The sequence below is a fragment of the Carya illinoinensis genome, chromosome 1, assembly GCF_018687715.1.
Source record: "Carya illinoinensis cultivar Pawnee chromosome 1, C.illinoinensisPawnee_v1, whole genome shotgun sequence".
In the NCBI taxonomy this organism is placed as follows: domain Eukaryota; kingdom Viridiplantae; phylum Streptophyta; class Magnoliopsida; order Fagales; family Juglandaceae; genus Carya; species Carya illinoinensis.
Window position 1 is genome coordinate 57,993,313 of NC_056752.1, and position 65,807 is coordinate 58,059,119.

At 37.6% G+C, this 65,807-nt stretch overlaps 3 protein-coding genes across 12 annotated transcripts in view; 1 reads left to right on the forward strand and 2 right to left on the reverse strand.

Annotated features, from left to right (window-relative positions):
• Positions 1-739, reverse strand: part of LOC122301401 (protein FAR1-RELATED SEQUENCE 1-like) — a 1,391-nt gene extending 652 nt beyond the window's left edge. Inside the window, exon 1 of the mRNA XM_043112737.1 lies at positions 1-739. This exon is cut by the window's left edge and continues 125 nt beyond it. Within this exon, the coding sequence (XP_042968671.1) occupies positions 1-739 (739 nt within the window).
• Positions 740-5,074: 4,335 nt separating this feature from the next.
• LOC122292962 (SET and MYND domain-containing protein 4) lies at positions 5,075-44,848 on the forward strand. Of its 7 annotated transcripts, XM_043101567.1 has the most exons (16): positions 5,075-5,318; positions 5,406-5,540; positions 6,197-6,283; positions 7,339-7,410; positions 18,023-18,224; positions 19,142-19,260; positions 28,776-29,162; positions 29,261-29,395; positions 34,013-34,150; positions 34,328-34,483; positions 34,712-34,951; positions 35,134-35,267; positions 35,580-35,694; positions 36,211-36,291; positions 44,310-44,423; positions 44,496-44,848. In XM_043101567.1, the coding sequence occupies exons 1-16, from the start codon at positions 5,190-5,192 to the stop codon at positions 44,520-44,522; spliced, it is 2,271 nt and encodes a 756-aa protein (XP_042957501.1). In that variant the 5' UTR covers positions 5,075-5,189; the 3' UTR covers positions 44,523-44,848. The 7 variants fall into 7 exon arrangements, 6 of the variants coding, with proteins under 6 accessions (XP_042957501.1, XP_042957508.1, XP_042957485.1 ...); XR_006237084.1 differs by lacking the exon at positions 44,496-44,848 and having other exon boundaries at positions 36,211-36,396; positions 44,310-44,446; XM_043101551.1 differs by having other exon boundaries at positions 5,076-5,318; positions 44,310-44,848.
• A 5,534-nt stretch (positions 44,849-50,382) lies between these two features.
• LOC122293001 lies at positions 50,383-54,782 on the reverse strand. Of its 4 annotated transcripts, none has more exons than XM_043101610.1 (8): positions 54,130-54,781; positions 53,028-53,175; positions 52,766-52,916; positions 52,498-52,623; positions 52,313-52,393; positions 52,039-52,159; positions 51,627-51,897; positions 50,383-50,794 (listed from the first exon to the last, which is right to left on the reverse strand). In XM_043101610.1, the coding sequence occupies exons 1-8, from the start codon at positions 54,331-54,333 to the stop codon at positions 50,526-50,528; spliced, it is 1,371 nt and encodes a 456-aa protein (XP_042957544.1). In that variant the 5' UTR covers positions 54,334-54,781; the 3' UTR covers positions 50,383-50,525. The 4 variants fall into 4 exon arrangements, with proteins under 4 accessions (XP_042957544.1, XP_042957534.1, XP_042957560.1 ...); XM_043101600.1 differs by having other exon boundaries at positions 51,967-52,159; positions 54,130-54,775; XM_043101626.1 differs by lacking the exon at positions 52,313-52,393 and having other exon boundaries at positions 54,130-54,782.
• Positions 54,783-65,807: the final 11,025 nt, after the last annotated feature.

Sequence of the window (65,807 nt, forward strand, 5' to 3'; positions counted from 1 at the left end):
CGCCCAGTTGTAGATGTCGTGCGTTGTCGATGTAGTTACAGGAATCCTTTTTAAAAAATGGGAGGTTCTCGAATCCACCCGCACCAACAACAAGAGATCCGAAACTCTTATTCATTCGGATGTCAGCCATATCATTTGTATTAAGGACTCTTTTTATGGATTCACTTACTTCTCTATTACATCGAAAGAAGCGTTTCTTTGGGCTGGGGTTTTGGTTATGGATATTGTGAACTGTATTCAGTCGAAACTTTCCATCAGCAGTTTTTAAGACATTAATTTTTGCCTTACATTCCGTCTTTCCTATCGGATGAGGGTTGACAACATTCAAAATCCTATTCTGGGCCTTCCCACCACAGGTATAGGCAAGTGTGACATATCTAATAGTCCCATCCTCTCCCCTCTCACTCCTTTTTGTCATCACCCCAAACCCAGATTTCTTACCAAATTTCTTATAATAACTCATTAAATCTTCTAAGGAATTAAACTCCGTCTTGGACTTTGGCACATCATCACAATCCATTTGCACTTTCTCAGATGCTCCAGCACTGAATATGGGGGTTTCAGTTTCTCCACCATAGGGTCTATTATCCTGTGCATCTGGTCTATCCGCAAAACATTCATCAACTCTAGAGGATGTACATGGCGATTCAGTTTCCCAACCATCAGATCTATTATCCTCTGTACCTTGAAATTTGCTTATAATGGAGCTTATATTAATGCGAGATACTGAGCCTTCCATGTCATGTTGAAATGGGTAACTACCCTTCTGGCAAAAAGAAAAAAACAATGCAATTAAACTCTTTTAAAAAACCAAATTATTAAAATTAAACATGTTCAATATGATATCACCACCTGTAGGTTGCTGGGATATTGGTTGGCACTAGGATATGATAAAAAAGCCGATGACCACGCAGGCATTGGTCCATAGTAACCGTCTATGTAATTTGGGATGTTTGGACAAGTTGATGGTATGTTCTAAAATATTATTGGATAAGTTATTGATGTTTTTTGAAAATAAATATCAACTAATAAACAAATAATGTTTTCGATATATTAAATAATATAACATACCACGGGTGGGGGATTTGAGCTAGATGGTTTTGAATTAGATGGGTCTTCTTTTCCGTTTCCCATGCTAAGAGAGAGGCAAATGAATTGTCAATAGCAATATTATATAACTTAAATCACATTAAAATCTATAAATTAGTATATAAAAAATGATCAAAGATAGGTATATCTACAAAAAATCCCAAAATCAACATTACTAGGAAGGAAACAATGTCTTGCAAATGCTTTCCAGCCAATCACTGAGTATAATAATTCTAAGGTGGAGAATATTGATATAGATTTGGTAATAATTCACTACATTCTAGCTATGGTTTACCAAGTTGACAAAAGCTTCTTCTAGCAAACATTCAAGTTGTCTTGTCAATTTTTTCCCTCTTTAATCTCTAAATATTTATCCTACTCATCCTGGGATTTGATCTCTAAATAATTAGTGGCATGTTCTATTTTAATTCATAAAGCAATTTATGTAGTGGACTCATTGTTTTGATTTAGACATGAAGACTTGCTCATGAGAGAGATCAATAAATATCAAAATTTGTTTTCAGTATCATTAGATATTGTTAAGAGGCTTGAAGCCACACGGTTAGTACTTCAGTGGGAAACAAATATGAATTCATCCAAAAATTGAATCAACCAACTAGCCTACTATTAATAGATATTTATGCTCATTAAAAACTTTAAATTTTTCATAGAAGCAAGTTTATTATGGCATCCAAGTCCATGTATGCTGTAGTTGTAAAAATTAAAATAGAGATGCAAACGTAATGGATGAAGCATTATCATTTTTTTCTCGTAAGCTGAAACAGGACACATTTATCAACACAACAACAAGAACTTCTGACAACTGGAGACACCGTAAACATCATTATTATAGACCAAAAATCTTTGAAACCAGATAGCAAGACTAAATCAGGATTGTGTAAAAGGAAAGAATACAATAGAAAAAAAAAGAACAAAAAAGAAAAAGAAAAAACATAACTCATTACTAAATAAACCACAAGAACTATGAAGCAAACTCAGATCTGGAAGTAGTGACGGACGACAACCTCAACAACCTGTTTTGTCCATGCCGATGACTTTCTGACAAGATTTTTCAGACCATGGTAGTTTTTGGTCTTCTCTCTGCTTCAGACACATTTCATAGCTTTTATTTCGATTTCTCTCTTTTTCTGCTTTTTTTTTTTATTAAAATATTGACGTGTCAGCACACGTTAGCCAATGTCGCACCTGTTCCGCAAAACTGGTTGTGTATAGAAGAATTGATATCTGAAAGTCTCTGGGTTGTTCTATAGAACAACCGGCCCAACCCAACCGTAGTCATATTTGCACAACTTTTTCAATAAAAGATAAAAAAATTCTCAAAACTGCTACAGGCAACCGTTGAAGGTAATCGTGGGGGAACCAGCTTGCCACGTAAGCCAATATATTTATTAAAAAGAAAAGAAACAAAAAAAGAAAAAGACAAAATGAAACGAAGAGAGGGAAAATTTCAGATTTCTCATTTTCTCATTCAAATGAAACCAGAACTGGGGTCTGCGACACTGCGTCTCGTGTGGCTGTCTCTGTCTAAGCATTGTTGGGTTTGCGACGCTGTATCTAGTGTGGCTGTATCTGTGGGTGTATCTAAATAAGTAGTTTCGTGTGGGTGTTTCTTCCATCTCTGTGGGTGTCTCGTCCAAATTTATGTTGTGTGGGTGTCTCCGCAGCTGGCTTCAGGTAAAATCTCAACTCTTAATAATACATTATGTTGTGGTGGTGCATGTTGCTGCTTGGGATCTTGGATTTGTATGTTCCTTGGATGAAATATGTCTATTTTGGGGCTCTGTCAAGCACCAAATTTCTTGCACTCGCAGTTATTATAGACCACGTTAAAATGGTGAAAATTTGGAGTTTTATAAGTACTGTAATATTAATATTAGACAAGCTAAGTGGGAGCAGCTGCCTTGATTTGGAGGTTTTGATGCAATGGATTGCAATGTCATTATAAACAGAACCGAGCCATGGTGGGTTGAGTGGAATTTGGTAACATGAACCTAGCTTTATTTGCCCATTTTACTTCCAAACTTAAATCTGCCCACGTATCTAAGTTGGATTATGATCCAATCTCCCTATTTAGAAATATTTTCATACCCAAAGATAGATTAATAATGATAACAAGAAAGGCTTTACTTGCTTGTTTGCATCAATTACAACAAAGTTGGTGTCTCAGCTATTAGCTTGATTCTCGGTGTTATTAAAATGGGAGATGATGCCTGATGAGGACATAAAGGAAAAAGCTAGAAAAAAAACCAGTATTCTAACCTTGTTTTAGGTCATTGCATTAAAATAATTGCATGATTAAGTGTTCCATGATGATCTTTTATTTTTTTCCCCCCCTTTGTGTGATTGAAAACTTGGAAGTAATTGTAGTAATATTAAGAAGAATATGGATAAGAATGAACAAGTTTATTTTTGAGGGCAAGTTTGATAGTCCAAGGATGGTGTTTCGCACGGCAATGACAAATTGAGGAATTTCACGAGACTACAAATTCAAAATGAGGTGACGAGATAAGGGAGATTTTGGATAGAAGCAATAAGATATGGAAGCCTCAAGATGAGGGAAAGATAAATGTGAACTTTGATGCAACTATTTACTCAAAAAGACAAAAGTTGGGGATTGGTATTATTGTTAGATATTACAAAGAAAAATTCTTGTGTCACTTTGTGCATCTAGGAACCATGTAGTGCAATCCTTATTAGCTGAAAGTATGGCATTGTGGAGGGGACTTCAACTGGTCAGGAACTATGTTTTAGGAATGCTATTTATGAAAGTGATTCCAAGTATTGATTAAGGCTTCAAGGACAAAAGAAGGAAGCAGATTATGGACAAGGCAGATTATTGAAGATATGAAGGCAGTTTTTCCACAAAAGGCTAGACTGGAGCAATCAAATTGTCCATAGAGCAATTAATAAAGTCGTGCGGTACGCAAGCGTTGTGCAATTATTTTGAAAAAGAGTGGAGTGCATCATTAAAATAATTAGTTTTTTTTTCATGTGTGTCTCATATTTACTCACTTGTTTCAAAAAGATTGTACGATATTTGCATACTCCACGACTGCAAATATCGTTGTATTATCAAAGAGAAATTATACTTATCATCCTACACTATACACCAAAATGTGATTTGTTATTCTATCAAAATATACATATTTATATATTAATTTGTGTTTATTTAAATAGAATCATAAAAATGATAAATTATATATTAGTATTAGATATAGGAGAAAAAAATAGATTTTTTCATTGGATAATGCTACTTGTTTCGACAAATGGGTCTTGATAATTTTTTCACTTAGTTATTGAGAAAGTATTTTTAAATAATGTTATGAATTTTTTAAAAAAATATGTAAAAATATAAACAAATAAATAAAATAAAATAAATAAAAAAGGACCAAATGACATTATCCAACTCATTCTCAAACTATTAATTATAAATAAGAGAATAATGCTAGGCGTCGGAGCTCTCGCTAGATTATTTATTTATTTATTTATTTTGTGATTAAAAAAGTATTATTTAATGATATTGATAATTTTTTTAAAAAATATTTAAAAATATTTAAAAATTCATATAAAAAAACCTCTTCAATTTATGCCTCTTTTGTTGATCCAATCCTAAACTATTTTATCTTATCTCATCATTACAATTTTTTTAAATCTTAGCACAAAATATAATAAATAATTTTATTTTTTTCTAATTTTAAAACAAAACTATTATTAAAAAATTATACTATAATAATATTTTATTTAATTATTTTATTTTATCTCATCTTATCTTATTATTATAATTTTTTAAAATCTCAATATAAAATATAATAAATAATTTAATTTTTTCAAATTTTAAAATAATAATATTATTAAAAAATTATATTATAATAATATTTTATTTAATTTTTAATAAAATATCTCATTTTATATTTCCTTATTTAAATTGTTTAACTAAAAGAGGGAGTAGCGGTCGGATAAATCCAAAGATGAGTAATAACATGTTCAGATTAATCATTAATGTAAAAAGGATCACCGGAGGTCTGGACGGATTCCTATGAGCCGCATGCCCGACAGATCGGCAAAATTCTGAGGGAGATATGGAGAAACTGAAATCCTTGGTTCCAGACAGCCTAAAGCGGATGGTGGTAGAGAGCACACCTGATAGTCTTCCACTAACATGTTCTTCTCTCCTTAACTTCTTCTCTGATATGGAGCTCTTTCACCAAGTAAGCAAGGCGCATTCGTGCTATCTCATATCCTTGTTATTGTCAGTACTTTTTCCCCGGTTATGGTAAAGGGGCTTGTTTCTGCAGATGGTTAGAGATTTGACGGATCCAGAAAGGGCTCTCTGTGGTAAGAATAAGGATGCGGCTTTGGAATTGAAGCAGAAGGGTAATCAGTGCTTCCTGAACGAAGATTACGGTTCTGCTCTGACTTGCTATTCTGAGGTCTCGACTTATTTGGATGACGTGCTCTCCTCATTTTTTAATTACAAGGGAAAACTGATTGGTATGAAGATCCCAAACTCTAACCCTTGCTATTGCCGGGGCTGAGTAGTAATTGGCTGGAAAATCCCGAAACATTATCCTCTAGACATTCTGCCTTATACAGAATAAACGCTAAATTTTTCTGATAAAAAAAGAAAAGAATAAGCGCTAAATTTCAGAAGCCAAAATAAGGAAGCAGGGACTATTTCGTGCCTTAAGATGAATTACAGTTGCATATTCAAAAGAAGGGCTGGAGTCCTGGAGTTTCTGTGATTGTAGAAATTGAGTGGGTCACTAGTGAATTTGCAAGCCAGGTTTAGACTCGACAAAAATTTTGAGTGACAGAAACTGATTGTAATAAATTATTTAACAGTGTATTTAAAGGTTGCAGGTGAGAACCCATAGTGGTTTTTCTTTTGAAGTGTTCTCCAAAAGTTTTCCCTTCGTTAGCAAAATCTTGTTTTATATATTGCTTATTATGCTTTTGATTTTGATTTTGTTGATTATAGGTTGACGTAAAATCTTATGTTATTTATTGCATGTTATGCTTTTGATTTTTTCAATTTTGTTCCTTACCTACTTATTTATTTATTTATTTTATTTTGCACAAAACACAGGCACTACGACTAGCTCCCGTCGATGTTGATGACATGGACAAGAATCTGGTTGCAGCTTTATATGTGAATCGGGCTTCTGTGCTGCATGTGAGTCCAATTCTTAAAGACGTTGTAGGGATATGCACACTTGCCATATTTTTGATTAAATCCTTTCTATTTGATCATTAAAGGTTGTGTTGCCTAGAAATTTTAGGCTTCCCTTAATATGGATTAATAAATTGTTACATTAAATTGTAAAATACTTGGCTGATGTTAGTGTAGATAATGCTCTCTTTTTTCATTAAAGTTTAATATTACATTTGTTACAAAAGTTAGAAATAAGGGCCTTGCTAAGAATTTGATGTGATATTTTTTTTGATTGGTAAATTTATTGATCAAGTAAATGGTGTTGCCCAAGTACACAAAGAGTATGCAAAAGAAATCACATAGTTACAAGTTAGGATATAGAAAATGATACCAAAAAGTCATGAACTCTAGTTCCATTGAGTACAATAGCAGAAATCCAAAGAAAGGAAGTGCGTAGAAAGAAATTTCTAAGTTCATCCAAAGAGCACTCTGTATGTTCAAAGCTTCTACCATACCTTTCAAGCCAAATACCACATGAGAAATAAAGTACTAGTTCTTCATACAAAATTTACATGGATATTACCTTGAAGGCCTTTCTGACAAGCAAAAAGACCCTCCACCCTACTAGGCATCACCCATGCAAGTTCGGTCCTACAAAAAATATCGTCCCATAATACCCTTGCCACCTCAGAGTATTGGCATTGGCCTATCCAAAACCAAAGCCAAAATTTGGCTAAAACTAGATGGTTTTACTAAAAGCCAAAGCCATTCAAGTATAACCCCACATTCACCTAAAGGACTTTAGCTAGTCCAATGCAGCTCATTTAAGTAGAACTTAGCTATATTTTAGACTTCACTAGCGTTTGGCTAGTCCAATGCCAGTGCTCTCATAATGCAATAATAGGTGATCCACATATTCACCATTCTTTTTACACATGCATCACCAATCCATAACAATAAGTTCACACTTTCTCAAGTTGTCCATGGTCAAGACCTTCCCAGTTGATTTGATAATTTTATCCTAGTCTTTTAGCTGGGTTCTCATATTCTCTTCCATGCTTGTTTGTTTCTATTAGAAACTAGACCTTTTGATGGAGGGCCGGCGAGACTGCAATCGAGCCCTTCAGATTTCTCAAAGCTATGCAAAGGTAATGCTCTTATCTTGTGACTCTCATATGGTGTTTCCTATTATGCTGTTGCAGATCGGAATATGCCTTTTCAATTTGTATCTTGCTGGTATGTGAGGTACTTCTCATATATACTCCTTGTGTACTTGGGCGTTGTCTATTTTTATGATTACAACTTCTTCATTACCAATGAAAATAACATTTTGGAAGATATCTAGTTCAAAGATGCTATAATTTTTCTTCTATGTAACACTCTTTGTAATACCCTAGATTGTGTGTGATTGTGTATTGGATGGTGGTGAAGAGATCTCGGATTGTTTGGGAAGGAGAAGATCTTGCCTTTAATGATGAATTTCAAGTAGTTTCAATTGTTGCTTTTTTGATAAGTACGTAGTTCCAATTGTAACATTGACTAGTCACTTTGGAGTATGAGCTTGGATGTGGCTTGTGCCTTCATTGGATCATTACAAAAAGTGTTAGAGAAAATCTCGACCAGAAGTGTGGACTTGAGCCATGCTACCTATTAGAGATGCTACCTGCCCTAAACAGGTGGGTAACACCCTTTCCCGCCCCAGCTTGGGAGGAATGGCCTTTTTTTCCACCCGTAAGTATTCCCGCTACCACCTTACCCCACTCATACCCGTTGAACAAGCAAGGGGTGTTAGAGGACATGGTGTAATTAGTGTAACTTTTGAGGGTATAATTGTCAATTGTATGTAGTATATTAACCACAAATAATTTGAGGAAGACAACTTTATTTGTGGTTGATTGGTGTTTTATGCGTAAGAAGGATGATGGATTTGTTAACCATCTTTTTCTTCATTGTGAGGTGGCGACGATATTGTGGAATGAGATTTTAACAAGGGTAGGCATTACTTGGGTGATGCCTATACATGTGGTGGATTTTTTGGCTTGCTGGCAAGGTTCAGTGGGATGTAGAGGCAGTGTAGTAGCGTGGAGGATGATTCCCTTATGTTTGTTTTGGTGCTTATGGCTAGAAAGAAATGAGAGGTGTTTTGAAGATTGTGAACGTTCTATGGGGGAGTTTAGGGTTTTTTTTCTTTAGCACTTTAAGTTTTTGGGTGAAGAATCTTGTAAGGGATGAGAATATTTGTAATGTTTTATTTTAGTATTGTTTTGCTTTAGCTTGTATTTATGTGTACTCACTTGTAAGGGTGTAAAAAAAAGAATGGGGAAACCGAACCAGACCTGAACCGGTTTCTGTAATGGCAAAACCGGCTGAAACCGGTCCGGTTCCGGTTCTAGGCTTTGTAGGCCCGGACCGGCCTCGTTCTATATAATATATATTTTAAATTATTTTTTTAATGTTATATATAATATTTTTATATTATATATAATTTTTATATATAATAATATAAAATTAATTTAAAAATAAACTAAAATTGTAAAACTTTAAACTGAAATTGATAAATCACATCAATATTTTTTTATCACTTAAAATCATTTTAAAATTGAAAAAAAAAACCCTAAATATCAAAAGATTTGAATTTGTATAGCAAAGTTGTAAATAAGATCACTAAAATATTATTTACCAGGAAAGAAAGAAAATCACTAAAATATTATTACCAAATTTGAATTTATATACCAAAGTTGAATTTATGTATATGCATGCATGTATGTATGTGTGTGTGTGTACCTGTGTGTATAGATATGTATGTATATAAGGAAGTAGTAATTGAGCTTCCCATAAACATCGCTATATATGATCATCATCTGATATTATCAATTGTGTATGCATGCATGTATGTATATATATGTTTTTTTTTTTATAAACATATTTTTTTTACAAATTTGCATTTTATTAAAACCGAAAAACTGGACTGAACCAGACTGGAACCGGTAAAATTGGAAGTACGGGTTTAGGGAGGTAATCGGTTTTTGAAAATACAAAACCGGTACATACTAGTTTGATCCTTTTTTTTTTTTTTTTTGATAAGTAAAAACGGTAGTATTAATAATAAAAGGCACTGGTTTGATCCTAATTTTGTCCAAAACTGGACTGGACCAGACTAGATTGGTTACACCCCTACTCACTTGTATACATCCTATGTACTTGGGCTATGCCTATTTACTTGGAATAAAATCTCTTATTAACTATAAAAAAATATATTGTCGAACACCAATGAATGATGTAAGAATTCTTTCCATGTGTGTTTACATGGTATCAATGTTGAATGGTTGGTTGGTGGTAAGTGGTGTACAGTGGTTCAGCTAGGAGTGACCGAAATTGAGCTCGCTATTGTCTGGGCTTGCTGGAGTGTTTTTCGGTGTCCTATCTGATTTTTTTTGTCGGATCTAAGCTCACTAGTGTTTTCTGCTGCCAAATTCGAGTTCATAGACGTCCTCTGTGCATTTCGGTGGCTTCTCTCTTTGTTGTCGGCAGCCAGTAGGAGTTACAAGTTGTTTCCAGCAAGTTTCTGGTGTCGTCTTTGGTATTGGGCACCAGGGTTGAACTTACCGTCATTTTCGATGCATCTCGGCGAGTTTCTTTTCGTCATTGGCTGCTAAAAGGGCTATTCGTTGTTGGAAACGTTGAAGCCTCTGAGTGTTTGGTTGTAGGTATAAGCTATCCAATCCTCGAGTGCGGAGACCCAACCTGCAGCAAGAGCTTGTTCCTATCCGGAATAACATCTGTTTGGTAACGAGAATGAGGTAATACCCAACTCACTTATTCTCGTTTAGGATAACCTAATCTGTAAGGAAAACAACAGGCGGATACTAGTTCAGACTCGATCCCGGCCGATATAGACCCGATATAGGCCGATATAGACCCTATATAGGCTGATTTTGAGCCGTTATGTGCCTGTTTCGTCCAATACAGGCTGATTTTGACCGATACAGAGTCGAAATTTGGTTACTTAGGTTGGGTGCTTGAGCTGGGTTTCTGGTTTTCTAGAATGTATTCCTCGGTTTTTCATCCATATTTCATATTTTGTGTGAATTTTTTGTCTCCAAGTTGAATTGTGACATTTTCTACGTTCATGCAACTAAATTTGAGTCACGGTCTCTTGCACCAAACTTTAATATGCCTATGACTTTGATGAAATTAAACGGAAAGAACTACATGCTATGGTCAAAATCTGTTGATTAGATTAGTGAGAGATCTGCATTGGTTGACTCCTATGTTACTCCTGGTGGGTGTGGAGGTTGAGATGGTAAATGTGCACGTGGGAGACGTGATGCCAAAGGTAATTGTACTTGAGGTTGTGAATCTTGTAAGTGCACTCATTGTGGTTGTTGTGATCACTCGGTGGACTATTGTTGGGATTTACATGGTAGATAATTTGGGTCCTCTCATCTGGCCATTTGCCAAGATGCTATATCACCGTCAACGAGCTCCAGCTCCATTTTTGGGTTGCACACGAACTTCATCTTTGATTGCTACTTTTGCCTATTCAGGTACAACATCTTTATGTCTTGTCTCATTCATTTAAGATCTATGGATCATCAAGTAAGGAGCTAATGAACATCTATCGGTTTGTCTTATGCCTTATCTAAGATACTGTGACGTCTCTAAAGAGTATTACTCTTGCTAATGGTTCTCTTGTTAAAGTTACAAGAATTGGATCCATTAAGCTCACTGACTCTATATCCTTGTCATCTGTTCTATATGTTTCTAGTTTTTCTTTTAGTTTGCTGATCAATAGTAAGATTACTCAAAATCTTCAATGTTCAGTGACATTTTATCTTCATGTATATTTTTTTTGATAAATAAACAAGTTTTATTGGTCAAAGAGTGCAAGGCCAATAACAAAATCTAATGCCCTAACAAGTTAGGCACATTAGAGGCAAGAAAATCATGAAGCATGCCACTAATATCCATAGTAATGGCCCAGCTACAAAGAGTACGAAAAAATAAAACTTAAATCCAACGATCTTTCCTGGTCTCCAAATGTCCTCTCATTGCGCTCCTGCCACAAAAACCACATAATGCATAAATGTATCATCTTCTAAATTACTTCGATCAGTTGCCTGCCTCTTGTGCTTGTCCAGCTAGCCAGAGTTGTCTCCATGGTCATTGACATAACCCAAGCCAAATCCACTCTAACGAATATTTCATTCCAGAGAGACCTTGCTATATCACAATGCAAAAGGAGGTGGTCTACCGACTCTCCCCCTCTTCTACACATGCAACACCACTTTACAATAATAATCCTCATCTTTCTCAAGTTGTCAATGGTAAGAATCTTACCCAAGGAGGCTGTCCATACAAAGAAAGCAGCTTGGGGGGGTGCCTTGTGTCTCCAAATCTTTTTCCAAGGAAATTGAGTAGTGGACTCTAGAGTAAGGGCCTTATAGAAAGAACGCATAGAAAAAGTACCCTTGTCTGCGAGAGACCACCGCATACCATCCTCTGGCTGCCTATTTGGTCTTACAGAGTAAATAAGGCTGTAGAAATCTGCAAAGCTGCTCATTTCCCAGTCCTGTCCCCCTGATATCCCCATGACTTCCGCCACTGAGATATCCTTGGCACTTGCAATCTGGAAAAGTGAAGGATATAAGTCCTGTAAAGCCCTGTTACTACTCCAAACATATCTTCAGAATTTTATCCTGGATCTCGCACCCAGCTGAGACATAACATACAGGTAGAACACCCCCCACCCTTTTCTTATGTGTTTCCACATCCCAACTCCATAGGCCCCCCTTACCTCTTTACCCCTCTAGTACACCAATCCCCCCATAAACTACCATATTTCTTCTCAATCACCAATTTCCATAGAGCGTTTGGTTCCTTGGCAAATCTCCACAGCCATTTACCTAATAACACTTGATTGAACACCCTTAGATTTCTAACCCCCAAACCTCCACCAGAGATAGGACGACAAACCTGCTTACACTTAACAAGGTTGAACTTAAACTTCTCCCCCATACCTCCACACAAGAAATCACGTTGAAATTTCTCAATATGAACTGCCACGCTTATCGGTATTGGGAAGAGTGATAAAAAATAAGTAGGTAGGTTAGAAAGTGTACTCTTGATCAGGGTAATCCTACCACCTTTCAACAAGTACATTCTCTTCCACCTTGCCAATCTTTGCTCTATTTTCTCGATCACTGTATCCCAAACCGAAAGTTCCCTCGATGCACTTCCCAACGGAAGTCCCATATAGGTCATAGGAAAGGAAGTGATCTTGCACCGTAGCATTCTAGCCAACCGGCGAATGTTAGAAACTTCTCCGATTGGCACCATTTCTGATTTCTCAAAGTTCACTTTCAGACCAGAAACTACCTCGAAGCAAAAGAGTATGGCTTTCAGAGCTTGCACCTGATTTTGCTTGGCTTCACACATAATGAGTGTCATTTGTGAACAGTAGATGAGAAATATTAAGAATACCCCCATCCGGGGTTCTAATCAAGAATCCGTCTACAAAGCCATTTGCAACGAAAGCCGAGAGCATCATAATAAGAGCCTCCATAACTATAACGAATAGCAAGGGTTCCCATGTCTCAAATCGCGTGAACTATGAAAAAAAGGCACTGGACATCCATTTACCAACTCGGAGAACAAAGCCTTAGGTATGCACCAATAGAGCCAACAGTCCTAGACATGGGTGACCCGCCTCCCTTACTATTGGCCTGCTGTTCTTTGACATCTAGTGAGCATAAAGGGTTTTATAGCTAACAGACCCTTTGTGTGAAACTACTATCTGAGAATGCAGGTTTTCTCTTGTTAAGGGGTGGAGACAGGGGTGTTGGTGGCCTCGAAGTGGGCATCAAAGGAAGGCGTTGAGATGGATGGGGAGCCTATACCAGTTAAGTCTCTACCACCATGTTAGCACACTATTTCGGAGTGGGTTATGGATAAGGTGTAGGAAATCCAGCGTTGTGTGGGGATTGAGTGTGAAGAGCAATTTATGGCTTTGTTAACTACAATCGAAGTTGGAAATATTCAGATCAAGAAATCTGGTTAAAAAAAAAGAGGGAGCTCAAGAGATTAACTTGGTCTATCAATTATGAGGGTAGTTCAAGTCGAGAAAGATCCAACGGGGGGGGGCTTGAAAATGTCTCCAGGAAGCCTAAGATTATATCATGGAATGTCCGAGGGCGTAATGAGGTAAATAAGCTCCTGTGGATAAAAATTTTTTCTCTGAGAGTGGAAGGCGGATATTGTGTACTTGCAGGAAACCAAGATGGAAAATATTTCAAGAAGCATCATTAGAAGTTTGTGGAGTTGTCCATATGTTGACTGGGGGCTGGTTTTGGCAGTGGAGTGTTTTGAGAATATTTCATTAATATTTATTATTTGTCATTACTTTTCATCTATTTTGTACTATTATTCATTACTATTCTATATTTTATTATTATTTTTTCACCACTTTTTTATTACTAATCATAGAATATCTGATATCACCTCACTACGCAAACGCAACCTGGGTCTTTCTTGCTTTGATGGGAGCATTAGGTGGAGTACTAGTTATGTGGGATAGAAGGGTGGTGGAAAAAATGGAGGAGTATATCGGGAAATACTTAGTGGCTCGTACTTTTCAAAATGTGGAGGATAAATTTAGATGGGCTTTTGCTAGAATTTATGGGCTGACCTTGGACAGCAGTAGAAACTTTCTATGGGAAGAGTTGGCCAGGTTGACAGCTGGTGGGACCTTCCTTGGTGTATAGGCGGGATTGTTAGATTCCCACGTGAAAGATCAGGAGATGGTAGGTTGCAGCCAGCAATGTCGAGTTTCTCGGATTGTATCTTTGAGTTGGGGTTGGTGGACTTTCCTCTTATGAGTGGTACATTCACATGGCCCAATAACTATATGTGGTCTAGATTGGACAGATGTTTAGTCTCCCTGGAGTGGGAAATTCATTACCTGGTGGTACGTCAAAAAAGATTGTCTCGTCTATGTTCTAATCATTTCCCTATTTTGTTCGATTGTGGGGGAATTCAAGGAGAAAGGAGATACTTTAAATTTGAGAATATGTGGTTAAAACTGAAGGCTTTGTGGAATACGTTAGGCAATGGTGGTTCTCCTATTAGACCCAAGGTACCCCTAATTACATTCTTGCAGGTAAATTGAAAGCTTAGAAAAAAAATTTAAAGCTTTGGAATGCATAGTTTTTGGTGATATAGGCCACCGCAAGAAGTCACTATTGAAGGAGCTTCATGAGGCAGAGAGGGCACAGGAGGGACGAGCCCTTTCATTGGAGGAACTTGCTCGGAGGGCAGAACTAGTCGCAGAACTAGATAGAGTTACCCTATTGGAGGAGATTTCTTGGTAGTAGAAATCTTGGGCTTTGTGGTTGAAAGAGGGTGATTGTAGTACGAAGTTTTTTCATAGAGTGGCAAATTCCCATAGGAGAACTAATGCCATTGAGATGATGAATATTGATGGAGCTATTTGCCTGGAGATCCCTGTGATCCAAGAACATGTTGCTGGTTATTTTGAGTAGCTGTTTACTGAGCCAGAGGGGTGGAGGTTGAGGTTCATGAAGTGGTGAGAAAGATGGTAAAAGACAAAGCACGTGGGCCAGATGGATTTTCTATGGGTTTCTTCCAATCTAGTTGGGAAGTGGTGAATGAGGACTTAATGAAAGCATTTAATGAATTCTTTTCGGTTGGAAAATTTGAGAAAAGTCTCAACGCTACTTTTATTGCACTTATTCTTAAGAAGATTGGGGCATTAGAGGTTAAGGATTATTGACCATTAGCCTTGTGAATGGGGGGTATAAGATCATTTCCAAGGTGCTTGCAAACCACAAACTACATTCGTATAGGGAAGACAAATTCTGGACTCAGTTCTTATTGCCAATGAATGGTAGATAGTAGATTAAAATTGGGCAATCTGGGTCTCTTGTGCACGTTGGAGATAGAAAAGACTTACGATCATGTTAATTGAGATTTTTTGTTGTATTTGCTTGGGAGGTGTGTGGTTTTGGGGAGAGGTGGTGAACATGGATTAAGTGTTGCGTATTGATTGCGCAGTTCTCAGTGTTGGTGAATGGCTGCCTAGTTGGTTTTTTTAATAGCTCCTGCGGTCTAAGGCAAAGGGATCCCCTGTCCCTACTTTTCTTTGTTATAGTCATGGAGGTATGTAGCAGAATGATTTCAACGATGGTTAACAGTAGGTTTTTGGCTGGTTTTTAGGTTGGTGACATACATCAAGGTACTATTCAAATTTTCCATTTGTTGTTTGCAAACGATATCCTTATTTTTTGCAAAGTAGATCTAAACCAATTTCAGACACTTAGAGCATTGCTACTTTGCTTTGAGGCTGTTTCTAGGTGGAAAATGAATTTATCCAAGTCAGAGTTGGTTCCAATTGGCAATGTTCGTATCAGCTGTTGGCTAACACACCCTTGGTTGTAAGATCTCCTTTCCCTATGAATTAACTTGGGCTTCCTTTGGGGCCGCCTCCAGGGCTAAAACTATTTGGGATGCAATAATTGATAAGATTGAACGAAAATTGGCAGGTTGGAAGAGATTGTATTTGTTGAAAGGTGGTAGGATTACTCTAATTAAAGCACTCTCTCCAATTTACCTACTTATTTCTTATCCTTGTTTCCAATTCCCGGGAGTGTGGCGGCACGTTGAGAATCTGCATTGTGACTTCCTTTGGAGTGGACTTGGGGACAAGATATGCTCTCCAAGCTATTCTGGTGGTTTGGGAATTAGAAATATGAGGGTGTTCAACTGGGCTTTACTTGGGAAATGGTTATGGCGCTATGATACGTAACACGAATCTTTATGGAAATCGGTGATTAATTACAAATATGGAGGCTTGTTTTGGGGGGGGGGGATTGTTCTCTAAGGAGGTCGGTAGTGGGTATATGGAAGCACATTAGACGAGGGTGGGGAGTGTTTGCCTGTCATACTAGAATTGTGATGGGAGATGGCTAAAGAACTAAATTTTGGCATGACATATGGTATGAAGATAGAGTTCCCAGGGACCCATTCTCTGTAGTGTTCATATTTTCATGTGAGAAAGAAGTTTTAGTGGCGGACCTCATAGAGAGGGGTGGTGATTTACTCTAGTGGAATGCGAGCTTCATTAGGGCGGCCCAAGATTGGGAAGTCAGCAACTTTGTAGATTTCTTCAAACTTAGGCTAGGTTTGGATACAAAAAAAATCTCATCTCATCTCATCTCATTTAATTATTACAAATTTCTCAAAATTTCACACAAAATATAGTAAACAATTTAATTTTTTCAAATTCTAAAACAATAATAATATTAAAAAATAATATTCTAACAATATTTTATTCAACTTTCAACTTTCATCTCAACTCACTATTCAAACCACTTTTTATACTTCATAAGACCGAGCACTCAAGGAGTTGATACTTTGTGGTGGATACCTACCAAAAAAGGTATATTTTCCATTCGTTCTTTCTATAAGGCCCTCACACAACTACTGAACAATCACTTTCCATAGAGAAAAATTTGGAGAAATAAGGCCCCTACTAGGGCGGCATTTTTGCATGGACAGCGTCTTTGGGAAAAATTTTGACGATGTATAACTTACGAAAACGTAGGGTGATAGTGGCGGAATGGTGCTGTATGTGTAAACAAAGTGGTACTGTGGACCAGCTTCTGGTATGTTGGTCAAATCTCTCTGGTATTCGACAAATCTCAGCTGTGTGGAAGATGATTCCTATATGTATTATATGGTGCATTTGGAAGGAACGAAATGACCAGACATTTCGAAGATAGGGAGCATTCATTGGAGGAGATTAGATTACTTTTTATTAGAACTTTGTTTCTTTGGGCCAAAGCTGTAGATTTCAATGGCCTCGATTTTCATGATTTTCTTATTTCTAGTTCTTTCTCCTAAATAGGTGTTATCTTTTGTATACCCCCTATATCCTTGGGCTATGCCTATTTCGTATAAATATAATTTAACCGTTTATCTATAAAAAAATGTTTATGTTTAAATGGTGTTTGGATTTTAAGATGAGATGAGATGAAATTGGATGAGATGATTTGAAAGGTTTGTGAAACCAAATAGGCCTAAATCTGCCCACTTGGCCAGTTGGGTTGGCGGTTGTCTACCAATTGCCTAACGGGTCCGGGTGACCCGCCTCCATCCCTACCACCTATGATGGACTTGGCTTGGCGAGGACATTGGGGATTTAAGGGGGAGAGATTTTTAATCCTGGACTGAGTGTGATTGTTATAGGAAAGTGGTGAATGAGATCCCACATCACTTGAGAAAAAAAAATTCTTGCCCTTTATATTGAATTTAAAGAGGCTCCATTTGTTATATTGACTGGTCCTTTTGGAGTGAGGGCCCAAATGTGGCTTGGTGCTTCCTTGGGTAGTTACACTCATTTTTCTCACTACCAATTACTTGCCCTTCTCACACTCCTTCCTTGCACTCACACCAACCTGCACCTCCATGACATCTAAGTGAAAAAAAACTAAAAACATAACAAAAACGTGAAAAAAGAAGACAGGGGAGGAGGAAATACAAACAGTCACTTTTGGATATCATACACATGTACGTGTTTGTAGTCATATTAGTGTTGATTACAAGTAGATGTGCCTGTGCGCATTTATTTCTTGCTTCAGGCATTTTGACATTTATTTCTGGTCTTTTTTTGTTGTCACATCACAATCTTGCTGCAGGAATTTATTTTTGGTAATTTCCAAATATAACTTGTCCTTGCTGCAGGCATGGTATAGGAGAGGTAAGATGAATGCTTCTCTGGGAAACTTTGAAGATGCAGTCCATGACTTGAATATAGCTAAGAAATTGGAGTTATCATTCAGTGGACAGAGACAAATAGAAAGTGAGCTCAGGATAATTACAGACATGTTTGAGAGGACAGAAAGTTCACTTGTACAGCATAAGGAGAATGAGTTGGATCTTTTAGGTAGGATGGTCTTAGATATCCATATATGGTACTTTCTTATTTTTTTTTTCAATTTTTATGGGGAGAACTGTGCTACGATGTTCTGATATTAAACCATTCTTAGCCAATTTGTTTATCCAAGTCAAATTCAGGGAGTTCAGGACTATTGCTCCTAATTTGACCTGTATAATATATTGTTATGGACTCAAGAATACAGCTTCTATGGTTCCTCTTGTAATTTCATTTATCAAAAAAAAAAAAAAAAAATGGTTCCTCTTGTAATTTACATTTTTTAACTGGCATGCATTGAGATTGAGAAGCTTTCCTTCTTGTTGTGAAATTCTATGTTTACTTTGAGTAATCCCAAACCTCCTGCGGGAAACCCTTTTGCTGGTTTTAGGATGCAACAGAAAGATGCCATTTTTTAGTTTTGGCTGTATGGTAGTGTAATCAATTAATAAAGAATGATTTTTAGAGTGTCTGAGGGCTTCTTTTTGAGACGTTTCTGTTGTGTGCTTATGCTCCACTCAGACTAGTAGCAGTTGCAAATTGACTGAATGTTTTTACAATAAGTCCTGTCTAAGCATTAAAAGAGCTTGCATAACTTCTTGCAGCCTTTTCATCACTATAAATCAGCTTTGTGTGCGCTTAATGTAGTTTGTTTAAAGGAATTCCGCATTGGTTAATGCACCTGTTGGGTGTCTCCACTTAATAGATTAATGTACTTTGACCCTTAACCGTTTGCTCATAAAGAACTTCCAGTTCAAGTATAATTTGTTGTCTTAAGCAATTCTGTAGAAATAAATTTATAATGAGAGATACTTCTTTTTAGTTTTGAAACATTTAAGATGGTCTGGATAAACTTTAGTTCTGATATAATTCTTATGTTTGATCATATTGACTTTGACATCATTTGCTCACGTGGTAATTTTGGACAGATGAGCCAGACCAAATAAAACTGAAGTGTGTCATCACACCAAATAAAGGAAGAGGTATGGTGGCACCAAGTGACATCCCTCCAGCTTCCTTGGTTCATGCTGAAGAACCTTATGCCCTGGTATTAACTGGAATTTGTTTCATCGGTGACATCATCAACTTTTTAAGTCATAGATGTTGTCATTTTCTATCATTTTAAGCGTTTCAGTCTAAAGACAGTTACAATCTACTGCCCAATTTTGTCGGCTAATCTACTTATCCCGTTTACATATATCGCCAATATGGTAGTTGTTATTTGGGAAGATTCTTGATGATCTACTGCCTTGTCTTATTCTGTTTCACTCTGCAAAAGACAGTTATGATCCAATGGAGATCTGTCCAATGAATATCATTTAAGATCTATTAAGCACTTGGTATCAATGAATATTCTCGAAGTTTGGAAAATAGTCATGTCTATGCTTATTGGATACCCCCCAAACCCCTACAACACCAATATACTTACCTGCAATAATTACTGCAGGGCATAGAGACGAGGTCATTGGCACAGAGTAATTGATTTTCAATGTAATTAAAAAGATGTGGATGAATCATACTTTATAAAACTACCCTAATTAAGAAAAACACACCCGTGCACACACATGTACACAAGCTGGTTATGTTATGAACTATACTGAGCCTCTTTGAAGAAGTCTCATGTGTTGTTTTATATTTCTCTCACTCTGCTTTTTTCTCTGTGCAACAACTACCCCCACTTGTGGCTTAAGTTGATGGCATCTAAGTTGCTGCACCTCGATGTGTTTTGTATGACAAAGAAATGGTCTGTAGTGTATGCCTTGACAGCTGACTAGTGGCTGGCCTCCAGCAATGCCGTGTCGCTGCCACTGCCACTGAAGCTTGAGGCTATTAAGATTGGCCTTCAGTGCCTTGCACAACGATATCACTAGTGGTTCCATAAATGTTAAAGAGTCCAAAACTGAAAAATATCTCCACAGTTTTACAGAAACCCCTTTAGTGTTAAAGAGCTTGATGAGCATATCTTGCTTCTGGCCACTAGAATGTTCTTTTGCCAATTCAACCATCTCTCTATGAAGGTCAGCATGTAACTGATTACCTTTCAAAAAAGTTCTCAAATTAAGATTTCAGTTTATCCAACTTGTTACAATATTAATTAATTGAGTAAATTCATTATTTTCTTCCATTTCAAGCTTTTAGGACCATTAGTGATTTAAAACAGTGGCCTTGAGTTCAACCTCTGACTTCATTCTTTACCCCTTATTTCAATTTATTACTCCATGTGTTAGATTTATTAAGGAAAAATTTGAAAGTATAGCCCATATGAGTGGGAATGTTTAATTTAAATAAATGACTAAATTGACATTTTCTCATCCACATAAGCTTTTGTGAGATATGGTGATTTAACACAACTAAGCCTAAATTAACTTCCGATAGATGCTACACGCAAACACCCAAGCTGCCCTGTGGCATCATTTTAGATAATGACAAGTTACAAGGATGAACTTTGCCCCCACTAAAAAAACTTTTGTATAGGCTTCATCTTCGAACAGAATCTTATGGATATTCCCCTAATTGTTTGCTCCATTGATAGAATCGTTGTATCCCCAGATTGGACCTCTGTTTTGTTGAACAGAAAGAGAGTATCTAGAACCAACAATCTCACGCAACTTCTTCACAAAACTAGACCAGCCATAACCATTTCTCCCTTCAGGAATGACAATAATACCTTTCCCCTTACCTTCTCCCACTTCTAACAACTTAATGAACCTTCCATAAGAATTACGAGAAAGTTGGATTACAAACACACTACTACCCTCCCTTCTGGTCTGATAAAAGGCTCCATTTCCTGAAAAACCCAGACAATCCTCAATCACCTTCACAGACCAAACCACCGCATCTCCACTAAGGTTAAGAACCTTAGTGAATTTCCTACACTTTTCCACTATACTATAAAGATTTCCCCCCTTCCTTCTAAACTCAAAAAATTTTGCTTCAACCCCAAAACTACACTCCATTGACACCACCACCTAACTCCCAACAAAAAAAACCAAAGAACACAGGAGCAAAAGAAAAGAAAAGATAAGAGACGAAGAGAAAAGAAAAGAAAAGAAAATATATATATATATTTCAGTGGCACCAAGTGGCATCAGCTACTGCTTATGGAGGCTTTCCCTCAAGCTTTTCTGTAGGGGCAAGTAATCTTGGTGTCCTTAACACTTTCCACTCACTGTTTAGATATTCCTTGATCTCTTGTTCAATCGGGTTCTCCTAGGGAAGTAGCTTTGGCATCACTAGCATGAAAGGGAGGCCTTATGGAAAGTGGTAGTGGATTTTAAATTTGGTTGTGCTTAGGGGGATGTTAGTGGATTTGTGGAAAAATCATATGATCCCCATGGGCCCCATGGGGTGGGGTTGTGGAAAAATATTAGAAGAGGTTGGGGGGTCTTCTATAGTCATTCTAGACTTGTGGTGGGTGATGGCTCTATGATCACGTACTAGCATGACTTATGGTGTGGAGATAAGGCCCTCAAAGAAGCTTTCCCATGCTCCCCTGACTAGAATTTTAGTTTCTTGAGAGTGTCCATGATTAGGGGTTTGATACTTTTACAAAATTTTTCAATCTTTTGTACTCCAGTAGATTATGTCTTGGAATGCAAATAAGAATCCTTGGACCCCTTTCAATACAGGGATTTTCATTATTTGATCTTTCCATCAGGTCCTCATGCCTCATGATAGTAATTCTATTCATTGGATAGCTTGCTTGGGGAAATCCATACCATTGATAACTTAAGGAAATGCCATATTATTGTTATTGGCTAGTGTTGTATGTGTAGAAAGAGCAATTAATCTATAGACCATCTTTTATTCCAGTATATGATTGCTAGAGCTTTGTGGAATGATTACCTTTGTTGATTTGGGTTGGTTTTGGTTATTCTTAGAAGGATAATATACCCACAAGTTGCAGCTGTGGAAGATGGTCTCGATCTGCTAGATGTGGTGAATTTGGAGAGAAGGGAATTGTAGAAATTTTGAAGATGATGGATGAGCTTAAAATTTTCTTTTTCAACCCACTGTTCCTTTGGGCAGCTGCAATAGATTTTAACGGACAGAGTTTTCAGGATTTTCTTGTATATGTTTCTATATAATTAGGGGTTCTTATTGTATACATCTTGTGTACTTGGACTATGTGGTGTGCGCTCTCTCCTGTAAGAACTTAGCATTCGGTTCAGTCAGGCTTTGCACTTTCTCAACTAAACATATGGTTCACGGGGAACAAACTTGGTCTTTTCAACTTTTCCTTTAGCATGATGTGATGATAGTACTATGCTTAGAACATCACATTGACTGAAGTTTTTCCCTTATTGTTTAGAGCCGGTTCTACTGTTTTCTCAAACAGTTGAGTAATCTTCGGAGCCCACTTTGCTCATCGTTTCTACAACTCAAATACCCAAAATGTTTCTCACCTCATATTCGGAGCCCAGATTCTCTCCCTCTATTTTCCCTGTTTCGGACTCCATTCCCCACCTATTTACCATTCAAATCCCACTATCTCTGCGATCTTTCTTTCTGTCTTTAGCTTCGTTCAGCTTCATTGGCGGTTCCTTCATATCTCGAAACCCATCTCCACTGAAGAACTCAAGCCAAAAAAAAAAAAAAAAAGAGGTGGTTGAATTGGAAAGTATGAGAATCTAAAAGAAACTGACATACAACGAAGGGGTGCGAAGGACTGTGTACATGCGAGCTCGAAGAGAGAGAACCAAAACCATACATAGAGAGAGAGAGAGAGAGAGAGAGAGAGAGAGAGAGAGAGAGAGAGAGAGAGAGAGAGAGAGAGAGAAGAGAGAGAGAGAGAGAGAGAGTGGACTGACACACGCACTAGCCGCCGGAAAACACTTGGTCCTTTTTTTTCCCCCTTCTCAAACCGCCACTATATTAGGAGTACTCATTTTCGCGCGACGTCTTCACCACCCGTGCGATACCCATCTTTGCATAGCCTCTCAACGAACAAAGGGAGTCACTGTTTCTATCTCTCTTTGGTTTTTATACTACCGGTTCATTTTAAAAGTGTTTCAGTTGTTTTCTATGTGCTGCTGATTACCTGTAGTAATTTTATCCAAGCCCACTTGATGGACCCATTGAGCCATGACTCTTTAAGTTGACCATTTGACTACCCAGTTTATTGGACCCCTTGGCTGATTTAGTCTCCGTGGATAATTTTACCCCACATTTGCTACAGCTCAATTTATTCAACACTTAGATTTTGTTTTACTTTCTATTTCTTTTGTTCCCATTCTCTCATTTTCATAGTCCGTAACTTTGCTTTTCATCTTTTCATTAATTGTCCTTACAAAAAAATTAAAAAAAATAATATCAATCCTACGTGATTGGATTTTCTTGATTGGTATTTGGTCCTTGCTTTGTATTTTAAATATCAAAATTACTTGTTTGCTGTATTTGGATTTACTTAATCCCAATTTTTTTTTTTTTTGGTGCTCAGGTTGACATTTTTCATTTCATGCACTTATCGTTCATTGATCTCTCCATTGCACTTCAGTTAGCTGGCGTTGCATTGCATGCAATTGCGTAGTGGTTGTCTTGTCACCTCTAGTTCTAGTTACTTTACCATGGATCCTTCACAATTTGATCCCCTCACTTGCCAATTAGTTCAACTAGCCAGTGGCCAGCAGCATTTACGGACTCAATTAGCGGCTGTCCAAACTGAGATGGCTGCTACTTGTGAGGAGAACAGTGACCTAGCTACTAGGTTGAACAATTTTGAGGAACCCCCTCCTTTGTCTGATGCTGATAACTTTGAAGCGTCCCATAATAGACACTATCATCATCGACGAGGTGGTCGACAACATTTTAGACGTGATCGTAGGGATAGGGGTTATGATGATGAGCGAGAACGAGACCATTACTGTTAGGATACTTAGTCTTCTACTTGCCATGAAGAGCGCTTATTTAGAAACATTAAGTTAGATGCCCCTACTTTTGATGGTTGCTTAGATTCTCGAGTTTTTACTCAATGGATTAGGGATATAGATTGTTTCTTTACCTGGTATGGGGTCTCTGAGGATTGAAGAGATCAATTTCCTAGTTTGAAATTAACTGGCACTGCCTAACTCTTTTGGGAAAGTGTAGAGGATCTCCTTGAGCGGTGCCATGTGCCTCCTGTTGGACGTTAGGAAGAAATGAAACGCCACCTTTAAGAGAAGTACTTACCCCAATCTTACAGTGGTAATTTGTTGGACCAATGGAATGCCTTTACTTAGGGCAATCGGCCAGTGACTGAGCATGTCACTCAATTTGATGAATTTCGAATGAGATGTCATGTAGGTGAGGATGAGGCCATGACCTTGAGTAGGTTTAGACAAGGCCTAAAAGATGATCTTAGGCGCGAGCTTGTCCTTCGGGGTGTCACTACTCTTGATCACGCTTACTCCGAGACAATGAGACGGTTACTAGAACTTCTTATGGAAAGCATTGTGACAACCGCCCTTCCATCACCCTAGCGTCCACTCTTCCCCCTAAGTCTCTCCTAGGGCCTCCCTCGTCTATTCCTCCCTTATGGGAAAATAAGGGTAAAGGTCTTGAAATTAGCAATACTTTCTCTTGCTTGCAATGCTTCAACTGTAAGGGTTTTGGCCACACGCCTCCAATTGTCCTAGTCAAGCCTTGGTCATTGAGGAACGTGAGGGTGTAGTTGATGAGTTGTTAGAAGATCAATTCTATGAACCTAAGCTTGAAGAGTTTGGTGATTTGGGTGATGATGAGGAGACCTTCTTAGGTTGTATCTGGACCCTTCATGTGGGTCTACGTTCAGTGCCCCTTGTTTCCAACACAACCTGGTTAAGTGTTGTACGTTGTACCCTTACCCAGCCTAAAGATGCTAATGATTGGCATCGTTATGCCATTTTTCATATTTGTATCAAAATCAATAATAAGGGTTGCAAAGCCATTGTGGATAGTGGTAGTTGCATTAACGCGGTTTTTGTGACTACTGTGTCCCGTCTTGCGTTGCGGTCAGTTCCTCACCCTCAGTCGTATAGTGTCTCTTGGGTTGATACTTCGTTTATAGTTGTGAAAGAGCGTTGTCTGCCATGTCATTCTTTTATATCCAGTTCCTCAAGTATAAGGATCATAAGTGTTGTACGTTGTACCCTTACCCAGCCTAAAGATGCTGATGATTGGCATCGTTATGCCATTTTTCATACTTATATCAAAATCAATAATAAGGGTTGCAAAACCATTGTGGATAGTGGTAGTTGCATTAACACGGTTTTTGTGACTACTATGTCCCGTCTTGGGTTGCGGTCAGTTCCTCCCCCTCAGCCGTATAGTGTCTCTTGGGTTGATACTTTTTTTATAGCTGTGAAAGAGCGTTGTCTGCCATGTCATTCTTTTATATCCAGTTCCTCAAGTATAATGATCATATATGGTGTGATGTCATTCCTATGGATGTCGGCCATGTCATTCTCGGTCGGCCTTGGTTGTTCGACTTGGATGTGACCATCCATGGTTGATCCAATTTATGTTCCTTTGTGTTTAATGGAAAGAAGATTCATCTTAATCCTTTACCCCCAAAACTTGTTGGCTCATAGCAAGCAAAGAAGATTGTGGAACAGATAGGGTTAAATATCATTAACCCTACAGAGCTCGAGCGTACACTCGCATGTGATTCTGTTGTGTTTGCTGTGGTTGTTATGGATGTTCTGTTGCAGTCTCCAATAGCAGTCACTACAGGAGTAACTGCTGACCCACAAAGATTCAGGCCATTGTTGGTTGGCCTGAACCCAAGTCTATAATTGACGTCAGGAGTTTTCATGGCCTAGTTAACTTTTATCGTCGCTTCATCAAGGGGTTTAGCACAATCATGGCTCCTATCATGGAATGCATGAAGAAAGGTGAATTTCATTGGACACTGGAAGCGGCTAAGGCTTTTAAGTTAGTCAAGAAGCAAATGACGGGAGCTCCTGTTATGCGACTTCCCGACTTCTTCAAAGTTTTTGAGGTCAAGTGTGATGCCTCAGGGGTAGGAATAGGCAGAGTCCTTAGCCAGGAACGCCACCCTGTTGCTTATTTCAGTGAGAAGTTAAATGATGCCAAACAACAGTACTCTACTTATGATAGGGAATTGTATGTAGTTGTGTAGGTTTTGCGCTATTGGCGCCATTATTTGTTGCCCTAGGAGTTTGTTCTTTATTCAGACCATGAGGCCCTTCGCTACCTTAACACCCAGAAAAGGTTGAACTCTAGGCATGGCCGTTGGATTGAATATTTGCAGGCTTATTCTTTTGTTTTGAAACATAGGAAGAGTGTTAAGAACCAAGCAACTGATGCTTTGAGCCGCTGCATCTCTCTTTTGTCTATCATGAATGTCAAGGTCATAGGTTTTGACAGACTTAAAGAAGAATATGAGTTTTGTCCTCTTATAAAAAAAAAGAAAAAAAAAAGAGTTTTGTCCTGATTTTAGGAATATTTTTCTCGCTTTGCAAAGTAGGCTGTCAGATACCACTGATGGTTTCCGTCTTGAGGCTGGTTATCTTTTTAGATCCAATAAGTTGTGCATCCCTCGGACTTCAGTTCGGGACTTTATAGTTTGGGAAATTCATGCCGGAGGGTTGGCCGGACATTTTGGACGTGATAAGACCATAGAGGAGATTGAATGTCAATTCTATTGGCCTAGCTTGAAGAAAGATGTGGCTAAGATAGTTAGCACTTGTAACACCTGTCAGTTGGCCAAACAAAAGCGACAAAACAATGGTCTCTACGCACCCCTTCCTGTCCCTAGTTGTCCTTGTCAAGATGTTATTATGGATTTTGTGTTAGGACTTCCATGCACTCCAAAGAAGCATGACTCTATTTTTGTTGTAGTGGACCGTTTCTCGAAAATGACTCACTTTATCCCTTGTAGCAAGACTTCAAATGCGTCTAAGGTTGCCAGGTTGAGATTGTCAAGTTGTATGGTCTTCCTAAGACTATTATTTCAAATAGGGATGTTTGTTTCACTAGTCATTTTTGGAGCACCGTATGGCATATGGTTGGTACTAAATTGAAATTCTCCACCGCTTACCACCCTCAGACGGATGGTCAAACTGAAGTTGTCAATCGCAGTCTTGGCAATTTATTAAGATGTCTGGTCCAGGAAAATCTTCAGAATTGGGATTTGATCCTTCCTACAACTCAAATTGCATATGACAATTCTGTGAATTGGTCTTTCGGTATGAGTCATTTTGAAGTTGTTCATGGCTATAAGCCTAGGAAGCCTTTAGACCTTATTCCCATGTCCCCACATGCTAGTGTGTTTGTGTTAGCCGAGGCATTTGTAAAACATCTTCATGACTTGCATATTGAGATCAATAGACAACTTGAAGCCAGTAATGCATCATATAAACTTCGAGCTGATTTACATAAACGTCAAGTTGAATTTAATATTGGGGATTATGTTATGATCCGAATTAGACTGGAACAATGTCCACCTAGACCTGCTTCCAAATTGCAAGCCTGTAGTGCTAGTCCTTTTAAGATTTTAAAGCGAGTTGGTCCAAATGCATATGTCATTGATCTTCCATCACATTTTGGTTGCCACTCTACTTTCAATGTTGAGGACTTGGTTGTTTACAAAGGCCATTTCAATCCCTCCAATGATCCTCTTCTACCTCCATATGTGGACCTTGACTCGGAACCTTTTGTCACCCCTACTCCAATACCATCTATCACAGCACACAGATAAAATTGATGCTATTCTAGATGAACAGGTTGTGTTGACCAATGATGGAGAGGTTCAACGTTTCCTTGTTCACTGGGTAGATAGACCTGATTCCGACTGTATGTGGATTCCCAGAGAGACTCTAGCAGCTTGATCCAGATTTATTGGAGCTTTATTGGAGTCAGCAGGATCTTCCTTTGCCCGGATCACCGTCCACCCGTTCCGGGGGAGTTGGTGGATACATAAGATTCAAGCCTCCACTCACATGTGTTTATGAGCGTCGGAAGAAGCTTGCTCAACCACTTAGCTTATGGTTGGGTGATTGACTGCAGCCTTACTGTGCTGTTCGACAGAGTTTAGTTTTCCTTCCACCCCGGTAGATTTGATGAGGACATATCATATTTTTGTTATTTTGGTTATTTTACTGATGTGTTATTTATTTTATTTGGGTTTGTATTAATGGGCTTGGGCTTTAGCCCATAGACTTTTTAGGGTTTATGTAGGGGTTGTGTTATTTTACTATAAAGATGCTTGTGATGAAACATCTGAGGCAATTTTTTGAGATTAAAAGCTCTTGTTACAGCCGCCCTCTTCCAACCCCCTTCTCTTTGCCTTATTCTTCTTCTTCTCTTATTCTTCTGGCTTCTTTCTTCTCTGTTCTACAATTATTCAGTTTATTTTCCTTGTTCCACTATTATCCTACATCACTTGTCTCAATAAAATTTTTATTCATCAAAAGCAAAAATTGTTGTTTTGTTGTTGCTGCTGCTGCTGTCGTTGTTGTTATTATTGTTGTCATTCTCTTTCCATGTATTCCCTTCAAACACGAGTTATTTTCTCATTATTTTGTTAATAGATCTAATGCCTGCCTTCCTGCTGAGGAATAAGAAATTTACTTGCCCTATAAGTTGCAGATAATATCAAAGCATTGTCGAGAAACTCATTGCCATTACTGCTTGAATGACCTACCACCAGATAAGGTCTCATGTACATCATGTTCTATACCTCTGTACTGCTCGCAGAGGTGCCAAATACGAGCAGGAGGACAAATGCTCAGGAATCATCCAGTGAAACATGGCATTCAAGGAAATATATCTCATAATCTTGACACATATATTTCAGAGATTACCCTGGGCAATGATTCTGAATCAGATGTTGACTTTCCTGAACATAAGCATGAATGTCAAGGTGTACACTGGCCTGCAGTATTTCCTTCTGAGATAGCTTTGGCTGGAAGGGTGCTAATAAAATCTTTGGCAGCAAGAAGTCCAGTTGCTAATTTCGTGGACATGTTGGTATATTCACAACTATTATTTGCTTATTGATTTTTTTCTCCTGTTGATGTTATGGTTAATATGACATGGCTGCTCATAGCCTTTATAATTTTCTGCAGAACCTTTCTCATAATTATCCACAAATTCATCCAGAAAGCAAATTGGAGTTACACATATACTCCATTATATTGCTATATTGCCTTCAACATTCTTCACGCACTGAACTTTTACTAAATGGGGCTTCTATAGCACAGGTCTCTCTCTCTCTCTCTCTCTCTCTCTCTCTCTCTCTCTCTCTCTCTCTCTCTAAATTAGGATTAGTGGTTCTTATACATACATAACAATATCCACAAGCTAAAGGCTAATCTGCCATTCACCAAAGCCCGGTGACACTTCCTTTCCCACAACAATGGGGTGGTGAGTGACGTTAGGGGTTCAAATCCCATCAACCATGTGAGTTAATCACCTAGAAAAAAGTTGTTGCAGTTTGATTTAAATGGTGAAATCATAAGCATATACTATCCATTGACAGGTCTTTTGGACCTGCACAATGCAAATTCAATGTAATTGTATTCTTTATCTCACTATATTACTATATAGTCAGGGTACCGAAATTCCATCATTTTTCCCGGACTGGACCGGACCAAACATCTAGTTAGTCCAGTCCAGTCAGTCTGTTCAGTCCAGTCCAATTTTTTTTTTTTTTCCAAATAAATTAATAAAAGTTTTTATTTAAATTACTAAATTAAAATTAAGTGAATTATTAATGTAGATTATGTAACTAACTCATTAAAAAATATTTATATGGTCAATGATAATAAATTAGATGAAAATTACATCATTAACTTATATAATTAGTAAAGAGTATGTCAATGTATTAATGAGCTATATTAAACTTTTTACATTTTGTATATGAAGCTTAAATAATTGAATTATCCATAGGTCTATACATGCTTTATATTTACTTCCAACTTAGTTATTTTACAAATAATTTATCTAGTAACTTTAATTAGATCGTAGATGTAGATGTAGATGTTAATAATTAGTTAATGGTGAATTGGTGATAGGTTAGTTAATTGATATCATATATTAGCTAATTAAAATTTACATTAATAATAATTGCTTTATATTTACTTACAAGTTACAACTTAGGTATAAAAAATTTATCTAATAACTTTATTTAGATCATAGATGTAGATGTCAGTAATTACTAATTAGTTAATGCTGAATTGATAATATACATTAGTTAATTAATAGAATAGTAATTTGTAATTACATATTTAAAATTTTATATTGTTAATGTACTAATAGTTTAGATGAAAATTATATAATTAATTATACAATTATTATATAAAATATATTTAAAAATAAAAAAATACATTTTCCTATTCGGTCGGTCTGGTCTAGGAAAACCCTACCTTGGGGCCGGACAGAAAACTGAAAATCTACAAAACCTTGGACCAAGACCGACTGGTCCCATGGTTGGTCCGGTCCGGTCCAGACTGAAACGGTTGGTCCAGTTGGTTTCTCCGGTCCGGATTGACTGTTTTTCACCCCTAATATTGTGTGTATAAAATTTATATATGAGAGAAAATCTATTTTGCACTCCCAAACTATCATCCCTTTCTAAACCTGGTATGCAAACTACTGCTTTCAACCCACTACACCCTCAAACTACTAAATAGTTTAAGGGAGATTTGACAGGCAAGATTGTGCCATGGCACTATTTTTCATCTATCTTAATAATAGAATTGAAAGGGGGCTGATATTTGATTGGAAGTGGTAGTTTGATGGTTTAGTGGGTTGAAAGTGGTAGCTTGAATGGCACATTGTAAAATGAGTGAGTTTGAGGGTAATAAAAGTGTATTTTCCCCAATATATTATTTAGAACTAAATAGTTAATTCTTAAGATAATTTTTCAGATTCAAAATGGCTGATTTTGATTGTCACTTCAAAATATGCCCCCTACTTTCTCCCACCAAAAGTTGAATCTGTGTCCTTCACAGATTCCTTTAGCTTATATTCCTTCATAAGGCATTTTAGCCTTATGCTTATGACATAAACATTTTCCCTCCTCTACCTACTCCGCCCCCACTTTTGAAAAAAAGAAGTTATAATAGCATTGATAAAAGACTATTTAGTGAAGCTGGAAGTCATTTTGGTTTCCTATATTCAGTTTAAGGTGGGACCTTATTCTCAATAAAAATGCCTATCTATAAAGCACTGAGTTGAAGAGGTCCCACAGAGAGACGATAAGTGGGAGAAAGAGTCATATGAAAATATCTTTTGGAATGGAAGACCTCATTGACCACAAGATTGCAGCACTGTAACTGCTCAAGACATCATCTTACCACCTTCTGTGGAAATTGTTGATAATACACAATATATGGCTAACCTAATGGAACATTTTATTGTGATATTAAGAAGTGGTAGGGTTGAGCTTTGAGGGCTCTCCTTTTATGCTTTGAAGCTGTATCAGGGTTGAAGGTCAACCGAAGTAGTTTTGGTGGGGGATGTTCCTAGAATGTGGAGAGTATGGCTTCCATTTTGGTATGCAAGATGTCTCAGCTTCCTATGATATATCTTGGCCCCCCGTTGGGTGCTCTGTTCAAATCAAAATCTATTTTGGATGATATTCTAGAAAAAATGGAGCTGAAATTGTCTAGTTGGAAGATGATGTATTTATCCAAAGGTGGTAGGGTCACCTAATAAAAAATACTATTTCCAATTTGCCAACCTGCTTCCTATCATTTTTTCCGCTCCCCACAGAGGTGGCTAATCGCATGGAGAAACTCTAACGTGACTTCTTACTATGTTTTTGGGGTGATAAATGACGAGTTTAAATTTCACTTGGTGAAATGGGCCATAATATGCTCTCCTATTCAAGGACTAGGAGGATTAGGTATTCGGAACTTGCCATGGTTCGCCATGACTATGGAGATACCACAATGAACGGGGGGCCTTATGGAGAATTGTCATTGAATTGAAGCATGGGGAACCATGGGGAGGATGGTTCCCATGGGGAGGATGGTTTTCCAGTGAGGAGTGGGCCTTGTGGAGTAGCCCATGAGAAGAGGTTCGGACGCATATTCAAGAAGTATCCACTTTACTGTGGGTGATGGATCTAAAATTAAATTTTGGCATGATGTATGGTGTGTCGATAGGGCACTTAAGGAAACTTATCCACAAGTTTATGGTATAGCAAGAATGAAAGAAGCCTCGATTGTAGACCTCTTAATCATGTCCTATGGTATTCCCCAATGGAATGTCACATTCCTCAGAGATGCACAAGATTGGGAAATTGATGCTTTTTCGGAGTTCTATGACTAAGTGTACTCCACCTGTTTGTTGGGGGGAGTCGAAGACAAGATTTTTTGGTGCCCCTCTAAGAAAAGGAAGATCACAGTCCACTCTTTCTACCAAGCCATGATGATTCACAATACAAATCCATTCCCATGGAAGAGTATTTGGAAGACAAAGGCACCCCTAAAGGCAATCTTTTTTTGTATGGACGGCTTGCTTGGGGAGATCCTCACCCTAGACAACTAAAGGAAATGTTGAATTGTATTTATCAAAAAAAAAAAAAAAAGGGAAATGTTGAATTGTAATAATGGATTGGTGTTGTATGTGCAAAAAGAGCGGAGAGTCCGTTGACCATCTACTACTTCATTGTGAGCTGCCATGACATTGTGGAATGAAGTATTTTTGCCGAGAAGGGTAATTGACCTCCTAGCTTCTTAAAGAGGCATTCGGGGCAATTCTCATATTGCATCAATATGGAAGATGGTTTCAACATGTTTATGGTGATGTACTTGGAGGGAGAGGAATCAAAGAAGTTTTGAAGATCGAGAGTGGTCAATGGATGAGCTTTGAAACTTATTTGTCAATACTTTAACTCCATTGGTCGATTGTAATTGATTTTCATGTCATGACTTTTCATGAATTCCTTGTTCCCTAAACTAGCATGCTTAGGCATTGCTCTTGTATTTGTCCCGTATACTTGGGCTCTTGCCTATTTTTATGGTCAATAAAATCTTGTTTACCGAAAAAAAAGTGGTGGGGCCTATTGAAAATAGGTTTGGGAAGAAAATTTTTGTGAGGTTTCTTGGAGTTTCGTGAAAGTTGTTTTGGTTTTTGTTCGTTATGGAAATTGAGATGAGATATTTTGATGATTGGATTGTCCTGGTGTAAAGATGTTTGGATTGGGAGTATGAAACTTTTAATAACATCTTCAAAAACTCTTTGTTTCCAAACATGACCTTTGAATATAGAAGCACTACAAAATTACAAATTCCATTTTGAGATTGCAAACACGAACTATCACTCATCTCACTCCATCAAGTCCTATAGAGGTAATTCGTTGATAGAAGGGTGAAAATGCTTGAAGCAAAATAGGCTTCATCCAATCTTGAATTCTCTTTCCCCTCCAACAAGAAACAGTTTGTTTATAAGATCTCAATGGTTGAAGACAAGCTTCTCCTCCTATGCTCACTATGTCATTGTTGCAAACACATTCTTCTTCCAATCTTTAAAACTAGGGACGTTAATGTCACATAACATTTAATATGCTTAATGGTGTCAAATTTTTTAACCTAAACTTTATGGCAGAATTTTTACTTATAAAAAAAAAAACTCTATGGCAGAATTTTTTCCCTTACACGCTACTGATTATTTATATATCAATTTATTTTACTAGGTCACTGTACATCATGCACTAATGGTTCAAATAGTATTTATCATTTTTCGATTCAGGATCGTCATGTATGGCTTGTAATAATTATCATGTATTTTTAGGATTATCAATATTTCAGTGATAGTCATTAGTCCCAAAGATTTCATGTTATTTATTTCATTTTCTTCTGTTGATGCAGATTGTCATACTTATATCTCAAATTAGGGTGAATTCTATGACAATTTTTCGTATGAAATCAGCTGATGTTAATGGTCCACTGCATCAGTTCGGAAAATTTTCACACAGTGAGGTTTCTTTAACTAGTAATGTGGAGCAGGTTTGTGTATGGGGTGTGTCGTTTTTTCCCTCTTTCCATTTCCTATCTGCAATATCTCGTTGTGATTTATCACTGCAAACTCTGTAATAATATACTTTTGTACTTTGTTGACAATAGTTGGATTTTTCATTTATATGTGATTATTGCATGTGTTTGTAATTGTTGTCACTCTCATAGGTCAAAGTAGGTCAAGCTATTTATAGAGTTGGCAGTTTGTTCAACCATTCTTGCCAACCAAACATTGGTGTGTATTTCGTGTCACGTTCCCTTTTTATACGAACAACTGAGTTTGTGGCGGTAGGGTGTCCCCTGGAATTGTCATATGGTCCACAGGTATTCACTCTTGACAACTAGGACCTCTCTGTCAATAAATGCTGCTGATCTCTTTCTCTCTCCCTCCCTCCCCATTTAATTTTTTGTTCAACAAGTTATAGTAACTTAGAAAGCGGGAATTGACTTTGCCTGCACTTGGCAACCAAGCAGCAATTTCCTCATCTTTTTGAACTAAATGTGATGAGAAATAGCTAGTTCTAATATTAAAATTATGGTTTTGTTTTACAGGTTGGCCAGTGGGACTGTAAAGATCGTCTAAAGTTTCTAAAAGATGAGTACTCATTTAGATGTGAGTGCAGAGCTTGTGCAGAAGTGAATCTCTCTGACCTTATTCTCAATGCTTTTCATTGTGTCAGTCCAAATTGTCCCGGCATAGTGTTGGATAGCTGTGTAGTCAACTGTGAAAAACAGAAAACTAGGCACGTCCAAAGTGCCACCGGAATAAGCACCTTGGAGCCCTATATGCAGGTACTCTAGATGTCAATTTTGGGTAATGATGTGGTATAATGTACGTAATCATGGTCTTTTATTGCATTTGGACGTTCTTAATGGACACTATTTACTTGTCCCTGAGAGGCAAGGTGGACTCTGTACTTAGGAAAAAAATTCTACTTTCTTTCCTCTTGCTGAAATTCTCAATGTTTTTTCAGGTTGATATGTTAAAATGCCTTCCAAGCAATGGCTCCCTTCCTATTGATCCTGGATATTGTTTGAAGTGTGATTCTTATTGTGATCTGGAATCTTCATTTGCTGCAGTGAATAGAGCTTGGATTTCCATAACAAGGCATGTTGCATGGTTCTAATTAAAGCTTCATGATTTTAACATGCTCAACTACGTTCTTTTTAATCCTACCAGATCACCTAACAAGAGTTGGTACTTTGCATTCAGTGCCAAGTTTATGCTAGCCAAACTTTGCTGTATACTAACCGATATTAATCTGTGATTGCTTTAACCTTCTTCCTTCAATCTGTATGATTAAACATCCATGGTGAAATTAAATTCTGCATTTTGCACAGTTAGATATATCAGCACGTGTGCTTTTACATCCATAGTTATGCATGTTTCACCTTCAGTTTGTATATCAATACTCTACAGGTTGAAGGATACAATGGTTTCAGGAGAAATCTCAAGCACTGTCCTTACGGCTGCACTGAATTCTCTTTGTCTGCTAAGATCAACTTTGCATGCATATAACAAGCGCATTTCTGAAGTGAGTTCTAGTAACCCTCCTCTCCATCTCCTTTTTTTTTTTTTTTTTCTTTACGATAATGCCATCTATTTTAAATCATTGCAAATAGAAGTGTTTACTAAAGTTACTGAGTGGTGACAAGTGTTTTTCCACACTGGATGTCAGTAACCCCATCTACCATGCATAGTAGTACCGAGAACATACATGGGGCATAGAGTACAACTGAAGTTAGTGTGCATGACTGATGCTGCCAAAAGATGCTGCAACAATAAGATCTTGCTGTAAAGTAACGAATGACCCCTAGATGGATAATAATTAATAAGAGAGGAATCCAAACAATGCACATTAAAAATAAGTGTCATTGGGAATCAAATACTGTTTGGAGTCAAATAATTAGCAGTAGAGATTGCTAAGCTCCCAGCACATGGAATTAAGTACTGGTTGCTGAACTGACAGAAAATTTCTTACTGATTTTGTGGTTTAGTTAGTTTGACCAGCTGGCTACATCAATGACTGTATATGATGTGATATTTGCAGGTAGAGGACATTCTAGCTGAGGCATTTTGTTTGGTTGGAGAATTACAACTGGCTGTGGACCATTGTAAAACATCAATTGAGGTAAAATATCCATCATTACAGGAGTCATAGTGTGCTGCAACTGAATATGGTGAATCGTTCTATGGAGATTAGCACTGCATGGGAGGACGATTTAGGATTAGTAAGGTATGATATTGGCGATCCCCATGGGGCCAAGGAACAGGTTTTAATGCCCCGAATTTATAACTGACAGTGTCCTGTCTGAAAGATGGACTTTCTCCCCTTTTACAACTTTCTCAAGCCTTACTTTTCAATGCAAATATTCTCAACAATACTCAAAACTGTAATAAAATACTCCAATATGATCATTCCCAAAGAATTTGTCAGAGCAACTATAACCCAATAACGTAACTTAAATCCCAAGTACAATTCATTGACTTTAATAACATAACGATATATAGGTAATCCAAAACAAAATCCATAGCTATCTAAACCCTCAAGTCTTCACATAGCAACTCCACCTTGCCCGATAATTTGTCAGATGGATTCTCTAAAAGAGTAAGAAATACTGAGAGTGAGTTGCCACGTGCTCATTAAGTATCATAGTGAATGGGGGTGGGGAAATGACAATTTTAATTATATCTATATTCTCCAACCACAATAATATAAGAGAAATACGAAACATGAAATCATTCCCAAATAGTAAAGTTGAGCTGAAAACATATTATCCAAGCCACGTGACAAGGGAAGTCACAAACAAAAATTCTATGTATAGTCACTTTTGCGTACTCTTTTATACACTCTACTAATGTGATTGATTGTATATAAAAAAAATTGAGGTAGCCAATCACATCAAAGGAGTGCCCAGGAAGTACCCAAAAGTGACTATATGTAGTATTACTTAATCACAAATAGATGTACATGCATCTAAAATACCAAATAGATATCATGATCTTGTGAAAAGATCACAATGCCACGAGGGTTTATATCACACATATATCTATATGTCACAAAGACATCATAGATGCCACTAAGGCATCGATATACCAAACATAAATTAATTGTCATAGGTACAGTGATGAATATACTAGTTGTCTCACAAAACAAAATCTTTTAAGAATTTTTTTTTTTTTTTTTTGATAAATAAACGATTGTATTAATAATAGGCATAGCCCAAGTATACAAATTGGTATACAAGAGGAATCACCTATCTAGAATGAAGAAATGGAAAGAAGAAAGTCATGGAGGCTTAGGCCATTAAAATCTACAGCTATATCCCATAGGAATAAGGTTCTAACAAAAAGAGATCTAAGATCCTCAAATGAGTGCTCCTTGACTTCAAAAGTCGTTTCATTTCGCTCCTGCCATAAGCATCATAGAATACAAATTGGAACCATCTTCCACACGACTGAGATTTGTGGAATACCTCGTAAATTGTCCAATTAGCCAAAAGTGCCACCATTGTGGTGGGCACCACCCAAGTTAACATATGCTGAACACCTCATCCCATAGCGCTCTAAAACCTCACAATGTAGTAGGAGATGATCCATAGTCTTCTTGCATATGCAGCACCAATTGATTATGGTCACCTGCATTTCCGCAAATTATCCGTCGTCAAGATCTTACCCAGAGAAGTTGTCCATGCAAAGAGTGTAGCTTTGGGAGGCACCTTATTGCACCAGATCCTCCTCTATGGAAATCGAATGTTCTGTTCCTGTGTGAGAGACTTATAGAAGGAATGAACTGAAAATGTGCTTTTACTTGTGGCACCACATCGTGTCATTTCCTTGGTTGCTCAGTCTCAAGGAGTGCAGAAGCTGAAAAAAGTCCTCAAAATTGCCAACTTCCCAATCTTGGGCTGCGCTACTAAAGTCAATGTTCCATTGTATTTGATCCCCAACTATTACCATAAAATCAACCACTAAAGCTTCTTTCTCACATGCAATCCAGAATACTGAGGGGAATGAGTCTTTTTGGGCATTATTTCCACATCATATGTCACTCCAGAATTTTATTCTAGAGTCATCTCTTAACACAATTTTAGCATGACGAGTGAGCACCCCCCCCCCCCCCCCCCCCCCCCCCCCCAAAAAAAAAAACCCTTGACTGATATGATTCTAGATCCCTGCTCCATAAGCCCCACTAACCTGTCTAGTGCAACCCCCCCCCCCCCCCCCCCAAAAAAAAAAAAAAAAAAACTTACATATTTGCAATCAATCACCAACTTCCATAAGGCTTCTAGTTCCATATTATATTGCCACAACGATTTCCCGAATAATGCTCGATTGAAAATCGTCAGATTTCTAATTCCCAACCCTTTTGAAGAAATTGGGGAACATTGCTTATCCCATTTGACTAGATGAAATTTGAGTCATCCCCCATACCACTCCAAAGGAAGTCCCTGTGAAGTTTCTCAATCCAAGTTGCCACACTTTCTGGAACTGAGAAAAGAGATAAAAATACGTTAGTAGATTAGACAAATTACTTTTGATTAAAGTGACCCGCCACCTTTTGACAAGTATAGCCTCTTCTAGCCCTCCAATCTTCGTTTAATCTTCTCAATCACTGTATCCCATGTTGGTATAGCCCTTGAGGCAGCCCCCAACGGTAGACCCAGGTAATTCATAGGAAGGGCAGAGACCTTACGTCCAAGAGTGTTAGCCATCTGCTGAATGTTGCAAACATTACCAACTAAAACTAAATCTGATTTATCAAAATTTACTTTCAAACCTAATGCCGCTTCAAAACAGAGGAAGAGTGCCCTTAGTGCCTGCATCTGGTTTTGTTTTGCCTCACAGAAAACAAGTTTATCATCTGCAAACAAGAAGTGGGAAATGTTAATAATAACCCGGTTGGTAGATCACTAACTGAGAGTCCAGCCATAAAACCCTTCTGAACCAAAGCCGAGGTCAGTCTGCTAAGTGTCTCCATAACAATGAAAAAGAGGAGTGGGGATAGTGGATCCCCTTGTCTCAAGCCTTAATAATTGTATGCCTTCTACATATCTAACTTACATAGGATCCCTGGGTCACCAGATTTTTGTCTACCATCTAAGCATTCATTGGCAATGAGAACTTAGACTAGGATTTGCCTACCTTGTCCAAATGCGTTTTGGGGTTTTGTTGTGATCTTCCCTAAAACCTCCCTAGGCAGTTTGCGAGCACTTTGGAGATGATCTTATACAACCTATTTACTAGACTAATGGGCTGAAAATCTTTTACCTTTGATGCCCCAATCTTCCTGGGAATTAGTGCTATAAAAGTGGGCATTGAGGCTCTTCTCAAATTTTCCAACCAAAAACAACTCCTGGAAAACCTTCATTAAATCTTCCTTCACCATTTCCCAACAATTTTGGAAGAATCACGTAGAAAATCCATCTAGACTTAGGTGCTTTGTCTTTGGCCATTTTTCCCACCACGCTGTGAACCTTCGTCTCCTCAAAGGGCCTCTCCAACCAAGAGACTTTATGGGCCTCTGTACATGCCGCACCATTTATATTCAACATCTCAATGGTATTGGTTCTCCTGTGAGAGTTAGCAACTCTATGAAAGAATTTTGTACTTTGATTCCCTTCTTTCAACCACAATGCTCTAGATTTTTTGCGCCACAAGATCTCTTCTAATAAAATAATCATCTCTAATCCAGAGACCACTTCTTACTTGCGAGATAGTTCTTTTCCAAGGAAAGTACCCGACCCTCTTGTATCCTCTCTAACTCATGTTGCTCTTCTAACATGGACTTCTTACGTTCACCTATGTCACCAAAGATTTGTGTATTCCAGAGCTTATAATATTCTTTTAAAACTTTCAATTTACCTGTAAGAATGAAACTAGTGGTGTCATGAGGATCACCATTGCATAACCCTGTCCACAAAACCTTTAGTTTTCAGCCACATGTTTTCAAATTTAAATTACCGACGCCCTCCTTAGATACCACCACAATCAAGCATAATAGGAAAATGATCCGAATAGAGATGAGACAACCTTTTTTGAAATACATCTGGATAATGTGCTTCCCACTCCAATGAAACTAAAAATCTGTCCAATCTAGACCGCATATGATTATTGGACCACGTGAATGCCCCACCCATGAGAGGGATGTCCACCAAACTCAAGTTGAAAATAAACTCCGAGAATTCAGTCAATGCTGGTTGCAGTCTACTTTCTTCTGAATGTTCACTTGGAAACCTTATAACATTAAGATCACTGCCTATGCATCATGGTAATTCCCATTAGCTATGTATTCCACCTAGTTCTTCCCATAATTGACTTTTGTTGCTGTCCAAATTTGGCCTGTAAATACCAGCAAAAGCCTACGTAAAGTCGTCTTACACTCCTAACAAAACACGCTACTGTGTACTCCCCTATGAGTTCCTCAATTTTCTCCACCACTCATCTATCCCACATCACTAACACACCTCCCGAAGCCCTATCAAATGCAAGATAAGTATAATCCACATATGTACAACTCCACATACTTATAACAATTCTTCTTGTAATATATTTCAATTTAGTTTCTTGAAAGCATACGATGTTCGCCTTCCCCTCACGAAGCAAATGTTTGATTCGGAGACGCTTATTTGCCTTGTTAAGCCCTCAGACATTCCAAGAAATAATTTTGGGCTTCATAAAGCAGGTAGTATTCCCTTCCCTTTAGATCTCTCTTGACTTGAGCTGCCCTCATAGTTAATAGACTACGTTAATCTCTTTAGCTCCCTCTAGTTTTTGGAATTTGATTTCTTAAGCTGAGCATGACCGACTTCAATGGCTATAAGCAAAGCCATAAATTGTTCCTCAAAATCCTCACACTCCATCCCCACACGATGTTGAATTTCCTTTACCTTATGAAGAACCCATTCTGAGACATTAGACTGGTCTAGGAGCATACAATTAAGGGGTATGGGCTATGCCTCCCTGGTGGCCCATTGCAAAACCAACAACATCCTCATCTTCTCCTCCACAAAAAGGTTTCTGCACTCCCATTCAGAGAAGCCCTGCATCGAGATAAGGCTCCTGGAAGACCCATCATCTGCTCCTGTGTCACTTTCTTCCTTTGAAAACAAGTCACAACTTTCATCCATATTTTGTGTGGTCTTTGCTGGAACAGATGCTATGGAGAGACGATGAAAACTACTTCCTTGTCACTGTTGTTTGGCTTTGTTGCACCGAAGATCCGCCACACAGTGGTAAGGAAATGTCAGGAGCCGTTTCAGAGACGTTTGTTGTCACCTCCCCCATTGTCGCCGTTACCCTATGGGCCTTTGTCAAAGGCTCTTTAGCCTATCGCGAAGTGATTGGAGCTTTTTTCGGAAAGGTTACCAGACTCCTACCGGTGGAGAGCCTTGGACCTTTGTTCTGATTCTCCAGGTGGGTTGGGTCCCGATTGGTTCTTTGCTTGCATTTTGCCCCACGGGCTGAGAAACAATCTCACTGCCCACCTGCTTTGTTTTCAGCAGCCCAGTTATTATACCACTACTAGGTCCAGCAAAAGTCGAGCCCAGGCTCACTTTTCCCCCCTTTCAGTTGCTCTTCTGTTGTAACTGTTCTAGGTCCTCTTGCTTCCGAGCCTAGGCCCATATCGAGCCCACCTTTCTCCTCTTCATACCATAGCAAAACCTCCACTTTCTCCTGCAACTCTATCAGTTGTGTCCTCAAGTCCAGAAGCATACCATGTACATCCCCCCTCCTCTACCAGGCCAACAACATGCTCGTGCGCCACCACCTTTCCACATTGTACTAGCTATACCTGTGGTACAAGGAGCTTTGCCAGCCCCATGCCTGTCGCCTTGTCTTGCGTGGGTTCCTCTTCTAGCTTCCATGGCGCCGTGTCTCCGCCGTAAACCTCCTTGTGAAGTTTCATCGTCTCCAAAGCCTCCCTGTACGAATGTTGTTTTGTTTGTACCACCGCCACCTCCTGCCTTATTGTTGTCCCACCTTTGTTCTGACTAATACCTCTCGTGTCAGTCACGAACTCCCATAGTGCCTCCACCAACCTCCTTCATCCTGACCCCCCTCCTTCTATGGTATGAATATAAAATTGCTCCTACTACCACCACCGTATTCCACTAATGCCATGTAGCGACCGCGAGCATTCAAACACCTTGTGCTATGAAGTTCCGATTTCCTTCCCTTGCCATGGTGTAGAAGTCCTTTCTTTCTTCCTTTAAGCACTGTTCCGGTGCTTTAGCAACCTACTGCACCAAAGGCAACACAGCCTTGACTCCTTCACCACCTTCCAGCTTTTCTTAGTAATAAGCATAGAGCTCCCATCCTTCGATATTGTAAAAACTTTGGATTCTATCACTACATGTTTAAGAAACCCCATTATGAACACTCCTATAAACTCTAAACTCAATCACAATCTTGCTGTTGCATGCACCAAAATGTCACTGGAAAGAAAAATTATCACTTTTCATCATCGGAATTTTGGGTGTACAGAGAGAAAATGTTGGGTGTACGGAGTCACGGACTAGATTCCACTCAATCCTATTTTGAGCGACTCAATCACATCTCAAGATATTACACAAGGATATTCGAAGTATGACCAGCATATATGATTCCCAAAAATTTGTGCCTTCCCTCATAGGCATATCCAAAATAGCATAAAAAGATGCACGTAGACAGAATTTATAACATGCTAAAATTTTGAACCCGACGTGCATAGTCTTAAATTAGCAAGAGTAACTAGATTTTATAAAAACCCATGAAGAACCTACTTGCTTCGTTTGCAATAACATCAACCAAATGCTCCTTCAATTTACGAGGTAATTGCTCCGAACCTAAACCAAAGCCAACTAAAAGATATTAAAACCTACATCACGGTTGAGCAAGCTTTTAACTAATATCCACAACTAAAACTCAATAAATTTTCCCTAAAGCGAGTTGGACAACCTCTAAATAAATTTGGGAATACTCATACATATTGGGACCACAATATTCTAAATTTATAACACACCCCGCTGGGCATGGTGTTTTTCATTTATCCCATCTGAAATTGGTTCTATTCTCCGTAAAAATAAAACCTTCTACAGCCAGCGTGCCTTTCGATAAATCATTTATTCAATTAATTTCTCAAAACTAACATCGTCAATTTAATAGAACCCAATCCGGTAGATTCAGATTCTATTTACGTTACCATTGACAATCATTACATAACTGCAATATATATTTTCTAAGCTACCACAGTATATATACCTGTCAAGAATATACACCATTGAACATCAGCCAACCAATCATGGGATCATCTAATATTTTCTTTTCAAAATTCAGAATGCTAACTGTCCTATATTTTGAAATAAATACATTCCAACTTATTTCCTTCCAATTTTCCATCAATGATGAAGAGTCTAACAGAAAAATAAAGTGTAGTGATGGTTACCTTCAATATCTGCCGGGACAGAACACATAAAAACCTGCCCATTTCAAAGGTATTATAGAAAGAACCTTCCATTAAGGGAGGAGGCAAAAATGGCCATAAAACTTCTCTGCCCTGGTTGTAGGCTATACAGTACAATAGTGAAGTTGAGTGGAGTGAGTTTGGACCTACGAAAGTGTCAGGCTTAAGATAAAAGCTGGACCTATACAATTGGTGCGAATGTTTTTGGAACTTTTGGGATTGATTTACCATTGATATATTTTTTGTGACAATGACCAAGGCTACTTGAATTAAATTGTCGTGGATAGCTGTGGGATTTTTTTTTTTTTTTTATGGGAGTAGACAGACACCTGAGGGATATTTTTTGATCGGGCAACTCTTACTGATAAAAAGGAAAAAGATTTGGGCACCTCTTAATAGTTTTTTATTGTGTATTTTACCTTAAAAGTACCACAAGAGTGATCGTTACGGAGCCTTGCATGGATAATAATGATTGGGTTGGTAATTACAATATAAAAAAGGGGTTTGGTAATAAACAATTTATTTGATATCACTATTTTGCACCTGTTAGAAGAAGTTCAATTCTTTTTGTAGTTCACATTGCGAATAGGAAAGGAGGATTACCTTTGCATTAATACGATGCAGGCAAAATTAGCCTTTTGTCAGTCACAGCCCTGATAAGTAACGAAATGCAGATCTGATTATGGTAGTTTTTTGTTTGGCAGATTTTGGAAAAGCTCTATGGTCCGAATCACATTGTCATTGGATATGAACTTGTGAAGCTTTCATCTATTCAGCTATCCATGGGGGATCGTGGTGCTGTCAAGAACATAAATCGAGTCAGTGAAATTTTTTCTCGTTATTATGGATCTCATGCAGACATAATGTTCCCATATCTGCAACCCTTACAGGGGAAACTCAGCAAGTTAGTTCAATAAAGGTCTAATCCTATCGCTGACGTCGAGAGAAATTCCAGATGAAAATAGAATGGGCATAAAAGAATTTGAAGATGACCAATCGCTAATTCAGGTTGCTGCTTTGAACATGAAGGGATCGATTATAACTTTTGCCTGATGAATTGCATTTGATATGTTGAGATTTTATCCGATCCAATTAATTCTGTAAAGAGTTGGCTAAATACTGTAGTATAGGTGTAATAGTTATGTAACAGCTAGGCACTGCTTGGACATTTTTGAGTCTAAAGTTGTGTTTGCTTATTCATTTGAAGTTTCAAGTCTACTATTATTTATTTATTTTTTTAAAAGCTTACTTCTGTCATTGGATACTTTATGTATCTTGAATCCTCCCTCTCTCGTCTTGCACGAGAATGTCAGCATGTATACTGTGTACGCCAAGAATTATTGTTCCATGCAAGGACCGTTAAGAACGCTAGGTGCATTTGGAGTCCGAAGTAGTCACCATAGAGAAGGGGAAACAAGCTTTCCAATGGGAAATGAGTACTACCAATTAGGGAACACACACGGTCCAGGATCAATGCACTTGGGAGTCCGAAATAGTCACCATAGAGAGGGGGAAACAAGCTTTCCAATGGGAAATGAGTACTACCAATTGGGGATCACATTCGGTCCTGGACATTAAATGAGTACTACCAATTGAATGAACTCATTAAAGACCCACTTGCATGCCAGTGGAAGAACCTCAAACTCTCAAGTTAGCGATGGAGATCTTATTTTTGTCATTTTTCTCATTCTTGTGTGATTTTTAGTGCCTACTTACCGTACCTCAGATTGGGGGAGGGAGCTCCCCTTTTGTAGGATGTTTGGAGGATCTTCTATTTGATGTTTAATGAGGATCCCATGTCAAGAAGTGATCACATCAATTTTGGGGTCCTCGAGGGTTGACAGTATTGATTATAAATGATTGAAACACTATTTAGTTACTATGTGTCAGCAGAGCAGAGATCATATTGTAGCCTTCGTCTGGGGGTTCCTTATGTGGTCCTCTCCAAGATTAAGGACAGATGTGAGTTCGAGCCAGTCTCTTTATCGTTTTGAGCTGAATTGCGCCTCTATTCCCTATTTTTCCCCCCGATCGAAGAAACAAAAAATATAAGGTCTATAATAATGCTCTAACCATTCTTGAGGAGTAGTTAAAAAACACTGATGACTCTGTGGTTTGACAATGTACATGTGTCCATGGAATTGTAGATGATTTTATTCTCTTGAAAAAATTACAAGTACAATGTGTGGTCAAACTGTTCACTCTCATGTATTATTAAGAGGGCTATAATACATATCTATAGAGTATGTAGTGAAACCCTGTTAAAAAAAAAAAAATTATCGGGTTATTCGCTCAAGTGAACTCTTTATCTTAGGTTCACCTTCTCTCAAGTCATGAACCAACCTTTACAAACCCAACAATTCTCCCACTTGGAAATTAGTACGATCGCATGTATCAACCACCTGTCTCCAAAACTAAAACACTCCACCTCTATAACTCATAGTTCTTGTCCTCAAGCTAGAAGAATAACTGAAATTTTACACAACTTTTGTTTCTCAAGTGTAACACCCTTAGTCAACATATTTATAGGGTTCTTACGTCTATAAATTTTCTCAAGTATCAACTGGCTATTATCAAGAAGAGATTGAATAAAATGATACCTTATTTCAATATCTTTGGTCTTGGAATGAAATGTAGGATTCTTGGTAAGGAATATGACACTTTGACAGTCACTACGAAGAGTACCATTCTCATTCTTCCAACTCTTCCAAGAAAATTTGTAACAAAATCATTTCTATTGAAGCCTCCGATACAACAACATACTCAACCTGACAGTGCAACAGTCTTATGTAAGTTTGAACTCCAAGACACAGCAGTACCACCCAAAGTATATACAAAACATGTAGTACTGTTTCGACTACTAGTGTAACCAGCTAAGTTAGCATCAACATAACTCTGCAGTTTCAAACTTACTCAAGTAAAACAAAGATGCATAAATGAGAAACCCCTCAACTACCTCAGAATCCACTTTACTGCCTCCTAATTCTGTTTTCTTGGATTCTTCATGTACCTACTCACAACTCTTATTGCATGGACAATGTCTAGTCTAGTACAGACCATAGTGTACATAAGAGAACAAATAGCTAAAGCCTAGGATACCTTACTCATGCAATCACGTTCCTCTTTTGACTTTGGTAACTGATCTTTGCCAAATTTGAAGTGACTTCCTAAAAGTGTACCCACTATTTTAACTTTGTCCATATTGAACTTGTTAAGCACTCTTTTCACATATCCTGCTTGTGAAAGTCTTAATGTATATTTGACTCTATCTATGATAATTTTCATACCAAGAATTTGCTTTGCAACTCCAAAATCCTTCATTGCAAACCTTTTCGATAATTGCTTCTTTAGATTGTTGATCTCCTTAGTGCTAGACCCTTCAATGAGCATATAATCCACATACAACAGTAGAATGATATAAGAGTTGTCAAAATACCTAACGTAGCAATTATGGTTTTTTTAACATTTGATGTACCCTGAATTGCACATGAGGTTGTCAAATTTTCTATACCACTATCTTGGAGTTTGTTTTAGACCACCATACAAGCTCTTCTTTAGTTTGCAAACTTGATTCTCTTTCTCTTGTACTGTGAATCCCTTTGGTTGATGCATGTAGATGTCTTTTTTTAAATCGCTATGAAAAAATGTTATTTTCACATCTAATTGCTCAAAATATAAGTCTTATGTAGCCACTATTCCCGATACTAACCTGATTATTGATTTTCACAACTAGAGAGAAGACTGTAAAGCAGTCAATGCCTTTCTTATGTTGAAACACTTATAATAAGTCTAGCTTTATACATCTTGCTACCATCATTCTTAGTTTTCAATTTATATACCCACTTGTTGTGCAGAGCCTTCTACTTTGATGGAAGTTAAGTCAGCTCCCATGTTTGTTTTCCTAACAGATGATCCGCCTCATCCTTCATTGCTGACTCCCACTTATTCGAATTCTCATCTTGCAAAGTTTCCTTATAGCTTTGCAACTTACCACCATCATTCAATAGAATGTAATTCAAGGTGGGTGAGAACCACTGCAGAGGTCTAATAATCGTGAAAGATTGACATATGACAAATGTAGGTGTAGATGTCTCTGGATCTGACTGTGGAACAATAGGGATTGATGCATTAGACTTACTCTCTCCGTCATTTGCACCTCTGCTCAGCATTATGATGTTAGGAAGTTTATTTAGGCTCACAAACTTAGACTTGTGAGGAGTTGCATCTGCTTTTGCATTGGACTTGTGCTTATACATGACTTTCTTATTAAGGATTATATTCCTACTTTTGACAACTTTCCTACTCTGATCATTCCAAAAGCGATAGGTAAAAGACTAATCCTCATAGCCAATAAAGAAACACTTTCTTGACTTGATGTCAAACTTGTTACGAGCATTAGAATCAATGTGAACATAGGAAACAAAACTAAAAACTTCTAAATGGGAAGGTTTCACCTTGGGTAGTCTGCGCTCTAAAGAAACATACGACCCTCGATTAATGAGATAAATTGTAGTGATAATTGCATCTTATTTATTCTAATATCGTGCACTACACAGTACTATTTGAACCTTCCATCAATGTACCCTTTGTCATTATCAAACCTCAACCATTTCAGCTTTAAGTCTATTTAGATTTCTTGAATATTTCAAACATATCAGATTTATTTTCAAGAAATAGACCCATACTTTTCTATTGTAGTCATCGATAAAAGTGAGGTAATATCGAAGACCTACAAGAGATGAGATTGGGGAAGGTTCCCACAAATCTGTGTACAAGTTCCAAATTTCTTGACCTCAGAACTCTACCTCCCATAAAGAAATTGACCATTTTTTGCTCCCTAGAATGCAACTCTCACACATGTTCAGATCAACTAACTTTAGCTCTAATAGTTTTTCCTTTGATAGAAGTACCTTCATCCCTTTTGACTCATGTGATCAAGCCTGCAGTGCCATAACTCTGCAGTATTCTCAGCTTCAGTAGCATTAATCATTTTGCTTGATCCTGATGTCATATATAGAGTACAAATTTTCTGACCACGAGCCAACACCATTGCTCCTTTTGTGACCTTCTATATGCCACTCAAAAAGACTATCGAATGATCTTCATTATGAAGTTGTCCCATATAGATAAAGTTTTTCTTTAACTTGAAAATATATCATAGATCTAATCATCTTTGGGAGAAGGGATGACAGGCTAAGAACTAAACAAAGTTTGCAAGAAAAGATAGATGTTTGAGGCTAAAAGCACGTGCCCTTGGGATTCGAGAAGTGAGTGAGGGATGTGATAGGTAAAGATTTGGTATGGTCATTTTAGGCCTCTACATATTTTATCTTATTTAATTATTAAAATTCTTTTTTAAAATTTAACATAAATTATAATAAATGATTTAATTTTTTTAAATTTTTAAATAAAAATAATATTTTAGTTAATTTTTAACTCTTATCTTATTTGTGTAAGTGAATGAGGTGTTAAGTTGTTAGGATGGCTATTAACAATGTGGTAGGATAGCTACTAAAAAGAATATACTCTCGAATTTATCGAACAGTCAATCTCTTAGATTTTTCTTTTTCAAATCTCAATCATTGTTTTTAAATCCAAAAGTAAAGATTTCTACACCATCATTTATAACTTTTAAGTTCAATAAGCTAAGGTTTCGTTTAGATAGTGAGATGATTTCAGACATTTTATGAATAATAATTAAAAAATAGAGGTGCTATTAACACGGTGCAAGGCGGGATAGACCTTTTTCAACACTATGTGGGGAAAGGATTTTCAACCTTACCCGAGGGAGGCAGGGGCGGGGACCCCCACTATGGTGGCAGGGGGTAGGGTTAAGAACCTCATCCACCTTGCCCCTGGCCTAGGCCAACCCATTGAATCTAAAAACTATTTTTTGGATCTAAAAAAATATTTTTGATCCCAAATTATAATTTAAGTTATGAATTAAAATTTATAAATTCAAAAAGAATTTAAACTCAATATATTTATATTTTGAATTGCCTTGGTCTTTTAGGCCAACATTTATATAGTAGATCAAGACAATACAATAGTCATATTTAAACAATGTGAGACTTATTATATAACTTGAATACAACTTCAAGTCTTCAATAAATTGTATATATCTATATACAATATATTTATTTGTATGAATATAATAATATTTATATAAATATCTAAAAATTATTTTTTTAAATATAGTGATGTAGTGCAGAGCCAGACAGTATAGAGCCTCTTTGGGGTCAGCCTGCCCCCCTCACCTGTAGGGCATTATCACTGCAAGGCGGGGTAGCAGAGTGTGGGTCACCACTGCCCATCCTTATGAAAAAGTATCAAAAAAAAAAAATATTGAATAGTAATAAAAAGTAATAAAAATTAATATTAAAATAATAAATATGAGTAAAGTATTTTCAAAATGCTCTACATCCAAACTAGCCTTAAATATCGTGAATGGTAAGATAAATTTGAAATTGATAAATTACAAACGTAGCAAAATCTCTTTAATTTGAAAAGAATGATCGGAATCTGAGAAAATCATAGGAATTTTAAACTTCATTGACCAAACAGGGCACGTGGGTTACGAGACTGCAATGCGAACGCGCACTGCGCGTTGGCATGCCACCTCAGTTACCACAATGCTCGTAGATATGCACTTACATTTGTACAAGTAAATAAATGCCAAATTTGCCTCAAACGTCATGGATCTGCATTCCCAATTTCATCTGAAATTTTGAGAAGAGACTAGGATCCAACTCGAAAAGGACCCGAGGGACTCAGAACTAGATAAACAAAGAAACAATGAATTGCGTATGAAAGCATTTAATGGTAGAGTTTCAATTCTCTGTGGCAGAACGATCAATTCAACCATCCAAAAGGAGCTTAAATAAATCTAAGAGAAAACTATGAACAATGTCAAGAGATTATCAGTTGGACCATACGTGAACTAAACCATTCCTATTGCCAGTATAGATCTCATTCCGCTCTTCATCGTAAAAGAGAGCAGTAATATCTTCCAAGGCTTCCGTAACCGTGCTCCTGATTCTGGAGGCATGGGTCTGACTCTTCAAAGCGCAACTGCTACCACAATAATGATCACTGCAACTGCATTCATTTTCCACGGGAAAGCTGTTGCTTGCTCTAACTTTAGCAAGACATTTCCCGGTTAGAATATTACTGATATTGATTGATCCAGCTGCATAAGAGACGCTAACTGTTAGCATCATAAATTTTAACAAAATGATGCTCTAACTAGCTGTACAACGGAAGATAAAAACATCAACTAGGACTCCTCTCTGATAATAACATGTAAACAACAACAACACTAATAATAATAATAAATAATTAAATAATTAAATAGGCAAGCCACAACACAAACAAACAAAAAGCAAATGACAACATTCACAATCAGCATTATTCTTTACACCAATCGGTATCTCTACATCAATTTAAATTACCCAAACACCACTCACCAGCATTTGGGAGCTTTTATGATACCAACCCAGACCATAAAAACACAAGTACAGACCACAAGATTCAGTCTGTATTAAAATACTATTAGTGATAATAAACAACAATAAATTCCACCTTCAAAAATAGCTAACGTAAATCTAAAGATAACTAGGAACAAATTTAAGAAACCATCAGTTGAGCCATGTAGGCCATGTCTATTGTGAGTATAGATATCGTGAAAGAATGCAGTAATGTCTAATCTTGTATTCAAATAACAGTAGCAATAAAAAACCAAAATTTAACAACCGTTATACACATACACATGCACATCCACATCATATTTTATTTTTGATGGGTAAAACAAGATTTTATTAATAGAAGAAAACCAAATTTATGATGTGGATGTGTATAACAGTATTTAACTTGTGCAATTAATACTGCTGGTTAGGTATCAGGCTAACATGTCAAACACCAAAGGAGGCCAGCTCAATTAATAGGCTACACTTTTGGATTCTCCTCTTGTATCTTTCAATTACACATAGCATGCTGAATTAAAAAACAAAAAATAAATTTACCATTTCCTTCAGACAGTGGATCGTCAGAATCAGCTTTGCAGTAAGAGATAATAAGATCCTGATCACTCGTGATATATATGTTATTAGTGTTGCAGTCAGGATGCCACAGAAGGTGATCCTCAAATGAAGTCACAAGCTCCCCACGGAAGTTCCAGACAGCCACGGTTCGGTTTCTAAACGTCAAGAACAACTGGTTCTCATACAGAAATATAAATGCTGATGGTGTCATAAATTCAGTTCTGCTAACTTCAGTCAGCTCAAAATTGCGGACCTACATATAATAGCAGTCAGATATCCAAATGAACAAGTACTAATAAAAGATCTCAAGAATGATCCTTACATCAAGAATCTGTAAATTCTCATTTTCTTGCTTGACTAGTAGCTTTTCATTAAACTGTTCAATGAAATCCACCTTTTTATTCCGATGAAGGAGATGATTGAAAGACTTTAGAACAGTTCCATCCTCAATTGAAAGAATCTTGAGGGGAACATGGCTACTTGATTTGGTAAAAATCAACAACATGATCCCTGGACTGCTCGGGAAAAGACATCAAAGAGAAGCTAATAAGTAAACATGACAAGAAAAGGACCAATTGCAAGCAACATGTTCATTCTCAAGAAGTTCATGCACGTGTAAATGAATCACCACTATTGTGCATGTGTATAAGCATGTATAGATACATTACCTGATCTTAATTTCTTGAACATGTTTATCCGATATGGAGTACAACATTGTATAGTTTTTCAGGTCAAACACTTTGTAAATACTACCACAGGGTAAAAAGAAAAAATATATGAAAATCAATTAGCTAATTGTGTAATAGATAACCATATCTTAGCAGAAAAAATACTCATATAATAGAAGATTTACCTATCCTGCGCAGAATAAGTGAGTACCTTCCCATTGACATCGTCAAACTCTACAAAACCAGGCCATTTCAGTGACTCAGACTCAAAAAGTGCAAAGCCAGCATCTTGTTTACCCCTCCTTATGTATCTGGAATATAACATAACAATTTCAGCAATATGTAAAAGCAAAGAAAATGGGCAATCAAACGTTGGATTTGAGAATGTGCATTCTCTTATGGAATTATAATATTTATTTAGTAGGAACAGGAAGTGGAATAAGATTCACATACTCAATCCTTGTGCTTCTGCATTTCAAAGAACTAAAGTTGTCTGAAGCATACACAGAAACTGTGATGAGCGAGTCATTGTTTTTATTATAAAACAAGCTTCGTATAACTTCATCAGGACTGACATTCAGAAAGCATATCCTCTGATTAGTCTCTGCATCAGCAAAGGAGACACATAATTCCCTCAAATTCATTCTACTTTTCAATGCAAACGGAATCTCACAGCATACCCAAAAAGTTTAGAAATATTGAAATACAGTTATACCTCGGCCAAATGCTGCACAAACACCAGATTGTGCAAGAGCAAACACAATGTCACGAGCCGCTACAATCTCAATTATCTTTGACCTCTTTCTCAGGAAAGGCAGTACCATGGAACAATGACCTTTTGGATCGTGGGTATCATATGCCTCCTAACCATAAATAGATCAAAACATACTAACAGGCAGAAATTTAGAAGAGTTCACTTATCTATGTTACACCAAAGCAGATAGGTGCACTTAACTAACAATCACAAGATTATTCATTAATGCACAAAATTTTTGAGGGTGAATTCCAACTCAACCAAAATATGAACTGGTCAGGACTTCCAAAATGATTTATATCCATAATGACGAAACACATTTTGTAAGGCATATAGCTCTTCACTCCTGTGTGTGTACACAGGTAAATCGTACACTAAAAATAGGGCCAATGATAAGGTTGGCATTTGTAAGTAAGGATGCCACCATGGTGAAGCTTATGGCTCTTAATTGAATGGGAATAAATATAAACATCTTTTCCTTTGGCGATAACAAGAGTAGGTAACCGACTCCAATCCTTATTATCTATCTATCTGCCCCTGTGCGTCAAGAAATCTCATAGTATGAGAGTCCGTAAGCGGTAAGCCTGAGTTTGGTCACAAAAGCTATGTACTACTAATCCTTGAGATAAGATAAAGAGAAAAACCAATCGTTACGTATCCACGTAACAAGGGAAAGAACTAGCAAGAAAATGACAAATTGGAGTAGGATAATTCGAGGAATCTTGCTTTGATAGGATTCGTTCGAGAAAACCCGGACCTCCTAAATAAACGTAACTTTGTAGAGAAAATTCTCAATTTGGTCATTCAACTCGATTCCAAATGAGTAGATACAAAATTATTTATAACGGATAGACTATATACATCTAGCACAAACATAACTACCACATGCACAAATCACTTTCTACTATCCATGCATGGACTACTCTAATTACTAAGTTCACGGACTTTACGTAATGACATTCATGAATAGTACTGGGTTCGTTTCATAGAAAGATTTGTTTAATGTCTTGTTACTCCACGATTTTTGTAAAAGGAGAAGGAGAATGAGGAAAGGAGAAGAGACCTGCAAACGTATGTTACGGAAACGTTCCTGGGCATCGCTCATACCGAAAGCACGGTCGCGCTTCGAACTGATTTCCCGTCTCTGAAGCTTCTTAACGCTGTTGACCAACCCATCCACGCAGCCCCCGCGCGCTCGCTTCTTTGCCAGTACCCGCCTTCCACTGCAAGGCCGAGGACTCGCTGATATCTTCCTTCCGCCTTCCATTGTTCTCTCTCTCGCAAAATGCTTCTCACGAGGCTTAGACTACAAGACTCGAAAACCTATAGCATAATCAGCTAGTTCGAAACGAAATAGTATGCATCACTTTGCTCGGTTGCTGCTCAATTACAACCACAAATCTAATATCTCAGCTTCCATCCCTCTCAAATAAAGCCCTAACTCTCCTACCATCCAAATACCCAAATTATTTTCTTTACCAATAGAAAATCCTACACCTAATTCCAAAGAGGCCTCGACCCGCTGCTCTCTCTCTCTCTCTCTCTCTCAGAGGGAAAGCACGAAACGAAGAGGAGAACTAGAAGTGTTCAACTGGGTTGAAGATAGAGACTTTACTGTGTGTCGGATTTCAATGTGTGAGAATCCGATCCGTTTTCAAATTTCGAATTTGGATAATCACGACAAATTTCCATGGTGCTAGCATGGGCTCTAATACTTTTTAGGGAAACTGAATAGGCTAGAGGTGTAAAGAAAAATCGATCATTTAGATTGGATTGGATTAAATTGGTCTGGTCTAATATTGGTTCAGTTTGATATTGGTTTTATTTTTTTTAAAATCGGTTAAAATTGATCTAGTTTTGATTTTTTTTTTTTTAAAATTGGACTGGATTGGTTTATATATATATTAATTTTTTTCTTATATATAATATATAACTATATATAAAATAATTTTCTATCATATAATAAATTACTAATTAATATAATATTAAATTTTAAAATCTTATATTATTTTATTTATTGTATTAATAGTTATACTAATATTATATCATTCTATATTATAAGAAAGAGTCTATTTGCAAGCATGAAGAGGGAAGACCCTCTGCACACTAGTTGAGGTGGCAAAATGCGATAAAGTTATTGTTTGAAATTAGAAAAAACGGTGTGTTTTTGAATGTTGGGTCCTCTATTAGGTTTTTTTCTCATTTATTCAACATCAGCATTTGCCGCATTTCCTTTCATCTTCCGCTCGATGAAACGTTTATTTGGCCCTTTTAATCATTTTTTATTTTGAAAACGATTCATTTGCATTGTGAAAAGACTTGCTGTCTGTTTTTTTCTTGTTTTAGATTTCATTTTTTCCCCTGGTCTATGTGTTCATTGATGAGAGTTTTGATACCATGTATATTTTGCATCGAAATCCAACTCACTTTTTTCTAAGTTTCTCGAAACCAGAAATCTTAGAGTGTACCAGTTGGAACTTGGAACTAATTTTCATTTTTTTCCTGAGTTTTCTCGACAGCCAAATATATTATCAACCAAAAATTTCTACTATGAACATTGCGCTACTTAGGATATAATTTATTTTGACTGGTTGGTTTTTATTGACAAAAGATCAAAAAGAAATCACATGAAGCAATTGTATATATTCAAGCTGAAGAAAGAATCCCCCAGGAAGAAAAACCCAGAAAACAAATCTAGAAGTAATTAATAGCATAAAAATTGGGTAAAAGCAGTAAGAGAAGAAGAAGAAAACTCGAAAAGAAAAAGTAGAAGAAAAATTTCAGAGCGGTCATATGCGAAGTTGCAAACAAACCTTTTGCTTCTGAAGTTGTTTTGGGGGATACGGTTCAGAAAGAAAATGGGCGAGAAATGAAATCTTGTACAAAACTTAGCTTTTTTTAAATCAACAAAGATGAAAACCAGAGAAAATGAAAAGTCTTCCCTTTACTTCTTTCTCTGTTTTGCTTTTTTTTTTTTTTTTTTTTTTTTAATTAAATAAATGCTGATGTAATGTGTTTCCACATCATAGGGGTGCGCGTATAGGCACAATTTTTGCTTGTACGTAGCAGAACTGATATTATAATATACTATAACATATCATTATATTTTATATTATAATATATAATTATAGTCTATAATACAATTATAATATATATTATAATATACTACAATATATTATCACTATAATATTATATACTATAATATACTATATAATATATATTATATAGTACATTAAAACCGAAAAATCCGACTGAACCAGATCGAAAACTGGAATACAGGTTTAGGAAGATAATTGGTGTGTAATCGGTTTTGAAAATGTAAAATTGGTGTATATCAGTTCGGACCTAAATTTTGTCCAAAACTGGACCAGTTACATCTCTAGATTGGATCGAGATCGTCGGGCCTAGTTTTGAGGGAAATATGAGATAAAAATTTTGTGAATAATAATAAGATAATTTATAAATAGTAGTAAGATAGTTTTATTTGATTATTTTTTGAATTTTGAAAATGGAGAGAAAAAACTGAATAAAAAATATTATAAAATTAAAATATTTTAATAATATAGTTTTATAATATTATTGTTAGGGAGATTTTTGTCAGGGATCTCCAAACCCACAGAGGCTGGCCCAGGTGATGGAGATGTAAGAATGACCAATAACTTACCACCTAGATGTTGACTAAGTTTGTTGGCAAATCTCTTGATTTTAGGGGACAAGGCAATTTAGAGGAAGTTGGACAAGTTTGTTAGAAAATTCCTTGCTTTTAGGGATGATTTTAGGGATGAGGTAGATAGGAGGAAGTGATCAAGTTCTTACTTTTAAAAATTAAGGATTTTATCAATTTGTTAATTAGTATATTTATTTAATTAATTTTAGAGATTATTTCCCGTAGATTTAGGAAATTGAATTATTTTGGATTGAGATTTAGATTGGGGGAGGGCTAGCCGAAACCTAACTCTATTTATTTCGGTTTTGCATTGTATTTTCATTATACTATTTTTTGAATGCAAGTTTAATCTCTTATCTTTGAGAATTGAGTACTAGCTTGAGTTTGTCTTGATTTTCATACTCCAACCAATTGGGATCTTAGTGTTGGTCTGAGATAACCCTTGATATATCCATCCAACACGGCCGTAAACACCTAAGAATGAGCGAGGCTTCCATCATTGGTGTTTTCATTGAGATCCGTCCAACCCTTGGAGAGGAAGTCAAGAAGGAAGATCATGGCCGATCGACAACTAATGCATAGGGAGAGGATTGAAAACCTTGAAGCCACTTTGGAGGCACAACAAACTGCTACCAATGAACGACTTGGAAGGATAGACGAGATAATCCAGCAATTGGTGAACTAAAGGAGGGTACCCAAGAATGGAAGCGAAAGACACCATAGAAGAAGGTCTGAGAGACACTATAGTCCCAAGGGTTCTGTTGGGTCTAGAAAAAACTAACACCATGAGAGGGTGGAGGATTCGGATTTATCAAATAAAAATTCCTCAAATTCCGATGAGGAATCAACCGAAGAAAGTGAAAGGGAAGAAACAAACCGAGATGGGAGAATAAGTGTTTGTAATGGAAGGCCAAAGAGGGAAGCCATCAAATCTAAGATGCACTTTCTCAAGTTCAATGGTGATGACCCGAGCACATGTGTAAGTAGGGTCGAGCAATACTTCGATCATAATCACATGGAGGGTCATGCTAAGGTGTCGTATGCCGCCTACTTCTTTAAGGAAGAGGCTAACCAATGGTGGTAATGGATGAGGAAGACCTATAGAGCTCAAATGAGGGAATTGAAATGGTGGAAATTTGTCAAAGAGCTATTGGGGAGGTTCAGACCAATCGAATAGATGGACTATCATGAGACTCTCTCAAAGATCATGCAAACCGGATCTTTAAGGGATTATCAAAAGGAGTTCGAATATTTGTCTACAAGGGTACATGGGTGGTTGGAAAAAGCCCTCATTGAAACTTTTGTGGGAGGCTTGAAGAGTAAATTGGTGGTGGAGATAAAGTTTAAGAAGCCAAAAACCTTGATGCAAGCCTTAGAGGTTGCATATATTAAGGAGGATCAACTCCAAGATTTGAGGAAGAACAGCCGCTTTGAGGTAAGGAAACTACTCCTAATGATTTTTAAGTTTGGTGCAAACAAAACTTTTAGTAAGGACTTTTAACAGGGAGGCCCTAGTGGAGGTGCATCAAATGGAGTCAAACCACAATCTACGACCGTGAAGAGGCTATCATGGGAAGAGATGCAACAACGAAGAGAGAATGAGCTTTATTTTAATTGCAATGAGAGGCTCACAATGGGCCACAAATGCAAGGTTAAGCAAATTTTTCTCATTGAGATGGAGTCGGAGGAGGAGGAAGACTGAGGGAAGGAAGAGTAAGGAGCAATTTTTGGAGCTTGATCTTGAGGACAAGGTTGGTCTTGAAGGGGGAAGAACTGATGGAGATGCAAGAAATACCAACCACTTACCACCTAGATGTTGATTGAGTTTGTTGGCAAATCCCTTGATTTTAGGAGATGAGACGATTTAGAGGAAGTTGGACAAGTTTGTTGGCAAATTTCTTGATTTTAGGGATGAGGCGGATAAGAGGAATTGATTAAGTTGTTGCTTCTAAAAATTAGAAATTTTACCAATTTGTTAATTAGTAGATTTATTTAATTAATTTTAGAAATTATTTCCCTTAGATTTAGGAGTTTGAAATTTTTGGAGGAGGGTTAACCGAACCCTACCTCTATTTATTTCAGTTTTGCATTATATTTTCATTATGCTATTTTTTGAAAGAAAGTTTAATCTCGTATTTTAAAGAATTGAGTGCTAGCCTGAGTTAGTCTTGATTTTCATATTTCACCAATTCTGTAACATCCCGCTCCTTCTTTCTCTTATGGTTACATGCCTCGTCTTATATGTTGAGTCTCGATGGCATATTTTTAAAGATACCAAGTGATTTTTAAAGCAAGTCCAGTGTTTTAAAGTTTTTGAATATTTTAAATATCCTGGAAATATTTATATGAGATATTTTTAATATTATCGAACCAACTTGATTTTAAATAAAACAATTATAATATTTTTGAAGAGTTTTAAAAATATTATAATTGTGAAAAATTATTTAATTTAAATTATTCCAGTCATTTAAAAATATTATGAGATTTAAATTAATATTGAAAACTCTAAATTAATTAAATGGTTTTATTCTGTTAAATAATTAGCAACACTTCAATAAATGATGAAGGTTATATTTTATAAACTAAAATTTAGCTTAAAATATTCTATCTTAATTCCTCTCAATGTTTTAAATTAAATAAAAGTCTACGCATTTTCAAATCAATGTTTAAAACTCACTGTTAGATCGTTTTGAAGATCCTATGACGAAGGACTTGGATTAAATACCTAAGCCCATAGCCTTTTTCCCCTCACTTCTCTCTCTCTCTCTCTCTCTCTCTCTCTCTCTCTCTCTCTCTCTCTCTCTCTCTCTCCCTCACACACACACACACACACAATGGAATGCCCCCCTCACTCGATTCTTCCTTTAAGCTCAGCCCGGCGCTGATTGAGTTGAATTATTGCATTTTTAAGGCTTTTGGAACCAATATATATTAATTCTTTCATTACTTTATCATTGGTTTTATATGGAAAAATGAATAAATCAAAGTTGTGATTTTAATTGATTAAAAGCATGAATTTCTGCTCTAATTTTATCAACTGCCAATTAATATGGATTATGGTATATTTCGCTCGAGCGGCGGCTTCTGGCCGCTCGAGCGAAGTCAGGCAGATTCAAACGCTCAACTTCCGCTCGACAGTGGGCTCGAGCGAGATGCGGGAAAAGAGATCGCTCGAGCGGAGGCATTTGGCCGCTCGAGCGAATTCAGGCAGAGTCGAACGCTCGATGTTTGCTCGACAGCCCGTTCGAGCGAACTTAGGCAGAGTCGAACCCTCGATGTTCGCTCGACACTCCGTTTGAGCGAATATCGCATTTTTACAGATCAGGGTTCATTCTGGCATCAGAGTATATATATATTTTTTTTACATCTTAGGACGACTCTTGGGCTGGAAAACTCAGTTTTTGAGTAGAGAAACATTTAGAATTCATTTTTCCTTTGATTTTCGTTCAGATTCGAAGAGGAGGATTCATTCAATCGATCATTCACGCAGCTACACAATTTTCACTGGATCATTCACTCACACTGCAGCAGATTGAAGAACTCCTTGAGGGGTCCAATTGCCACTGCAGCTCAGCCTCCTCTACCGCTTCGAATCTTCATCTCCATTCAACTGGCTTGATCTTTTCAATTCCCTACTTGCTATTTCATTTCAGTTTTGATTTTCTGAATTATTTTAGAGAATTTTGATTTAGACGTTTGAGAAATTTATTTGATATTCATTCAATTCATGTTATTTATTTTTATCGTTTCGTTAAACTTTCATTTTAGTAGTGATTACAATTACGGTGACTTAATTTGAGAATTTGTGATTTGAATATAATGATGAACCCTAGAACATTGATTTTGGGGCTTTTCAATTTCAGTGCATGTTTTGTCAATTACTTCCTAATTTAGTATAATTGTTAATTTAGTTTTATCAATTTCTGAGTTTAATCTATTAATACTTTACATTCCGATCCGACAATCAAAATCCAAAAATATGAATCTAGTCCAAGACTAGTGTCCTCTCCCATCCATTGCACATACCATCATTTTATTTTCTGTTTGTGAAGTTTTTCACATTTTTCAATGAGTTTGATTTCTAAGTAACTTTCCCTGAGGAGACGATTTAGGAATTTATTCCTAATTATTACACGACATCCTCCTGCACTTGGGATAGTTTTAGTGCTACTCATTTTTGAGTGAGTCAAGTTTTTGGCGCCGTTGCCGGGGAAAGTATTTTAACTTAAATTTAAACTCGTTATTTTTATTATGCTCTTTAAACTGATGTTTCATGTCATGGGTGAGCGACAGTTCAAATAGGTTGCATAGAGTCACATCGAGTGTTGAGAGTAGTATACACAGTTTGGAGATAGATAGCTCTTCTATCTTTTCTATTAGTGAGTCAGGTGAGAAAATTGAAATTGAACCAGAAAACATGGCTGCACCTGCACCACGCACTCTCAACCTTGGTTGCACTCTCAAGGTTGCAACTAGATTATTTTCTGGTTGCAAATAATCCTTGAGTAGGGTTTTAGGGTTTTAGGGTTTAGGGTTTAGGGTTTAGGGTTTTAGGGTTTAGGGTTTAGGGTTTAGGGTTTAGGGTTTAGGGTTTAGGTTTTAGGTTTAGGGTTTAGGGTTTAGGGTTTTAGGGTTTAGGGTTTAGGGTTTAGGGTTTAGGGTTTAGGGTTTAGGGTTTTAGGGTTTTAGGGTTTTAGGGTTTAGGGTTTTAGGGTTTAGGGTTTAGGGTTTAGGGTTTAGGGTTTAGGGTTTTAGGGTTTAGGGTTTAGGGTTTAGGGTTTAGGGTTTAGGGTTTAGGGTTTAGGGTTTAGGGTTTAGGGTTTAGGGTTTAGGGTTTAGGGTTTAGGGTTTAGGGTTTAGGGTTTAGGGTTTAGGGTTTAGGGTTTAGGGTTTAGGGTTTTAGGGTTTAGGGTTTAGGGTTTAGGGTTTAGGGTTTAGGGTTTAGGGTTTAGGGTTTAGGGTTTAGGGTTTAGGGTTTAGGGTTTAGGGTTTAGGGTTTAGGGTTTAGGGTTTAGGGTTTAGGGTTTTAGGGTTTAGGGTTTAGGGTTTAGGGTTTAGGGTTTAGGGTTTAGGGTTTAGGGTTTAGGGTTTAGGGTTTAGGGTTTAGGGTTTAGGGTTTAGGGTTTAGGGTTTAGGGTTTAGGGTTTAGGGTTTAGGGTTTAGGGTTTAGGGTTTAGGGTTTAGGGTTTAGGGTTTAGGGTTTAGGGTTTAGGGTTTAGGGTTTAGGGTTTAGGGTTTAGGGTTTAGGGTTTAGGGTTTAGGGTTTAGGGTTTAGGGTTTAGGGTTTAGGGTTTAGGGTTTAGGGTTTAGGGTTTAGGGTTTAGGGTTTAGGGTTTAGGGTTTAGGGTTTAGGGTTTAGGGTTTAGGGTTTAGGGTTTAGGGTTTAGGGTTTAGGGTTTAGGGTTTAGGGTTTAGGGTTTAGGGTTTAGGGTTTAGGGTTTAGGGTTTAGGGTTTAGGGTTTAGGGTTTAGGGTTTAGGGTTTAGGGTTTAGGGTTTAGGGTTTAGGGTTTAGGGTTTAGGGTTTAGGGTTTAGGGTTTAGGGTTTAGGGTTTAGGGTTTAGGGTTTAGGGTTTAGGGTTTAGGGTTTAGGGTTTAGGGTTTAGGGTTTAGGGTTTAGGGTTTAGGGTTTAGGGTTTAGGGTTTAGGGTTTAGGGTTTAGGGTTTAGGGTTTAGGGTTTAGGGTTTAGGGTTTAGGGTTTAGGGTTTAGGGTTTAGGGTTTAGGGTTTAGGGTTTAGGGTTTAGGGTTTAGGGTTTAGGGTTTAGGGTTTAGGGTTTAGGGTTTAGGGTTTAGGGTTTAGGGTTTAGGGTTTAGGGTTTAGGGTTTAGGGTTTAGGGTTTAGGGTTTAGGGTTTAGGGTTTAGGGTTTAGGGTTTAGGGTTTAGGGTTTAGGGTTTAGGGTTTAGGGTTTAGGGTTTAGGGTTTAGGGTTTAGGGTTTAGGGTTTAGGGTTTAGGGTTTAGGGTTTAGGGTTTAGGGTTTAGGGTTTAGGGTTTAGGGTTTAGGGTTTAGGGTTTAGGGTTTAGGGTTTAGGGTTTAGGGTTTAGGGTTTAGGGTTTAGGGTTTAGGGTTTAGGGTTTAGGGTTTAGGGTTTAGGGTTTAGGGTTTAGGGTTTAGGGTTTAGGGTTTAGGGTTTAGGGTTTAGGGTTTAGGGTTTAGGGTTTAGGGTTTAGGGTTTAGGGTTTAGGGTTTAGGGTTTAGGGTTTAGGGTTTAGGGTTTAGGGTTTAGGGTTTAGGGTTTAGGGTTTAGGGTTTAGGGTTTAGGGTTTAGGGTTTAGGGTTTAGGGTTTAGGGTTTAGGGTTTAGGGTTTAGGGTTTAGGGTTTAGGGTTTAGGGTTTAGGGTTTAGGGTTTAGGGTTTAGGGTTTAGGGTTTAGGGTTTAGGGTTTAGGGTTTAGGGTTTAGGGTTTAGGGTTTAGGGTTTAGGGTTTAGGGTTTAGGGTTTAGGGTTTAGGGTTTAGGGTTTAGGGTTTAGGGTTTAGGGTTTAGGGTTTAGGGTTTAGGGTTTAGGGTTTAGGGTTTAGGGTTTAGGGTTTAGGGTTTAGGGTTTAGGGTTTAGGGTTTAGGGTTTAGGGTTTAGGGTTTAGGGTTTAGGGTTTAGGGTTTAGGGTTTAGGGTTTAGGGTTTAGGGTTTAGGGTTTAGGGTTTAGGGTTTAGGGTTTAGGGTTTAGGGTTTAGGGTTTAGGGTTTAGGGTTTAGGGTTTAGGGTTTAGGGTTTAGGGTTTAGGGTTTAGGGTTTAGGGTTTAGGGTTTAGGGTTTAGGGTTTAGGGTTTAGGGTTTAGGGTTTAGGGTTTAGGGTTTAGGGTTTAGGGTTTAGGGTTTAGGGTTTAGGGTTTAGGGTTTAGGGTTTAGGGTTTAGGGTTTAGGGTTTAGGGTTTAGGGTTTAGGGTTTAGGGTTTAGGGTTTAGGGTTTAGGGTTTAGGGTTTAGGGTTTAGGGTTTAGGGTTTAGGGTTTAGGGTTTAGGGTTTAGGGTTTAGGGTTTAGGGTTTAGGGTTTAGGGTTTAGGGTTTAGGGTTTAGGGTTTAGGGTTTAGGGTTTAGGGTTTAGGGTTTAGGGTTTAGGGTTTAGGGTTTAGGGTTTAGGGTTTAGGGTTTAGGGTTTAGGGTTTAGGGTTTAGGGTTTAGGGTTTAGGGTTTAGGGTTTAGGGTTTAGGGTTTAGGGTTTAGGGTTTAGGGTTTAGGGTTTAGGGTTTAGGGTTTAGGGTTTAGGGTTTAGGGTTTAGGGTTTAGGGTTTAGGGTTTAGGGTTTAGGGTTTAGGGTTTAGGGTTTAGGGTTTAGGGTTTAGGGTTTAGGGTTTAGGGTTTAGGGTTTAGGGTTTAGGGTTTAGGGTTTAGGGTTTAGGGTTTAGGGTTTAGGGTTTAGGGTTTAGGGTTTAGGGTTTAGGGTTTAGGGTTTAGGGTTTAGGGTTTAGGGTTTAGGGTTTAGGGTTTAGGGTTTAGGGTTTAGGGTTTAGGGTTTAGGGTTTAGGGTTTAGGGTTTAGGGTTTAGGGTTTAGGGTTTAGGGTTTAGGGTTTAGGGTTTAGGGTTTAGGGTTTAGGGTTTAGGGTTTAGGGTTTAGGGTTTAGGGTTTAGGGTTTAGGGTTTAGGGTTTAGGGTTTAGGGTTTAGGGTTTAGGGTTTAGGGTTTAGGGTTTAGGGTTTAGGGTTTAGGGTTTAGGGTTTAGGGTTTAGGGTTTAGGGTTTAGGGTTTAGGGTTTAGGGTTTAGGGTTTAGGGTTTAGGGTTTAGGGTTTAGGGTTTAGGGTTTAGGGTTTAGGGTTTAGGGTTTAGGGTTTAGGGTTTAGGGTTTAGGGTTTAGGGTTTAGGGTTTAGGGTTTAGGGTTTAGGGTTTAGGGTTTAGGGTTTAGGGTTTAGGGTTTAGGGTTTAGGGTTAGGGTTTAGGGTTTAGGGTTTAGGGTTTAGGGTTTAGGGTTTAGGGTTTAGGGTTTAGGGTTTAGGGTTTAGGGTTTAGGGTTTAGGGTTTAGGGTTTAGGGTTTAGGGTTTAGGGTTTAGGGTTTAGGGTTTAGGGTTTAGGGTTTAGGGTTTAGGGTTTAGGGTTTAGGGTTTAGGGTTTAGGGTTTAGGGTTTAGGGTTTAGGGTTTAGGGTTTAGGGTTTAGGGTTTAGGGTTTAGGGTTTAGGGTTTAGGGTTTAGGGTTTAGGGTTTAGGGTTTAGGGTTTAGGGTTTAGGGTTTAGGGTTTAGGGTTTAGGGTTTAGGGTTTAGGGTTTAGGGTTTAGGGTTTAGGGTTTAGGGTTTAGGGTTTAGGGTTTAGGGTTTAGGGTTTAGGGTTTAGGGTTTAGGGTTTAGGGTTTAGGGTTTAGGGTTTAGGGTTTAGGGTTTAGGGTTTAGGGTTTAGGGTTTAGGGTTTAGGGTTTAGGGTTTAGGGTTTAGGGTTTAGGGTTTAGGGTTTAGGGTTTAGGGTTTAGGGTTTAGGGTTTAGGGTTTAGGGTTTAGGGTTTAGGGTTTAGGGTTTAGGGTTTAGGGTTTAGGGTTTAGGGTTTAGGGTTTAGGGTTTAGGGTTTAGGGTTTAGGGTTTAGGGGGTTTAGGGTTTAGGGTTTAGGGTTTAGGGTTTAGGGTTTAGGGTTTAGGGTTTAGGGTTTAGGGTTTAGGGTTTAGGGTTTAGGGTTTAGGGTTTAGGGTTTAGGGTTTAGGGTTTAGGGTTTAGGGTTTAGGGTTTAGGGTTTAGGGTTTAGGGTTTAGGGTTTAGGGTTTAGGGTTTAGGGTTTAGGGTTTAGGGTTTAGGGTTTAGGGTTAGGGTTTAGGGTTTTAGGGTTTAGGGTTTAGGGTTTAGGGTTTAGGGTTTAGGGTTTAGGGTTTAGGGTTTAGGGTTTAGGGTTTAGGGTTTAGGGTTTAGGGTTTAGGGTTTAGGGTTTAGGGTTTAGGGTTTAGGGTTTAGGGTTTAGGGTTTAGGGTTTAGGGTTTAGGGTTTAGGGTTTAGGGTTTAGGGTTTAGGGTTTAGGTTTTAGGGTTTAGGGTTTAGGGTTTTAGGTGTTTAGGGTTTAGGGTTTAGGGTTTAGGGTTTAGGGTTTAGGGTTTAGGGTTTAGGGTTTAGGGTTAGGGTTTAGGGTTTAGGGTTTAGGGTTTAGGGTTTAGGGT

Bases quoted from the DNA above. Each gene is read 5' to 3' on its own strand.
- LOC122293001 (XM_043101600.1), bottom strand. From the start codon at position 54,333: ATGGAAGGCGGAAGGAAGATATCAGCGAGTCCTCGGCCTTGCAGTGGA. The intron at 52,160-52,312 runs GTAATGTATCTA...TTTCCCGAGCAG, and splicing joins GTTCAAGAAATTAAGATCAG to TCCAGGGATCATGTTGTTGA. The intron at 50,795-51,626 runs GTAAATTTATTT...TCTCTTATGCAG, and splicing joins TCCACTGTCTGAAGGAAATG to CTGGATCAATCAATATCAGT.
- LOC122292962 (XM_043101551.1), top strand. From the start codon at position 5,190: ATGGAGAAACTGAAATCCTTGGTTCCAGACAGCCTAAAGCGGATGGTG. The intron at 5,541-6,196 runs GTCTCGACTTAT...CACAAAACACAG, and splicing joins CTCTGACTTGCTATTCTGAG to GCACTACGACTAGCTCCCGT. The intron at 7,411-18,022 runs GTAATGCTCTTA...TCCTTGCTGCAG, and splicing joins TTTCTCAAAGCTATGCAAAG to GCATGGTATAGGAGAGGTAA.